A 71510-nucleotide genomic window follows, 5' to 3' on the forward strand; every position below is an offset into this window, starting at 1 on the left:
AAAACGGGCGAATAATCCATACAGAAGAGGCAGGGAGATGGTAGGAGGGAGGGAGAGAGAGAGGAAAGGAGAGAGAGAGCAGCTAGGGAGAGGAGAGGAGAAAGAAGAGGGGCAAGGGAGAGAAAATATCCTCAAAGGTTAGTGCCAGTTAAACAGACAAGTTAAGGCGTGCAGTTCTAGGGGAAGACGGGCTAGAACTGTGTGTGTTGGTTGTCACTGTCCCTGAAAGGCTCTAGAATTATCTGGGCCTTTGGGCATGAGTGAGGGATGATTGAAATTATCTTGATTTTTGTTACCTCACGGAGAAGGACTAGCCCACTGTTGGTGGCACCATTCCCTGACAAGGACTGTAGACTGCAGAGATGAAGAAAGGGAATGGAGTGGCAGCGTGTAGTCACTGCTGCTTCCGGACATGGCTGTAATATAGTCAGCTGTTTCAGGTTCCTGTTGCCTTAGCTCCCCTACTGTAATGTAACACACCGTACTCGTGACCTGGGACCCAAAATAAACCCGTTCTCTCAAACAAACCAAAAGTTGTTGGGGTTTTTTTTTTTTGTTTTTTTTTTGGTCATGATATTTTTATCACACATCTCAGGAAAGAAACCAAGACAACGACAGAGTAAAACTTGCTCCCATGTGAATACTTCTAACTGGGGTAGAAGTACTGGTTTCCACTTTATGAGCAGTGGGTACTTAAAAAACAGGATGGCTTGGCTCCCTTGTGGATACTGTAGAGCTCATTAAGGGAGAGTTTATAACACATTTTTCTTCTTTCCTGAAACAGTTTCACTACGTAGCCCAGGCTGGTCTTGAACTCCTAATCTTCCTGTCTGCACCTCTGGAGTACTGGGATTATAAACTATGGCCACTAAGCCCAGTTCAACACACAGTTTTCATTAAGGGACTGCAGAATCTATGATATTTGGTGATCGAGATTCCTTCCGTTTAATGTCTTTCTGATGGACTTGAAGCTTCTGGGGAGAAACCTGTCTCTTCTACTGTCTTTCTGGCCATTCCTTCTCCTTCTGCTGCCTTCTTTTGTTCCTTTGGTTCCTTTAATTTTTGTTTCCTCCCAGATCCCATCATTTGGCTCTCCTCATTCTTTATATTTGATGAAAATCAGAAAACAAATAATGCATTAATAGATAAGGCCAGGCATGCTGTACGAACTTCCAGCATTCCCATGGCTGAGACAGGAAGGTCGCACTTCTAGGTCAATCTTGGGACACATAACAAGACAAAGTTTTAAAAATCCTTGGGCTGGAGGGATGGCTGAGTGGTTAAGAGTGTGCACTGCTCTTACCGATGACATGAGCTCGGTCTCAGCATTGAGTATCTTGTAACCGCCTATAACCCCACCTCCAGGGAATCCTTGTGAACCTACACTCAGATGAACATGTCATACACATAATTTTTTAAATCTTACCCCAGGCTAGCCAGATGTTTTGTCCCTTAGAATCAGGGTCAGGTATTCGGGACACAGAGCTAAACAATCAATAACTTCCCAATCACTCTAAGCTCTGATCTTTACAGAAACCTATTGTCCAAGGAAATTACAAAATTAGATGTTGGCCTTCTTTAAAGTTTTGGCTCAGTCCTTAGTGGTCCTGAACCTTCCCCAAGTTCTCTTTGTTGGTGGGTATTAATAAGATCCTCTCTTCCTCTGTCTCCTACCTACCACTATGCCTCCAGGAACTAGGAGCCCTCCTGTGGCTGAGGTTAGTCTTTCCTTTCTTTTTCTCATGAGTCCTATTCTCTCCACTCCATGTGATTTAATGAGGACTGGCACCATCAGACACCAACCTTCCCACCCTAACAGTAGGCACAAGACTAAAACTTGACGGTCAGCTCTTCCCATTCCTCCGTCTCAGTGACCAGGTGATTGTTCCAGGATAAGTGTATGCAGCGAACAAGACTAGTCGGATATGTATTACTTTGAGGGGGAAGAGAGAGAGAGAAAGAGAGAGAAGCCTGAGTAGAAGTATAGACAAATTTTGGTCTTAGTATACTTGGACTATCTTTCCTATAATTTTAAAGAGAACCTGGAAGAAAAATGAAGTCAACAAAAAGAAAAGTCAATAGATGAAGAGACCAAATCACTGGCAACACCATTTTAGTGTCTAGGGAGAAGCATCCCTGAAGCAGCAATCCTGAGCTTCTCATTTACATAAACCAGTAAATCTCTTTTGCCTGGACCATTTCAAATTAGGTAGCAGTCTCTTGTCGTAAAGAATCCTAACCAATCTACCTCTGCTCCCACACATTGAGTCTTCAAACACTTTAAGAGAAGGGACATTTCCTCCCTCTCTCCTCCCCTCCCTCCTCTCTTCCCTCCTCTTCTCCCTCCTTCCTTTCCTCTCACCTTCCCCCCCCCTCTCCCTCCCTTCCTACTTTCCTGTAACTGAATAGCTTTAACAGGATTCTCAATTATTAAAAATTTGGTGGCTTTTTACATAGATGTTTTAATTTCAGGCTTGGGGGTTGAACCTAGACTCTTGGCACGGGCCAAGCAAGCACTAAGTGAGCTGCATACAGTAGGGACTGGGCTGTAAAGAAAATGGAAGGCCAGTGTAGGAAACATAACAAGGCTCTGCCTCAAAATAAAAAGTTTAAGAAATAGGGGTGGTGGATGTGATTCAACAGCAGAATGCTTACCTAGTACAATCGAGGCTCTAGATGGGCCCAGTTCCCAGCAGCACCATGTTTAACTTTGGAGGTGGGGGATAGCTCTCTGTCTTCTAGTAATTGGAGAGGTTTGACCATGCAGTGTGAAAACCCTGGTTCCAGTAGAGAGTCAAGGCCACCTTGCATCTTTGTGCACCCTTCTTCAGTCTGCTTGGTTTTTGCCTGTTGGCTTGTTTACTTGAAAGAAGGTATTTATTGCAAGGGCTGGCCTTGAATGACTAGGTGACTAAGAATGACTAAGACTAACTCCTGACCCTCCTCAGCGTTGACTGCCCATGTCCTGGGGTTACACCAGCATCATTCTTCTTGGTCTTTCACGACACTATATTTTAGTCAATGGCCTGGAACTCAAAGGATGGCGACACATCACCAATCTCAACCTATAATTTATCCCATCTGGGTTTGGCCATTTCCAGTGAGGCTGGTCTTTGTCCTTTGCCAGGTGGGCTTGTCATGTGACTTGTTACTTCTTTGCTGCCCGTCTTGGGTCTGTTCGGAGTCACACTGCGTTTCCAGCTGCTCTTGACTGTGTGTTTGCTCACAATATGCTAAGATGTGCCTGGCTCCACTGTCCTCCATGCTCTACCTAGGACCTTCTACTTGCTCACTTCATCCTATCATCTGAATGTTGGTGTCCCCCGTGCTAGCTCCCAATTAGCACCGGTAAGAAGCAAGACTTAGCTGTTATGGTAGTGCCTTTCCCGTAATCCAAGCTCTCAGGAGGATCTGGAGTTCCAGGCAGGACAGCTTGGCTGACGTAGTGAGACCATGTCTCAAAAATAAATGAATTAAAGAAAGAAATCATATCGTTATAGTGTAATTCCTGTGAGAGATTTTTTTTTGATAAAGGAAAACAGAAAGTTATGCGGCTTGACATTTTTCATAAAAATGCTTTCTAGGATTCATTGTTCCAACATATTAGTTAAATAGCACACTTAAATGCTCCCATCTGACGGTGACTTCATTTCTGTGAACCAATGAAGTGACTCAAACCCGTGCCAGGAGAGATTAGCCAGCTAAATCTCTGACTGTTGGATAGAAGAGTAAGTGTCGGCAGGGAGAGCAGAAGCCCCCAGCGGAAAGGTCAGAGAGGACGCAGTGAATTCCAAGATTCTCTTTAGACCCTTTAGCAGCAGTAAGTGATGAGGTGACCAACTGAAAGATTCACTCTACAATTGCAAGCTTTACATCCTTCAAGCTCACTGAATCGGGGATGTATGTTGGACAGGGATGAGCAAAAAACATTTTCCAGATTTTTGTGCAAAATATCCCTAAAAATATGCATTCTACTATATTTGATTCAGCCACATGCTTGGATTCAGCCTTCTTGGGACAATTGTATCAACATTGTATTGTATTGTGTCAAGCATCTCTCTGTGAAAACTAACTCAACTATGGGGAAGGTTAAATTATGATGGCAATTTATAAGTCGTCACTAACCATTTAGTTATTCTTGTCTTTATATAGTTATGTAATAATAGCAGAAAATGTTAACCCTGCTAACTAAGTAGTGAATCAAAAATTACTTGAGGGGCAGACATGGTGGTGAGTGCCTTTTAACCCCAGCACTTTGGGAGCAAAGACAGGCAGAGTTCTCTGAGGTTGAGGCCAATCTGCCCTACATAGTGAGTTCTAGGCTAGGCAGGGCTACTCCGGGAGACCCAGTCTGTGTGGTCCCAGAACTCAGAACTCTAGACAAAGGATACTTCTTGTGTCTGAGTTTCAGAGGTCTCTAAAACAGGCAGAGAAGGAAGGACAGGCTTGGGCTCTATTTTAGATAGTTACCAAGTAGCTGAGCAGGCATGGAGCAGCACGCTTTCAAAATATACCAAAAACTCGGTAAATAAACGTACAAGAAAGAGTGTCCATCAAACCTTTAATCTACTTGGGTACTGTGTGAAGGAAAGGAAAGATTTTTGGACCTGCAACCATGCATGAAGTTATACAGAGAACAGCAGAGTGACTTCCAATCTAAGAGCACTGTATGGCCACAACACAGGGGAAGGCACATGGCATTTCCTAGATGTAGGGACAGTTTCACTAGAACTGAAGAGCCATGGGGTTGATTTGATCCTAATTATCTACTTTTTGAGGCTATCTTAAACAGGCCCGTGTTACAAGCTTCAAAGTTTACGAGAGCCTTTTGATAGCCAATTTTTTGTATTCAACATAAACCTCATAAAGTTCCTTTTTCTTACTTCTGAGACATCTCCCCATAGCATATTTTGTAACTTTTAGTCATTTTTCCATGTTCATATTAATTATTTTTGTGTGTGGGGGAATTTAAATAGGAAATATGCATTGTTTAAATCCCAACAGTTGTTTAATCTGAACTGCTGACACCAAACACATGTGACTCAGCCTCAATTGTTGGCAGTCCATCTTTGTTTGGCTTCCTGGGGTAGCTATGCTAGTATGGAGAACATTACTGCTTTGGGAAAAGGGATTAGCTGAAGTCCAGGTGCTTAAAATACTCCCCAGCCCGAATACAAACATGCCCAAGTGTTTATCCATCAATCACTCCGAGTGCTCCTGATGGGCTGTTCTGCTCCCCACTGTAGTTTACTCGTAGCAGGCATCCTCTAATGCCCTAGTAAACTAGAGCAAAGATCTCCTTCTGGATGTTCTCTCACCATTAGCAAAATATAAACACATTCAAAAAGCTTTCTTTCTTTTTAATTTTTATTTTTGTTTTGAGACAGGGCCTTACCATGTAGACCTGATTGGTCTGGAACTCACTATGCAGGCAGAACTGTCCTCAGACTCAGAGACCTGCCTCCCTCTGACCCCTGAGTACTGCAGCCCAGCTTTCGTCCTCTTCTCTGCAGTCTGACTTCTAGTGCTATAGGAATGGTTACCAAATAAATTATAGAAACAAATGAATGGATCCCTGTTGGATTGCTTAACACTATGTGAGCACCTCGTGTAGTGCTGTGTTGAGACTGAGTCTGAGACCATCCTCTACTACATAGTAAGACTGTCTCAAAAAGCAAAACAGACAAATCCCTAATGTTCTGTGAATTTCATATTTCTATATAACACCTAATTCTAGAACTATGAGCTTTTTCTAAAAGGTGACCAAAAGAGAAAACATTAAATTTCATTTTGGAAGATAAGAGAATCTAACAAAAGAGGGAGGAAATATGTGATAACTCACTAACTATAGTGGGTAGCTATTTTATGTTTAGACAAAATGATTTACTTAATAAATTGTGATGCTGGGTCATTTGTCAGTCATCAGATACGCCAAGGGAGGTAGATGAGTGGTGTGCACATCTAACTCTAGAACTCAGGAGGCTGGAGCTGCAGCCTCATGAAGTCTGAGCTAGCCTGACTACAGAGAGTCTGCAACAAAAATTAACTACTTAAAAAATACTATAGCTGGAGATATGGCTCAGAGGTTAAGAGCATTGCCCGCTCTTCCAAAGGTCCTGAGTTCAATTCCCAGCAGCCACATGGTGGCTCTCAACCATCTGTAATGAGGTCTGGTGCCCTCTTCTGGCCTGCAGGCATACACACAGACAGAATATTGTATACATAATAAATAAATAAAATATTTTGGCCGGGCGGTGGTGGCACACACCTTTAATCCCAGCACTCGGGAGGCAGAGGCAGGCGGATCTCTGGGAGTTCGAGGCCAGCCTGGTCTACAAGAGCTAGTTCTGGGATTGGCACCAAAGCTACAGAGAAACCCTGTCTTGAAAAACCAAAAAAAAATATATATATATATATATATATATATATATATATATATATATATATATATATAGCTATAGCTCAGTGGTAGATCCGCTTACATGTAGTAGGACCTAGGTTCAATCTCCAGTACTCAAAAAAAAGATGTCATATAAGGGTTTTTTTGTTTTGTTTGGTTTTTTGTTGTTGTTGTTGTTGTTGGGCAGGGTCTCCCGGCTTTGCAGGCTAGCCTGGAACTTTCTGTATAGCCAAGACCCCCTTGAACTCCTGATCCTCCAATCCCCAATTCCTAAGTGCTTGGATTACAAGTGTGTGCTATGATGCCCTGGTCAAAAGCCATGAAATATAAAAGTGTCCCTGGGGGCCAGAAAATGTGGCACACACATTGGCAGCCCCAAATATTATGGAGGTTGAGGAAGGATGGACAGAAGTTCAAGCCTGCAGTCCCAGTTCCTGGGAGACTAAAGTAGGAGGAGCAAACCTTGAGGGCCTGCCCACATTACAGGGTAAGTTCACAGTCAGTTTGCATAACTGGACAAGACCCCACCTCAAAACAATCTAAACAGGGCTGGGTATATAGGGTCTGGGTAAGGCACTGGGTGTGATCCTCAGAATGTGATAGCTGTTCTTGTCAACTTGACTACAATCCTGTAGATTTTTTTTTAACTCTTTGGGGGTCCATCCCGTAGCTCCCAAATAAATACATGGAAACTTATTTTTACTTATGAATGCTCAGTCTTAGCTTGGTTTATTTCTTGCCAGCTTTTCTAACTTTAATTAGCCTATCTCTTTAACTACAATTTTCCTCTGGGCTTTGTACCTTTCTTTATTCTGTATCTTTTTTTCTTATTACTCCGTGGCTGGCTGTGTGGCTAGGTGGCTGGCCCCTAGCATCCTCCTCTCCTCCTTTTATCACTCCTCCCCCTTCCCTAGATTTCTCCTCCTATTTATTTTCTCTGCTTGCCAATCCTGCCTATTTCTCTCTCCTGCGTAGCTACTGGACGTTCAGCCCTTTATTAGATCAATCAGGAGTTTTAGACAAGCACAGTAACAGTTTTATAGAGTTAAACATGTGTAACTTAAAAGAATGCAATACATCTTTGCATCATTAAACAAATATTCCACAGCATAAATGAATGTAACACATCTTAAACTAATATTCCATGACAACATCCGGAATAAACTAAAACCCCAACATAGAGGAGACAATTGTGAATGATTTTGTTGTTGTTGTTGTTGTTTGAGACAGGGTTTCTCAGTAGCTATGGAGCCAGTCCTAGAACTCGCTCTGTAGACCAGGTTGGCTGCAAACTCACAGAGATCCACCTGCCTCTGCCTCCTGAGTGTTGGGATCAAAGGCGTGCACCATTTAGGTTAATCTGTAATAGGAAGTTCCACTTCTAATCTGGATCTTTAAGATATCAGACATGCCTTCACTCCAGATCTGTGAGCTGGGAAAACCCACCTCTAATCTGGGCCACACCTTCTGCTGGAAGCCTATATAAGGATGTGGAAGAAAGAAGCTTTTGCTTTGCCTGCTTACTCTTTTCTTGCTAGCAAGTCCACCCCTTCACTAACATTAGAGCCTTCTTCAGGATTCCAGCATCTACTGGAGACCTGCTGGGACACCCAGCCTTCTGGATTCTTAGAACTTCCATTCAGAGACAGCCATTGTTGAACTAGCGGGACTACAGCTTGTAAGCTGTTCTAATAAATCCCCTTTCTATAGATAGAGAGAATCATTCATTAAGTTCTGTTACTCCAAAGAACCCTGACAAACAGATGGAACTGTCAAAGAACCGATTTTTGTGCCAACCCTTCATAAGCAAAAAGTTGAAACTGTTATGAAAACCGGTGCAGTACTTATTTTAAAGTGAAGTTCTGACCTCTAGTGGCTAAACAGAATTAATAACTAAATCTATTAAATAACTTAATGTCACTATCTTAGTTATGGTTTCTAGTGCTGTGAAGAGGCACCCTGACTATGGCAACTCCTATAAAAGGAAATATTTAATTCAGTTGGCTTATAGTTTCTGAGGTTTAGTCCATTATTTTCATGACGAGAAGCATGACAGGCATGCAGGCAGACATGGTACTGGAGAAGGAGTGGAGAGTTCTTGGCCCATTGGTGACAGGAAGTGAACTACTTTGCATAGCTTGAGCAAAGGAGACCTCAAAGCCCACACCACACAGTGGCACATTTCCTCTAACAAGGCCACACCTACTCCAACAAAGTCATACCTCCTAAGAGTGCCACTTCCTTTGGTGGACTTTTCTCTCAAACTATCACAGTCACATAGGGAAAATGACACTGTAACTTTCCTAATGCGAAGCCACCAGTAAAATTCAGTTCCACCTGAAATACCCTTGAAACCAATCAAACTTGTTGATTTAAAAAAAAATCAACTTTGAGGCCAGGTGAGATGGCAAATCTCTAAAGTGACAGCAATTTGAGAGTTGGAGGCAGGAGGATCAGGTTCAAGGGCATCTTCAGCTACTCGGAGTTGGAGGACACCCTGGGAGATCCCGCCTAAAAGGAAAGAAAAAGCAGGTTTGTAACAAGGTGCTAATATAACAAAAGGCCAGTGTATAAAAGGAGCGACTGTGGAAGACTCAGCAGGAATCACAGGGGACCAGAGTATACAGGGCCTTAATGTCCTATTGTAACAGGGCCCAGACCTTAGCAGGCAACACCGACACAATAATGGAAGCACCTACCATTCAGGCCATAAAGCCAGGATGGAGACAGTGCGGCCTACCAAAAACAAAAACAAAGACCTGATCATCCAAATCCATAGTTCTGGCAAAGTCTCTGAATGTACTAGCCTTGCTTTTGGCTTCTGTGGTTTCATTTCTGGCTAACTGTTCTTGTTAACTGAAGTATGTCAGTCCAGGACATGGATTTTGTGCTTAAAACCAAGCCTGATAAAAGGTGGAGCTACACTGGGATCCTGAACACTGAGTGTAGTCCCTGGCTGGTTAATAAAGACTTTCTATTGGCTTAACCCTGTGTCTGAGTTTTCTCTGGTGGATAATCCGCAACAATAACAAAGATGAAGAGTTTATTTTGTGCACACCAGGGGCTCAGCAAAAGTATTTAAGAGAGAGAATACAAGATGATCTGGGCACAGGAAGTGTGGAGGGCATCTTGCAAGGTGGAAACAGGCGGGAAGCAAGGTCTCTATGCATCTACCCTTACTGTTACAACCTGGCATCTACAAAGGAGCTGAACCAGCTTCATTAGGGCTCCAGACAAGGTGCCAAGAAAAAGACCAGGTATGAAAGAGAAAGGAAGAGCTCACAAATGGAAAGAACCAGAAAGCTGGGGTCAGGAGGGCTGCAAGGGATGACGACCCAGGGCAACAAGTTCATTAGCTGCAGAGCTCTTTTTACATCCTCTAACGGGGAAGCAGAAAACACACTAGTAAGGAGCATCAGACAGCAGAACTGCAGAGTGCTCAGAATGTCTCGTTTGCCCGTAGCAAGGTACTTTCTGGGACAACAAATCAAGCACTTTACATCTCAGTGTCTGGAACATTTGACCACATGCATATGGTGGATGCTAAGTGCCAGTTTCTGGACTACAGCCCCTCAAGCCCTGGTCCCAGTCCATGGGCCTTTCCTGGCATGACCCTGGATAGGTAAAGGGCAAAATGTCCACATCCCATTAAGGCCCCCAGCCAATCTTCAATTCAGTCTGGGCCTCAACACACGAAGGTTATACTCTGCCTCTCCCAGTCTTCATTTCCCACCTGTAGTGAGAGAGGCTGGAGCTCAGTAACAAGGAGGGAAACAGGGAGGAAGGACTTAGGGAACAGGGAGAAAATGAAACTTAAGAAAATATCATTTTCCCAGGTTAGAGCAGGGAAGCCACACCTTCGACTCCACAACTAAGCACCCACTAATGTGTGGGCACTCAGGACAGCGTCACAGGCACACTCAGGGCCAGAGTGGGTGGATCTCTGTTAGAACTGCTTTCTGTCTGTTACTGTTAGATGCTGCTCTTTAAAAGCTTCAATCCAGCACCCAGGAGGCAGAGGGAGGTGGACTTCTGTGAGTTCGAGGCCAGTCTGGTCTGTACATTAAGTTTCAGGTCAGCCAGGGCCACATGTATAATACTAACTATATATAACACTGTCGAGGGCTTATGCTGGAACTTTGGTCTCTCTTTATTGCAACACCAGCTCAATGCAGGCGGAACACAGGCACACTGTGAAACAGGAGCAAAGAGGTACAAGAATGCTAATGGTCCCCTCGCTTTCCAGAAAAAGCATGACTATAAAATCCTCACTCACAGAATAAAATGTGCATGTATTCTACCAGGGCAATAACAGTCTGCCAGCGTCTCCCTTTCCAACTACCCTGTCTGTGATGTAGTCTTTTGTGCTGTTTTGCTTCAGCTTCAGAATCAGGCTGTTTGATTTCTGACACAAGACCAATGCTCACCTAGGGACAGGGACAAAATCCCCTAATGACAAATATCTGTCTTTGGGTGTGGCTTTTTGTTGTTTGTTTGTTTGAAGCAGTTCTGTAATACAACCCAGTCTGCAAGTCACTACACAACACACAGGCCTTAGATTTGTGGCTGTCCTGACACAGTCTCCAGAGTGCTGGGATTATAGCCATGAACCACCATACCAGTCAAGGGCTGGCTTTGAATAAAACTCGTCTACCAATTCTGTCTCCTGAGTTCTAGCTGAGCCAGACGTTTGAGTCCAATAGTGCAGAGACCCAAATACTTGTACTTAAATGTTTTCAGCAGCTTCAACACAGCAGCACGAAGGTAGAAAACAACCCAAATGCCCACCAATAGAGGGGTGGATAAAACTATGTTATCTGTTTAAACAATGAACTCTTTGCTACAAAACTGAATTAAGTGTGCGCACATGGTAGTCGAGTCCTAGGGCAGAGGCCCAATTCTGGGGGTCCCCATAAACAACTGTAACGGCGAAAAGGGAGGAGACTGCGGCCGGTGAAGGCAGATGCCAATCTTTACCACGACTCACTTTAACATTTGCAGGCAAAAGCAACTGTGGTTGCTTTTAGTAAACACTGCTTCTACTCTTTTGACATTGCATTTATTTGTGTGTGTGTGTGTGTGTAGGTCAGAGGACAACTCTGGTGTGGTTAAGATAAAGTTGGTATCGGGAGATGGAGTACTGATAAAGGCACCGCAAGCGTGCACACACGTACACAGACGTAAAAACGTTCGGTGACCTCCACAAGCTCTGCATGCGCACGCACGCACACACACACACACACACACACACACACACACCAAATAGGTGTTAAAAAAGCTAAGGAAAACGGTGTAAAAAGGACTAAGGAATTTCCTGAGCTCCACAGGCACCGCGTGCATACACAAACCAAAAATGTGTAAAAACACTAAGGAATTCGCTGGCACCCCCAAACTCACACCCACGCGCTCCCGCGCCACCCAAACATGCCTGAGAACTTGCTCCAACATGCCTGAGAACTTGCTCCAGGCTTCCGCCCACTCCTGAGGCTCCGCTAAAGCCATTGAAAAACCGCGGCTCTCCCCAGCGCTCCCAGCCCATTCCAAAACTTCCGGCCACCGCCCCGCCTCCAACCCCACCCGCCCCGCTCAGCCCGCCAATCAGAAGAACGGCCGCCGGAACCCGCTGGTGGAGGTTTGCATGAGAGTCTCGTCGGGCCTCGCACAGCCTCAAGCCCCGCCCCTTCCACGCTCAACTCGCCAATCGGAAGCGCTGCCGCCGGAAGTGGCGGTTGGAGGTTCGGGGAGGCGTTACGGCAGGCCTGAGGCCAGGTCTGAGGCCGGAGGCCGCGGCTGGCGGTGGAGGTGGGCGGGTCGGCCGGGCTCGGGGTGTGGGTCAGGTGTCCCGGAGCTGCCGGGGTCGGAGGTGACGGGGCGGAGGTCGATCCGGGTCTAGGAGAGTCTTGGCTCTGGCGGGCCCGGCGGCGGCCGCCCTGCGTGAACGCCCCTCGGCTGCTCTCGGCCCGGTCGGCCTGCACTGCAGCTGCTGCTGCTCCTTCGGGCTCCGCCACAGGTATTCCCGAAAACTCTCGGCGGGCTTGGCCGAGCGCTTCTTCGGGGGCGGGGTCCCTGGGGAGGATTGAAGAAAAGCCGGCTGCTTCTCTGTGGAGTTGGCGTTCTGAGGGTAAAGCCTGGGTTAGAAACAAAAACCAAAAAAAAAAGCAAGAAACAGGCAGTTGAGACCCAAGTTCACCGGAGAAATCAGTGTAGCTGATGGACGGCTACCCTGGAAGCCATCTTTTATCGCCATCAGAGTCCCTAGTGAGGACGCCAAGTGCAAAAGCGTAGAGGAGCGCAGACTTAAGCTACATCGAGTACGGGGACAGTGATTGGCGTAAGCTTAACATCAACATTAAGGGGGAAGTACGTGAGTGTTGTCATCAAGTCAATTCGTAACGCTTTGCTTAAGAAACCATGGGTGCGGGAGTGAGTGGGGTGGAGGGTGGAATAGTAAGTACAACCTAAGGTGACACATTGAAATGGACAGGGTGTCTGCGGAGGTCTGTGGTACTTGGGAGAGTCGCCTGCATCGAGTTCTCTGTAAAATAGAGCTGTCGATAATGTTGATAATAGTTTTCATACGGGGTCTCCTAGAGTATATTTACAAGCAGAATGTAAGAGATAACACGAAGTGTATGCTCGTTCTTCTGTGCAATAAAATAGTTTAAAAATACCCCTCCCTTCTAATTTAGTAAGGAAAAAGAAACTAATTTGAGCTACCGAATTGCACTTGTAAGTCCATAGTATAGCTTCATGGTCAGAAGGATTTCATATAAGTTCAACTTATGCTTCCTCTAGCAATGCAAAGATAGGATTAATGTCCTTCTTAAAAAGATTATTTCTGGAATCCACATTTAGGCTTTTAAAAATTAATACTGCCGGATAATATTCCTTTAGCCTGTACTGACTTAAGCTTTGGGGTCCTTCCCTCCGAAAAAGAGTTTGGCACATGAAATCTTGGTTTTTTCATTGCTGGAATTTATCAGAGTCGCATAGATAGGTGGCAGGAAGTACAAATGGTGGGGGAAGAATAGTAGTGGTCTCCTTTTCTTAAGGAAAAGGCTCAAAGCCTTCTGGGAAATGTAGCCTGGAGCATTGCGGGGGGGGGGGGGGGGGGGAATGACACGGTAGGACTGAGGGTTTTTTTGTTTCTGTTTTGCTTTGCTTTTGGATTTGCTTCAGGTTTGGTTAAAAACTGATTTGTAAAGTGACCTACATAGCTGTCAAAGCCAGAGGGCAGGCTGTAGAATGTGTAGGGAAAAGGGACCTGTAGTGATGCTTGAAACCCCATTTTAGAAGACAGTGTTTTCTCAGTGTACTACATTTGGTGGTGGGGTTAGTGATTTGAACTTTGAGACCGGTTAGCCCTTCTTAGCCCTTCTTAGTGAGAGCTGCTTTTCTCAGTGTGTGTGTGTGGGGGGGTGTAGAATGTTTTCTTGTGGTTTGTTTTTAAAATGTGTTAGAAATATATGTGCCTTGAGGAATTTTCCTGATAATGACAGTCTTTCTTTTTGTGGTCTTAGGCTAAGAGTCTTACATTTTTGTTTTTTGCAGTATATGAGAAAGACATGATTTCCACTCCACTTCCACAACACGTCTAAGTTTTATCTTCTTTTTGGATCTGTATCTTACGCTGCAATGGTAAGCTGTGACACAGCATACTAAAATTTGTATTTTACAGGTATTTTCTTCCTTTAGCTCCATAAAGATAATAGTATACAGAAACACTTAAATAACTTAGCAGTCATGTCAAAATATTGTCTATAAAATAAATGGCTGGTGTCCTATCAATCAGTGGTAGGATTATCACATCTGAATCACACTGATTAAAAGTTGATTTTGAGCCGGGCCGGTGGTGGCGCACGCCTTTCATCCCAGCACCCGGGAGGCAGAGGCAAGCGGATCTCTGTGAGTTCTAGGCCAGCCTGGTCTACAAGAGCTAGTTCCGGGACCGGCACCAAAGCTACAGAGAAACCCTGTCTCAAAAAACAAACAAACAAACAAAAAAACAAAAAAAAAATAAAAGTTGATTTTGCCTTTCCATTTTTCTAAATCTTTGGCAAGGAGGTTGATATAAATGCAAATTATTTGGGAGGAGGGTTGGGTTTCTTGTGTTTTAAGTTTCCTCTTGCATCGTTTTTGTACATATTCTGCACAGGTGAGTATATATGTATGTAAAGAAAATGAGAATAACTTTAATATTCCTCCTCCAGCTCTGTCCACCTTTTATTTTCAGATAGTCTCTTAGGTCTAGAACTGGCTGAGTAGGTCAGGTTGGTCCCTGAGGTCTACTTCCCATCGCTGGGATCCCATCTGTGTGCCAGCCAGTCTAGCTTGCTTCTGTGGATTCTGGAGATTGAACTAGATTAAACTCTGGTCTTCATGATTGTGTGGCTGGCACTCGGAACTATTTCCCCAAACTCCTTTACTTGTATGCTTTAAAATTAATAAATGTAGACAGGTTTAGTTTGTCACACCTGTAATCTCAGTACTTGGGATACTCAGGTCTTAGGGTCCCTGTGAGTCAAAGGCCAGGCTGGGCTACAAAGTGAACTAAGGATGTGGCCCCATCTCTAACCTCCGTAGTGAATAGAGTTGTGATGTGCATCATCTTCCTGCTCTGAAGGTCTTGCCTGTTTATATCTCTACTGTTAGAGAAAAGTGGGAATTTTCACTGTGGGACTCTTAACCTTTTATGTGTGTGTATTAATGATACACGTAAGTATTTGAGGGGAATATGAATATGTGATACAGGCATGTCAGGCTGCCAGATACTGACTGTAGATGCCATTTTAGCATTTTTTAAAATTTGTTTAATGATCAAATACCCAAAACAGTCATAAAGAGCAAAACAAAACAAAATCCCAGTAATGCATTGGAGGATAGAGGAGAGAAATAAAGCATTGTCCTTGTTTCAGGGAGGGAAACAAACACTGAAAAGTGTCAAGTACGTATTCATTTTTTCTGAAAATAATATTGCCAAATATGCTATTTGTTTTTTATAGCAGCAAGCTCTGGAGCAAGCTTTGGATCGTGCGGAGGTGAGACATGACTGATTGTAACTGACAGAAATTTCATGAGAAAGAAATTTTTGTAATCTTCAAGAGAATATAGTATTTTAGGCTAAGTGTGCTAAAAATTTTACTGTGCATATGTGAAGCTGGATGATGTCTGGATTATCAGTCGTGTGAAATTCTTGTTAAGCTATAAAGTAAAGTTATTTAAACAAGACCATAGAATTTCTAAAGTTGTTTTTCTATCCTGATGAGTTTCTCTAAAATATCTTAAAATATGGGCCTTTGCAGTCTGATGTGCAATTTAAAAATAAATGTAGCTATAAGACATTTAGAATATATTTTTCCTGTGAAATTGCAATTTACTGTACTGAAATGTTAGGTGAGTCATAGTGGAATTTAAATTTTGATTATGACGACCTGTGTACAAGGTGTAAGTTTACACATGACAGAGCCTAGGAGACTTAAGTGGGCTTTTCAGCCTGACCTGTTGTAGATGTAAGCACACCTATAGTTGTTCATGTAAAAGCTGAATACAAAGTGTTTGACCAGCTCCTCTCTTTCAGTATATTGTTGAAAGTGCTCGGCAGAGACCTCCTAGAAGGAAATACCTATCTAGTGGAAGGTATGACTATTTAATTGATAACATCTTTGCATCCGTGAAATGAGATAACTACCACTTACTATTTTCTTTTCAGGCATTTCACATACTGTCAGTTCTTCAGACAGGTTGGGCATCCTTGACCTGGAAATGTGAGATATTCCAAAATTTGGAACGTAGGACTCATGATGGAATATCACAAATGGACCTTTTCATATCTAGTTTATGTGACAGATTATAATTAAAATGCTGTCACAGTAAAAAGTAGTATATAAAATTGTCTTTTGTCTTTCTGTAAATGTATATGAGCCTTCCCTATAACCTCTATTTCAAAAGCCAAAGAAATCCAAAACAGTGCAGATCTCAAGCATTTTTGATAGTCCTGAGATGATCAGACTGTATTATGAATTCTTAGATTGAGCCCTACAATGTAACACTCATGCCTTTACCATGTTGAATTGGCATTATATAGGAATTAACAGCCATATTGATGTAGAAACATTGAAATTAATATTTTGTCATATATACAGGGGTAATGTACTATATTAATTTAAGTCTTATCTGTGGGGTTTCATTACAGAACTGAAATATTTAAATTAATGAAAATCAAGCAAAATCATTTCATGATGATTTTTACCTTGTATATTTATTACTTTTTTCCCTAGAAAATCTATATTCCAAAAACTGTATGACTTGTATGTTGAAGAATGTGAAAAAGAACCTGAGGTTAAGGTAAATAAATATAAATTCTCTTTATTACTGGGCTTTGGAGTTGTAGTAGAAGGGGGAAGTGTAGACCATTATGTTTGAAGCAGCTAGTGATTTATATCTTCATAGTTGAATATCTTTTTCAGTCAGACTCCACTCAGTTTTTTTGACTGACCCAATTCCATTCCCTGGCTAATCTGTCTGAGTTAGTGATGGTCTGGGTAATGGGACATCATAAACAAAGCCACAATGTGTCTTCCGTTATTTTCCTCTGAGGTTTGTTTTTGCAGACTTGAGCTAGTATTTCAGTAACCCACTTTTTTAGATTTTGATTGCACCATACAGGAAGGATTCAAGTGTATTAGTAAAAAATGAATTTGGTCAAAGACTAAACTCATAACTGGTTTAATTCAGCATAAAAGTATCTATAATTATAATAAATAGAAATTAACATTTTTAAGCAAAGTTGGAATTTATTAAGGAAAAGCTTTATTGTATGTAGTTTGAGATGCAAGTTTTATTATGCTGGCATGGAACTCACTGAGATGCCCCTGCCTCTAGAGTGATGGGATTAATGTGTGTCCCACCACACCCAGCTTTAAGAAAACATTTTAGTATGGATTTAGAAATAGGCATTTAAAAAAACAATTCAGGTGGTTCTTTAGTACTGTTGCATTGAACTTACAGAAAACTGTCTAAATGACTTCCTTTTACCAATTAGCTCTTTATAGGCTCAATATTTCAGCTAATTAGACTTGCTGAACTTCTTTACGTCTAAGTAGATTATAAGTTGTTAAACAATTTTGGCCTTATCGCTGTGCAGTTTAAGAGGTTCCCAACTCTTCATATCTGTATTAAGTGTTTTGGTTATAGAGGTTTCATTTTTTTTTCCCTCCTTATTTTTTCTTTCTTTTGTTTGTTTCTGCCTTTGACATGGACCCTCACTGTGTAGCTCTGACTAGCCTTCAAGTGTGGTGATAATTCTTTTGCCTTAGCCTGCCACGTGCTGGGCCTAGAGACATTAGCTGCCATGCATCTTTTTGTTGTTTGTTTAGAATAGTTCTCAGCCTTCCTGATGGCTGATATTCCCTCATGTTGTGGTGATCCCTAACTTTAAATTTTTTTCTTTTTTTTAAATTTTTTTTAACTTTATTTATATTTATTTAGTATACAGTGTTCTGTCTACATGTGTGCCTACAGGCCAGAATCTCGCTGTGGATGGTTGTGAGCCATCATGTGGTTTCTGGAAATTAACTCACGACCTCTGGAAGAGCAGTCAGTGCTCTTAACTGCTGACCCATCTCACCAGCCCCTAAAATTTTTTTCATTGCTACTTCATACTGTAATTTTGCTACTCTTAGGAAACGTAGTGTAAATATCTGTGTTTTCCAATGGTCTTAGGTGATAACTCCCCCAAAAAGGGTCAGTCTCTCTATCCTCCCCCCTCAAGAAGTTGTGACTCACAGGTTGAGAATCACTAGTTTAAAAGGTGGTATTGCAATGTAACATGGTCCAGGCTGTCCTGGAACTCATGTCTTTTGCCTTGACCTCTTCTAAATGTTGGTACTACAGGTACACATCCATGAGTAGCCAGTTTATGCTGTGAGTTAATTTGCATAAAGCCTGCTAGTGGATAAATACTTAGTTGACATTACTGTCCTGTGAATTGTAACAGTTCTCAAGTGTTTGGGATTGTAGTAAGGAAGGAAAAAGGATAGGAAGTGAATTGTTTTTCAAGGTTATACTGTTTAATGAACTTTGTTTCTTTTTAAAGCAGAAATTAAGACGAAATGTGAACTTGTTAGAGAAGCTTGTTATGCAAGAAACTTTGTCATGTTTAGTGGTCAATCTGTATCCAGGAAATGAAGGGTATTCTTTGATGCTCAGGGGGAAAAATGGATCAGGTAAGGCCTTCCAAAGTATACTTCACATAAAATATCTCTGCTTTTAAGGGTAGTTCTTTAACCCTTAATCAGAGATTGTCCTGACTAAAAGACAAATTCTTATCCTCTGCTTTTTTCTCCTCTTAACTTTTGCTAGAATGCGTAACATTGTAATGTGTAGATTATCCTTCCTGAACTCACATTTGAAAAGTATTATAGTTTATAGTATATCTTAAAATTTTTTAGATTAATTTATTTTTGTTTTAAGTGTATGGATGTTTTGCCCTGTATGCATTGCATGCCTGGTACCTTCAGAGGCAGAAGAGGTTGGATTCCATGAATAAGTTAAAAATGGTTTTTAGTCACCATGTGGGTGCTGGGAATTGAAACAAGTCCTGTAGAAAATAAGTCTGAGATCTTCACTGCTGAGCCATCTCTCCAGGCCCTGTCTCCTATATTTTATTTTATATTATTTAGTGGGGAGGGGATCGTGGCACCCTTATAGTCCCAGGATGACCTATAATAAATATAATAAATAAATATAAATAAATAAAGTTAAAAAGAAGAAAAGTCAGTTCTCTTCTTCTAGCGTACGAGTCCCAGGGATAGAATTCAGGTTTTCAGTCTTGACTCCAAGTGCTTTTATCCACTGAGCTATTTTGCCAGCCTGATTATTTCTTTATAGTTAATTGAACAGGTGATTTTTAACAATGGCATTTTTTTATTGCTATTTATATTTTAAGGTAACATAAGGTACTTTGACTGCACTTTATAGTGAGTATAAAAGCTGGAAAGTTAAGCATTTATTGCCTGTTGAATAATTTTATTGAGATGTCAAAAATAGTAAACATTAAAAATAATTTTAACAAGATTTCTCATACTATGGATGTGAAGAGCATTACAACAAATATACTTAGATCTCATTTAAAGAGATATCTCTGAATTTAACAATATGATCACTACAAGGAACTTAGCTAGTGAAGCATTTTATTTGTGGGGATAAGAATATAGTTTAACTGGTGGAATACTTGCTCAGTGTGCACAGAGCTTGGAGTTTAGTTCATAGCATCACATAGACGTGATGTCAAAGTCCTGTAATCCTAGCACTCAGTGTGTAGAGGCAGGAGGATCAGAAGTGCTTATTTTCCTGTTCTTGTTTAAAATCTTTTGTAGTAAACAAGTTTTCCAGCAATGTGGTATAATTGACTAATAAGACTTAGCCTCTAAGCTGTATTTTAAGATTTTATCAATTTTAATTATGTGTATATGTATGTAGTTGGTGTGGGGGGGAGGTATGTACATATGCCAGTGCCCACAGAGCTGACAGTTCCAGTCAGCTATAAGCTGCCATGTGGGATCTAGGTACAGAACCCAAGTCCTCTGCAAGAATGGCAAGTGCTCTTAAAGCACTGAGCCATCTCTCACGCTCTTTGTATTTTATTTTTAAAAGTCATTTAAATCACAATTCTTACTTTTGTGAGCCTGTTTTCATAACTTTTGTTTTAAAATTAAGATTCTGAGACCATCCGATTGCCTTATGAAGAAGGAGAATTGCTTGAATACTTAGATGCAGAAGAATTACCTCCTATTTTGGTTGATCTCCTTGAAAAATCACAGGTAAAAAAGAAAAAGCAAAATATCTGTTTGAATAAAATAGCATGTATATAGTAACAAGTGATATACCAGTTGCTTAGAAGGCTGAAACAGGTACATCTTAAGGAAGTCTGAGGCAGGCCTGGGCAACACAGTAAAACTCCATTTTTAAAACATATATGTGTGTGTGCGTGTGTGTGTGTGTGTGTGTGTATTTCATATGCACCCACACACACCCACACAAATTAAATATCTTTTTCCCCCTTCTTTTTGGCACTGGGTAGTGAACTCAAGGCCATATATGTTAGGCTACCAGTCTACAGCTAAACTACACTCAGCCCCCAGAAAAATGTTTTGTATTGTCTGTGTGTGTGTGTGTTACATTTTAGTATGTACATATCCTTTGTGTTGTGATTTTGTTTTGTTTTTTTAAGATAAGAGCTCATTTGTATCCTGTCTGGCTAGTTTGTGAACTGGTGATGTTCTTGTCTCAGCCCTTGAGTGTTAGTTGTAACATGAGCTGCTGTACACACAAGTATTATCAGTAGTGTTGAGAGCATAAAAGGAGACATTGCACAGTGCTCGTTAAAAATGGTTTATCTTGGCGTACTTGATTGCTGCACTGCCATGTGCTGATTGATTGCTTCTAAAATTGCTGTAATTATCCTGGAAATTTCCCAAGGTTAAAATTAAGAAATTAATAAAAGAATAATTTCCACTGTTTATGAAGCTTACTTACAAACAGTGACCTGTAAATGACTCGCTTACTCTTCTTGCTGCCTTGACCTGACTCCCATTCCTTCTTGTGTTAGTGGAACCAGTTGGCCAGCATTCCTGTGTCTTTCTCCACACTTTTTCTTTTCTTAGGAATAAATCCTATTCCTAAGGCCTGATTCTCATTTCCCTTTTAGATCTTTCCCTTTTCGGTGGCTTACAACCGTATGCCTCCACTAAATGCACAATATAAACATGCTGTATTCACAACTTGAAAACCTTCTGATCTCACTTGTTTTTTCAGCTGTCAAATAGGAGTTTTCCTTATCGCTACAAAAGCACTGGAAAACTTGTCTGCAATCCCTTTATCACACTTTGTCCACTCACATATCTAGCATTGTAACAAGCATTTCTTAGATGATTTTGTAAAGTCACTGATCTCATGGCATGGCATTGTTAGTCACTTTGCTGTTTGAATCGGAATTGTCCTATGAAAATGTCAGTATAGCCAGGCATAATGGCACATGCCTTTCATCCCAGCATTGGTCAGAGTCAGAAGTTCAAGGCTATCTTCAGCTTCATGTTGATTTGATAGTTAAGTAAATCGGAAAATGATTACGGAGAGAGCAGTTACATAGGTATTGTTGTTGGGTAATATTTATTGGATAGATGAAGATACTGCCAGTAGCCAGGTGTTTAACTGAATTGGTTAAAAGAGGGTTGCTTTATTTAATCCTAACTAGAGATACAGCTAGTTGTTGTCCTTTGGTAGCAAATCGCATGCTGTAAGGATGTAAGCTGTAAGGATGGTAGTGATTAGTTAGGAAGGTATTGCTATACTAAGCTTCTCGTTGTTAATAACAAAGTGATAAAAAATACAGCTTTGACCAAATGTAATATTTTAAATATTTATTGTTAAAACCGTGATTAATAGATAAGAATTAATATATATTGCTTTGAAGAAAGCATGCACATAAGTAAGGAAGCTAAGTCTGGTTCATAATTCCTAGTCCAGGTATTAGTATTAGCCTGGTTGACCTAAGATAAAGACTATTAGGGTTTTGTTTATAGATATATCAGTTATATTTATCAATTTGTATTTGAGCACAGATAACTGTAATGGTATAAAGTGCCTGGACATACGATGAGGGAGTAGGCAAATCATAGTGAACTGAGCACTTAGGTTTCTTGAACTTGCAATACAACATAGATGTGAGTTGAATTCATGGTTATTTCCTTCTTATTAATACAGCCTAAAAAGTCTAGAAAATTTAGGAAAGGAAATATGGAAGTTATATTCAGAAGCTGAAATTCTGGCACAGTTGATTGACAGTGTATTGCAGTGACAAACTATATAACCATTACAGTGAAATAATGAGCCAACAAGAATAACCTCATTCTTTTTTTTAATTGATATTTATTGAGCTCTACATTTTTCTCTGCTCCCTCCTATTTCTCCCCTCCCACCTTCAATCCCGCCCCCCAAGGTCCCCATGCTCCCAATTTACTCAGGAGATCTTGTCTTTTTCTACTTTTCTGCTTTCCCATGTAGATTAGATCTATGTAAGTGTCTCTTAGTGTCTGCATTGTTGTCTAAGTTCTCTGGGATTGTGGTTTGTAGGCTGTCTTTCTTTGCTTTATAAGTGAGTACATGTGATAATTGTCTTTCTGTGTTACCTCACTCAAAATTATGTTTTCTAACTCCATCCATTTTCCTGCAAAATTCAAGATGTTGTTATTTTTTTCTGCTGTATTGTACTCCATTCTGAAAGTGAACCACATTTTTCTTATCCATTCTTCAGTCGAGGGGCATTGAGGTTATTTCCAGGTTCTGGCTATGACAAACAAAGCTGCTATGAACATAGATGAGCACATGTCCTTGTGGCACGATTGAGCATCCTTTGGATATATACACAAAGGTGGTATTATTGGGTCTTGAGGAAGGTTGTTTCCTAATTTTCTGAGAAATCGCCACACTGACATCCAAAGGGGCTGTACCAGCTTGCACTCCCACCAGCAATACAGAAGTGTTCCCTTTTCCCCACAACCTCTCCAGCATAAGTTGTCATCAGTATTTTGATCTTGGCCATTCTTTCAGGTGTAAAAAGGAATCTCAGAGTTGTTTTGATTTGCATTTCTCTGATGACTAAGGATGTTGAACATTTCCTTAAGTGTCATTCAGCCATTTAGATTCCTCTGTTGAGAGTTCTCTGTTCATGTCTGTACTCCATTTTTTTTATTGGATTATGTGTTCTTTTGGTGTCCAATTTCTTGGGTTCTTTTTATATTTTGGAGATCAGACCTCTGTCTGATGTGAGGTTGGTGAAGATCTTCTTTTCCCATTCTGTAGGTTGTCATTTTGTCATGTTGACTGTGTCCTTTGCTTTACAGAAGCTTTTCAGTTTCAGGAGGTCCCATTTATTAAGTGTTTCTCTCAGTGCCTGTGCTGGTAGGGTTATATTTAGGAAGTGGATCCCTGTGTCAGTGCATTCAAGTGTACTTCCCACTTTCTTTTCTATAAGTTTCAGTGTGGCTGGCTTTATGTTGAGGTCTTTGATCCATTTGGACTTGAGTTTTGTACATGGTGATAGATATGGGTCTATTTTCATTCTTCTACATGTTGATATTCAGTTATGCCAGCACCACTTGTTAAATATGCTTTCTTTCTTCCATTAGATATTTTTTGTTTACTTCTCAAAAATCAGGTGTTTGAAGATGTGTGAATTGATATCTGGTTCTTCTATTCGATTCCATTGGTCCTCCTGTCTGTTCTTATGCCAGTACCAGGCTGTTTTCAGTACTGTAGCTCTGTAGTAGAATTTGAAGTAAGGGACTGTGATGCCTCCAGAAGTTCTCTTATTGTACAGGATTGTTTTGGCTATCCTGGGTCTTTTGCTTTTCCATATGAAGTTGAGTATCATTTTTTCAAGGTCTTTGAAGAATTTTGCTGGGCATCACATTGAACCTGTAGATTGCTTTTGGTAACATTGCCATTTTTACTATGCTAATTCTTCCTACCCAAGAGCATGGGAGATCTTTCCACTTTCTGGTGTCTTCTTCAATTTTTTTCTTCAAAGATTTAAAGTTCTTGTCATACAAGTCTTCCACTTGTTTGGAAGACCCTCCTTCTTAAAAGAACTGCAGTAATGTCTGTCACAGGTGAATGCAAAAGCCATCCTGGATGTCAGTAGATGAAGTCAATCTACTATTAACAGTTTTAAATTGCTTTCTATAATGATGCACATAAAAATAAATGATCCTGTTTAGTAGTTTATATAGTGGTATATCCACTAAGATATCTATTGAAGGTATAGAATTTTAAGATTGAAACATTCAGTATAATTTTGCTTATTTTGACTTTTGGAAAATGACATTTACTGAATTTTTTTACTTAAAACAGGTTAATATTTTTCATTGTGGATGTGTGATAGCAGAAATACGTGACTATAGGCAGTCCAGTAATATGAAGTCTCCTGGTTACCAAAGCAGGCACATTCTCTTACGTCCAACAATGCAGGTATGGAATATTTACTTAGGAAGTACTGGGTGTTGTTTTAGTTGGATTTTTGTTTAATGTCCATATATTTGTATGAACGTACATGTTTTAAAATGTTTTGTTTCTTCCAGACTTTAGTTTGTGATGTTCATTCTATAACAAGTGACAACCATAAATGGACCCAGGTTAGTTCTCTCTCTAATCCCAGGTAGGCCCCCACCAGTGTGAAGCATTAGTGAGAGGCTTCCTTTTACTCACATTTGATTGGTTTGTTGGGTTGGACATTTGGACAAAACCAAGATTCCCTTAGGAGCTTTAGGATTTTAAAGTCTCTGTACATTTGGAAATCTCTCAAGGAACTTTATAATGCAGTCCCAAATTGCTTCCATCCTTGCTGATAAACTACGCTTAAGTTAATTTATGAAGCCTAATGTGAAATTTGTTTTGTTTTGATTTTGTTTGTGTTGTTTTTGTTTTAATATAACAATCTTGGCTGTCCTGGAACTCCCTCTATAGGCCAGGCTTGAGCTCAGACTCACAGAGATCCCCCTGCCTCTGTCTCCTAAGTGCTGGGTTTAAAGGTTTGTGCCACCATCGTCCGGCTATTCCTGTCAAACAAAAGCTTTATTCTTACCATTGAATACAGATGGATTGTGATTTTTCTTTCATTCAGGATTCTAAAATTCTACAAGAAGCCTATCTTTTCTCCCTCCCTACCTTCTTTCCTTTCTCCCTTTCTTCCTTTTTCTTTTTGAGGTAAGATATCTAGCTCAGGCTGGCTTGGAACTTGAGATTTTGCTGCCTCAGCTTCCTGAATTCTGAGAGTAAAGATCTATATCACCATACCTGGAAACAGGATTTCTTAGCAATGACAACAGCTAATTGATCCTCCAGTTCTGTCTCTTGTTTATCTATTACTGTGAAGAGAAAATGTCAGCAATGAAATAGCCCTCTATGAAATGTGCTTAAGAACTATGATGAGCTTTAGTCTGGGCTGTGATTTTTCCCATCTATAAGAAGGTGGAAAGTTCTTCAAATCAAAGAAAGACTTGCAGTCAGTGGTGGGGAACAGTAAAGCATCAGTTTCTTAAGCTGAGGACTGGTAAACAAAGGGAGAATATAATTCTACTGTGTCCCCAACAAACTGTATTTTAGGCAGCCAAATAAATATTCAACTCTTTGAATTTGACTATTTTATACAGTATACAAATAACTGAATTTTCATTAGAAGTTTGTTTATCTTGGCAGGTTTACACATTAATGTGCAAATGAGTTACTACAGTTACTTTAATCTTTAGCAAACATCCAAGGAATATTTCTGGATTAAATGATGTATATTTGTAAACATTATCAAAAATGTATTTGAAGCTGACATATATTCCTGTGTATTTCAGGAAGACAAACTTTTGCTTGAGAGCCAACTGATTCTAGCTACAGCAGAACCACTGTGTCTTGACCCGTCTGTGGCAGTAGCTTGTACTGCAAATAGGCTGCTCTATAACCGGCAAAAAATGAACACTCGCCCAATGAAACGGTAATTGCCTGCACTATGTGACACAGGCTCTTAAATGTTGCTAGCCACCGTGCCCCTTCCGTCAGCATGGCATTGCTGCACTTTTAAATTTGAAAATGGGATTTTTAATGGCCTTGTATTATGATTTTGTGTGGTAGAATTTTTAAAAAATATTCCCTGAATTATTGTAAAGTAGTATTGTCTGCAGTCTTAACGAAGGAACTTCTGTTAATTATAGTCTGTTCACAAAGCTTGTGAAGCTAAGAAAAGATGAGATAGGAGCAGAAAGACAGTGGCTTCATTCTTTCACAACACTAATTGGAAACTGCAAGGAAACAGAATGTAACTTTCAAGTTTCAAGAAAATACAATCGCAGTTTTAGAGAGGTTTTTTTTTTTTTTTTTTGTTGTTGTTGTTTTGTTTTGTTTTTCCGAGACAGGGTTTCTCTGTGGTTTTGGAGCCTGTCCTGGAACTAGCTCTTGTAGACCAGGCTGGTCTCGAACTCACATAGGTCCACCTCCCTCTGCCTCCCGAGTGCTGGGATTAAAGGCGTGCGCCACCACTACTACTGCCTGTCTTAGAGATTAATTTATAATGATGGCCTCTCCATTTTGGGATTTAATCAGCTTGGCTACATGGTCAGGAGAATTTTTTTTGTCTTGTTCTTTTTGTTTCTCCTGTGCCTAAAGCTTGCTGGTGTGAGAGTGTTATACAGGTGTTTGTGATTTAATCTATAATTAATTCATGCTGCTGCTTTCCCACATAGATTATGAGTTGTTGTTTTGTGTGTTCTAATTTGTGTAGGTGTTTGAAGAGGTATTCCAGGTCTTCCCTGAACCGGCAGCAGGACCTGTCTCATTGTCCTCCTCCTCCTCAGCTGAGATTACTTGATTTCTTACAAAAACGGAAGGAAAGGAAAGCAGGTCAGCATTATGACCTCAAGATCTCTAAAGCAGGAAATGTAAGTAGTTCTTCAGGAGCTCGCTGTTGTGACAGGCTAGCTTTGTTTTATGTTTTTTGGTGTAATTATACTGCTTTAAACTTTCAGTGTGTGGACATGTGGAAACGGAGCCCCTGTAACCTGGCTGTGCCTTCTGAAGTAGACGTGAGTGCTGCCCTCTAGCACAGGGCCAAAGTTCATTAGGTAGCTAATGCTGTGAGAAAATAAACCAGAAAACTTGCTTTTGAAAGTCTCGTTTTAAGAAGCTGTGTGTTTACATCAGTCATGTAAGTTTGTTGTGTTTTTGAACTTGGGTCTTGCTGTTTAGCCCAGGCTGTCCTCAAATGTGGGATGATCCTGCTCTTAGTCAGTTTCACAGCTCAAGACATTCTGAGAGGGGCCACCAATACAGCCTCATTTTCATAAGGACATTTAGAGTTCTGTTTTAGGAGCAGGAATAATGATAAAGTTTCAAAAGAGTGTGGCATATTTTATATAATGTAATGCTCAGGAAATGGTCTAGTGTCCTTCTGTAGTATTTCTTCATAATTAACTCATAATGCTTATGTATTTAAACTGGTAACGTTTAAAGATTAGTAATATTAGAGCCCTGGCTGAAATTAGGAACTCCCAGCGCTATTCTTTACTGATAATCTTGAAGACACACAAATTCTAAGTGGCTAGGGGTGTTAATGAAGAACAGCATTTTATTTCATTTCCTGTGTCTTTTAGAGTTTATTTTTATTATTTACTCAGTTATCTTTTATATACGTACTTTGTGTATGTGTGTGTGCATGTGCATACCATAACGTGTGTGGAAGATCATAGTTTATTCTTTGCTTCTACCACATTGCTCCTAGGCATCAAATTCAGAATTTCAGTCTTCAATTTCAGTAGCAAGCACCTTTATCTGCTAAGCCATCTCACCAGCCCTTACTCAATTTAGTATGATACATATTTCAAAGTTATTTCAATAATGCTTTTTGTATTATTATTATTATAACAATTGAAACACAAGGCCAAAGGCATTAATAGACTATGTCTACAAACCAACAAAGAAGCCATACTGTCTTCTTGTGTCACGTGTGGCCCTCAGGCAGGTAGTGCTCTTAACTGCTTAATCATCTGTAGCTCCACATACTAGACCTTTAATTAAACACATCATTAAATATTCGGTGATACTGGTAGTTTAAACCCTTATGCTCACTCTGTTCTTATTGAATTTTGCAGGTTCTTCTCTTGGTTCAGATACTGATTCCATTTTATTTCATGTCTTTATCATTTAGGTGGAGAAATATGCTAAAGTGGAAAAATCCATCAAATCTGATGACTCTCAACCAACAGTCTGGCCGGCCCATGTAAGTAATTAGGCTAGTTTTTTTTCATTAATAATGCAGTTTTCTTGTTTATTTTCGCTTTTGTTTTGTTTTGAAACAGTGTCTCTTGTAGCACAGATTAGCCCCTAATTTGCAGTGTAGCCACGACTGACCTCGAACATACTGATCTTCTTGCCTTTATTGCCCAAGTGTCAGGAGTGTCCCCACCATATTTCGCTAACAATATTGTTTATAAACTGGTTTCTGAATTTATTAAACAGAAAATTACTTGTAATGTATAACTTTTTAAAACTACATTTAGAGCTCTTGTGGGCTTCAAGAAAAATATTTTTTTAAGTGTGTTTTTCATTTTACAGAGCAATTTTAATGTAACAATAAATTTTTATGAATGGGGTATGATAGCCCATGCCTATAGTTGCAGCTCTTGGAGGCAGAGGCAGGAAACATAATTACAAGTTCGAAGTCAGCCTGGAGTACATAGGGAGCTACTCAAAAACCAAAATAAGTGTCAAGCCTAGTACATAACTAGGGACGCTCCTGTTGGAAAAGGATGCATTTGAGATTATCCTGGGATACATAGTGAGACTGTCTTACAGAAAACAAAATTGCATTTTTGTTTTTGATGCATGTTGGTGGTTTTCATTTTTTTTTTTTGTTTCAAACTAGTGTGTTCTGTTAAAGATGTCTTTGTTTGAGACATGGTTCTCTGTGTGGCCAGGTTGGCCTGGAAGTTTGCTATATTCATCAGCTGGTCTCACCCTTGTTGCCATTTTGCTGCCTTTGCCTCCTCTCAGTGCTGGGATTAAAGGTGTGCACCACCAGTGCCAGGCTTCGTTGTAGTTATTTCTTAAAGGGAGAAATTGGAATAATGGGGGCAAAGTAATAAGGTTTTATGGACACAGGATGTTTTATATGAATGGCCAATGACAAAAACATTGCCACCTTCAGACTTTATTTTCACATTGTTAAAATTACAGCTGTATGTGCAGTGTGTGAAGCTCTGTGCATGTCTGTCAGGCTTGATGAGATGCAGCATTGGACACTTAGCATAAAGACCTGTGTGAAGAAAGGGTCCTGTGCAGTAGTTCTCTATTTCACAGCTTGGGCTGTGAAATTCCTTTTCATTCATCCATTTGTTTGTTTGTTGATTATTTATGAGATAGGGTCTTACTTTATAGTCCTTGGTGGCCTGAGCTCACTGGGTAGTCCAGGCTGATTTTTGAACTCAAAGACATCCATGTGCCTCTGTTTCCCAAGTGCTGGAGTTAAAGACATTTGCCACTATACCTGACCAATTCTTTTACCCATGATGTGGAAATGGCCATGCCAGCCATGAGTTGGTGGTGTTTGACAGTCGGGTGGGATATCACTTGTTAAGTGCTGTGGCAATATTCAGTTAATGTTTGCTATGATTTTCATTATGCTTGTAGAAATGTTTAGCAATTTCCTAGTGAATGACTCAGTAGCATGTGTAATCATCATGAACTTGATGTTTTTATACTGCCTTAAATATTTCTTTAGTGCCATGTATATACCAGACATAAGTCAGTTTTATTTATTTATTTTATTTCTTTTCTTGCCACTTGAGAAGATGCTATTTGGGTTTCTCTGTCCTTTTCAGGATGTAAAAGACGATTATGTATTTGAATGTGAAGGTGGTACTCAGTATCAGAAAACAAAACTGACCATTTTGCAGTCTCTTGGTGATCCACTCTACTATGGTAAAATACAGCCATGGAAAGCAGATGAAGAAAATGACAGTCAGATGTCTCCATCCCAGTGAGTCCTGTTGAGTATATGTAACACACAGAGGCATCCAGAACTTACTTAGAACTACCAGGGAACTGCCAACTAGTAAATACCGTTTTCCTTTAGGGGTTTGATATTTATTCTATATAACAGTATATTTTGACAGTGGATGTGAATAAAGTTAAAATGCAGTTGTTATGTTCTCTAAGTTATTCATAGTCTTTTTTTTTAAGTGTAGCTAGTTGTTTTTGTGGTAGCTCTGAAGGACAGTCTTAGGATTTTGTTGTTGGCAGTTTATGTAGTTGATTTTCTTAATGGTACACCTTAAGTACAGGATACTAATACTTAGTTTTGATTCTGTGGTTGGGAGTGTGAGCAGGGCCTGTGTATCCCTGGCTGGATTGGAACATGCTATGGAGACTAGGCTGGCCTTAAACTCACAGAGATTGGCTTGCCTCTACATCTGTTTCTTGAGGGCTGGGGTAATTTGGATTGTATGGTTACTTTTATTATTAGTTCGTTTTTTTAAATCACAATCATACTGTTTTAAAAAATGGAAAAGAGTTCAGGAAAATGAAAAATTGTCAAGGTCAGTTGTATGTCAAATTATTGTTTAAACTTTTACTAAAATTGATTTGAAATTTTGAAGAATGATGGGTTTTAGCGTTATTTCACCCATACCTAGGTAAAAGTCTGCAAGAAGAAAAGCAACAATTCCTCAGTTAACAGCTAGTAGCTGTTTTGATTATGCATATTTCTGAGATTCTACCACTAAAGACACATCCACCATTGTAAATGTGCCAGCATGTCAATTCAGTTTCCATCTCTGGGAACTGCTTCCAGGAGACAACTGCTGTCTCTGCCGTTATTCTGGAGGCTCTGTGCTCATCCATGTCCTTCCGTGTTGAGAACCTGAGAGCTGGGAAACTTAAGTTTGGCTTGTCCTGACTGAGTGCTTTTCTTTATGTTTTATATTACAGCTCCTCTGCAGATGATCATTCAAATTGGTAATTAAAAAATAAGACTCACTTGTTTTTGTATGTTGTTATAGTGTCAAAATTTAAAAAAAAGGCTTAGACAAGATTTTTGTTTGAGTAGGGAATAAGCTTTCATCCTTGTCTAAAATAATTGTAAGAGTGACTTCTAGAGTCAAATTAAATGAATGGAAAGCCACAGGCCTTTCTGTAGTAGTACAGTGTTTGTAAATGTGTATAGTGGTACTTGGTAATTTTATTCCAGATTGTATAATAATAAATAAACATTAAGTTTCTCCTAAGGCAAATCAGCCAAAATGATTATTTTAGGATGAATGTAAAACTTGAGCATTATTTCTCAAGTTTAATTAATTTTTTAATGAAATGATACATTGCTATGTATTAAAGACTTTATAAAGATTAACCTAAGATGTTTTAAGACATTCTTACTAATACTTCTTTTTCTTGGTGACCTTTTAGGTTCATCATTGGGTCCAAGACTGACGCGGAGAGGTAAAGTGCATTTGCCTCTTTAGTTGTCAGACTGGATGTGACTGCATCTTTGTGGGTCGAGTGTTCTGTGTCTGAGTCACAGATGTCGATTCTGTTACACCTGTCACTGAACATCACCTCATGTACTCTTAGGTCGTGGGTTAAATCACTTAATATTAAAATCTCATAGGCCATTTTCATGGTATTTTAATACCCTGGATGTTTTTTCATCGAATTAAGAAAATAAAGACCATGTTTAAAGTACAGTTTGTTTTAGGTAAGAAAATTTAGACATCTGAGAAAGACGATTTTAAGGGGGAACTTTATAATCCAAGTCTAAGGGAAGGGAATGAAAATTTTATTTTCTGTTTTTTGGTTTATTTATATTGTAATCAAGGATGATATTAAATTTATAGTTACCTTTATAATTTCTATATTTGAAGTAAGATCTTAAAAGTTGCCTTTATATGCCTTTATCTTGATTAGCAGAAAAGATTTAAACATTACTTTGTCATTTGAAAGATTAGAATACGCTTCTCTTCATTCCATTTATTTAGTGTGTGAACTTGTGTTGTCATTGTGCAGTCGGCTAGTGTGCAGGAGTTGATTCTCCTTCCACCGTGTAGGTTCAGGGGAGTAAACACAGGTTTTTGTCAGGCTTGGTGGCAAGCACCTTTATCCGGCTCCATAGCCCAAAATACACTTTTTAAAACAGGATTTCCTCATGTAGCTCAGTCTGGCCTTGAACTCTTGACCAGACTAATTGCCTTTCTCCTATGGAACAGTAGATCTGTGGTACATAACTGATGAGAATTCATTTTTAGGCCCCCGTTTTTTCTCTGCACTTGTGGTTGGACAATTAGGGAACGCTTGTAACTCAGTGGTGGAGTGCCTCGTTTTGATTTTTCTATTAAGTCTGGTGGGACTTATTTTCCAGTAATAACATTACTTATTTTCTGTATGATTTGTCTTTAAGACAAATTTGGGTAATCCTTACCTATTTTTTCCTAATATTTCAGGGTAGTCAATCAGTACCAGGAGTTGGTCCAGAACGAAGCCAAATGCCCAGTGAAGATGTCACATAGCTCTAGTGGTTCAGCCAGTCTCAATCCAGGAGAGGAAACAGAGGTACGTTCACACCAGTGGTGCCTTGTGCCTTGTTTCTCAAGGAGCCTGAGAAATGTGAAGGGCAAAGGAGTTGCTTTTACTTTTAACTTTTTAATAATTCAGCTTTATGGTTGAAAGCTTCAAAAGTACTCAGCGATAGGTACAAGCTGTTATTCCTGTTAAAGGAAGGTAGACAGGGGTGACAGGTTTTCTTTCATTTTCTGTTTTTTCCTGGGTCTCATATCATATCATCACGTATGTTACAGTCTGTGGATGTCATGGGAAACTGAGGCAGTTCTCATACTGAGTACTTTGCTGTTGTAACTTGTTTTCATGTGGAAATTATAATGATACTAGCTTTAATATTAACAGTTGTGTTTAATGTCACTCCTCAGCAGCCTGAGACGGTGTCTGTTCAGTCTTCAGTTTTGGGGAAGGGAGTAAAACATCGACCCCCACCCATCAAACTTCCCTCAAGCTCAGGAAATAGTTCCTCAGGTATTATCCTCGACTATATTACCTAATAGTCACCTCTTTCCTTTACTCTGGTAATTCACAGAATTTTTGAATTATGAATATAGGAAAAGACTTAATTTTATTTGTGTGTGTGTTCATGTATATATATACCTTTGCTTCTGTAGGTAGCTGGCTTGGGTGTGTGGCGGGGTCTGAACTTTGGTCTTTAAGATTGCTTAGCAAGTGCTCTGAGCCATCTTTCCAGCCCTAGGAAATAACTTGTGTTCTTCCAGGTAACTATTTTACAGCACAACAGGCCAGCAGCTTCCTTAAGTCTCCAACTCCTCCTCCGTCATCTAAGCCAAGTCTCTCTCGAAAATCATCTGTGGAGCTCAGTCAAGTCAGCATGCTTTCTCCTGCCGCCCTGTCACCTGCCAGCTCTTCACAGAGTGAGTCATGATTTAAACTCTTGCAAAAATTTTCATAAAGCTTTGCAGTAGTGTTTCTTGAAGGCAGCTTTTATTCAATCTGTGAATGGTGAAGTCAGAATGCACTGTGTACCCGAAATGTATAAGTTGCATGAAACTCCAGGTAGAATTCTTGTTAGCTGTGTATATTACATGTTTAATGTAATTATATTTGCTTTTCTGTATCTATGTATGCACTCAGTGTATACCTTTCTTTCAGGCTTGTTGCCTATAAGCTTGTTGTCTTCTTTAAAAATTACTTGGCAATAAGGTTGCAGAGTATTTTCAGTGCCCCCTAGTATCTTTTTCTTACTATATAAACTGTGGCTGGTACCAAAAAGAAAATGTGAGAGTGAATTATTGGAGGTACTACCTTTGAATGTGTAAGACACCAGCAGGTTCCAAGATTATATGCAATAAACTGAAGAGTAGTATTTGAGAGCATGCACTTCCACACTTTTGCAAGCTGTCACTAAAATGTGATCATCTGAACATAGGAAAGTAGAATTCTCACTTTTGGATACCCTTTTTAACAACAAGTAGAGGCAATATAGGAGTGCTAGGTTTAATGTGGGAGAATTTCTTCAAATGACTATCTGAATATATTAGGTACTAATTTGGGGGGGATTCCAGTTTTTTAGCTTTTTGTTTTTGGTTTTTTCTTTTTTTTTTTTTTGCTTGGTTGCTAATGTGTGCTGTCAGTGTACTGCACAGTGCTAGGATGGTCCTAGTTTTAACATCTGCATCCTGATAGCTCAAAAGGTGTAATTTTTCTGCCTTCTTGTTTTGCACAAAGAAAAATAAATACATCTTCTGAAAGTCTTATTCATACTTCTCATGTTGTGGGTGTGGATTGTGGTGATCTGCTGCACACAGTTGTGTTAAGTCAGGGTGGGGTGACAGCTTCTGGACATTCACATCTCTCTCCTTTCTTTCTGCAGGACATGAAAGCTAAAAAGGAAACACCTCAAGAGCTTTTGCTTTACTTTTTTGGTTTCATTTTTTGTTTTTATTTTTTTGAAGTTGATAAACTGTGCATACTTCATTCACAACAGATTTTTCTATACATTCTACATTTAAACAGAAGTACACAGTTACTGTTAAAGATGCAGTATTATCTACACAGTACTTGCTTTACTCTTTGTAAATTTGTCAGGGTAAACTTGGTATGTTGGGATTTAAAATGTATATCTTGGTGCCAAATATAACTGATAACCTTGTGTAGCTTACTAAAAATGTTCAGTTTATCTCAGTTAAACTAAGTAAGCAGTATTAAGGAAGTCTTGAACTATTGAAATCATAAATAACAAAAATTAACTTTTCAACCTTGTAGACAAAAGACAGCATGTAGGAGACTAACTTTTCAGTGGGTGTTGTGGTAGAGTGTAAGTGTCCTTCCACTGTTTCTGTGATAGCATCTGGAGTGGGGTTTTAGGTGATATACTGCATCCTTAATTGTAATTGAGTGTAGCAACACTCATGGATCTTGTAGAGAGTTAACACTTGCAGTTCACTGCTTTAAAAAAAAAAATTGGAACAAATTTATCAGTGCTAAGTAAAATTCCATTAACCTTATTTTAAAAAGGACCGGCCATTTATAACAAACTAGCAATTTTTATTTTTCTCAATGAGCAGGATCTGGAACTCCTAAGCCATCTACTCCTACACCAACCCCTTCATCGGCCCCACACCCTCCTGATGCTCAGAACTCAACTCCTAGTACCCCTTCAGCCACCCCATCTCCCCAAGATTCAGGCTTCACCCCTCAGCCCACTTTGTTCACTCAGTTTGCTCAGCAGCAAAGGGCTCTGAGCCAGGCAATGCCTGTGACAACCATTCCTCTTTCTACCATGGTAACATCTATAACAACAGGAAGCACGGTCTCCCCGGTCATGGCTGACTCTGCTGGGCTTAATTCCGTCAGTGTAGTGAGCTCTGCTGGGTAAGTTGACAATGTTAAAGACTGTTTTATTTGTGAGATTAAGAACAAATTTTTACATCATTACACTGAAAGATGGTATTTTGATATAGTTAGGAGCTGCTTCATGTGAATGGTACAATTTAGTAACAAACTATTACCTACACACAGGTGTATTTCACAGTTGCCCAGGTTTTGACATTTGTCTGTTGTTATTGTCTTTGAATCACTAGGGCAGGGCTTTACTTCTCCTCACTCTGAAATGTCTAAGGATGTGCTCATTATGTAAGCCAGGCTTGTCACACTTTAGCACTAAAATGAAACTTAGCCTAGAAATTGGAATTTTTTGAAAAAGTTTTTATTATATTTCTTGGGGGTGTATATTCCACAGTGCACATGGAGAGGTCAGAGGATGACTTGCAGGTTTTGGTTGGTTTTCCCCCCACCATCTTCACCTTCAGGCTCGGTGGCAGGTGCCTGCTGAGCCACGTCACCTGCCCTAGGAATTAATTTTTTTTATTGTTTTGGTTTTTTGAGACAGGGTTTTTTTGTGTAATAGTCTTTGGTGTCCTGGTAGTAGCTCTGTAGAACTCACAGAGATCCACCTGCCTCTCGAGTGCTGGGATTAAAGGCGAGTGCCACCAGTGCCTGGTGAAGTTAATTTTTAAGACAGAATTTGTTTTATAGTTTTTTAATCTGAAGAACTGCGAGACTGTATTTGCGTTCCTAGTGTGTAATGCTCTGCTCCTTACCCTGCAGTGGAGCCCAGGCTCTGAAGAGTGCCTCAAACTCCATGCTGGGCTGTGACACTGGCACCATGACTCCTGCAGGAAAAAACCTGGGCAGCGGCCTTCTTCCCTCAGGATGTCTCCTAACAAATGCACTGCCCAGTGCATTGCCCGCAACTTCTCAGACAGGTTAGAATAAGTACATGTGAAAGTCTCTCGTTTATCTTTTGTGTGTGTGTGTGTGTGTGTGTGTGTGTGTGTGTTTATTTGTATGTAGTGATTCTTTTTTTAAAGATACAGTGTTCTTGGTGTTTTTACTCTTTGGTCTTTAGGAGGCCCGCCACTTAGCTCCCAAATAAATACACAACAGAGTCTTATTCTTACTTACAAATGCTCAGCTTTAGCTTGGCTTATTTCTAGTCATCCTTTATTAAATTATCCTATCTATCTCGTTTCTAGGCTTTTAGCTTTCTCTATTTCTGTATACCTTCCTTTACTTTTTACTCCATGGCTTGCTGTGTAGCTGATGTCCTCCTCCTTTGCCTCTCTGCCCTCTCCTCCTAGATTTTCTCCTCCTATTTATTCTTTCTGTCTGCCAGCCCTGCCTATCCTTTTTCCTGCCTTACTATTGGCCATTCAACTCTATTGAATCAGGTGTTGTAGACAGGCAAGGTAACACAGCTTCAGGGAGTTAAACAAATGTAACATGAAAGAATGCAAAATATATTTGCATCATTAAACAAATATTCCACAGCATGAACAAATGCAACACGTTTTAAAATAATATTTCACAACAACAGGGTCTCAAAAACTGACTTCCTGCTTGGTATGTGCTGATCTTCCTGTTTCCACCTCCCGGAGCTGGGATGACTGGTTTGTGTCTCCATACCCAGACTTAAAAGCTGTTATTTTAAGGACATACATTACTAAAAACACTAAATGTTATTCATAGTTTTATTTCTTAGATACTTAAAAGGCCTTTTTTAGTTCTGATACACCTAGCAAACAGCTTCTGGGAAGAAACCTGCTAAATCTATAACCTGTTAAATCTATAAGTTTGTACATCATGTCTTCTGCTTTGTGTAAATAATAATAAATAAATAAGTAACCTTATTCTTGTCAATAGTAATGACAATAAAAATATATGTTCTATCGCTTTTGGCATGGTAGCTAAGAACCTAAATTCTTACTTGTCTAATTTTGGGAAGTTGCTTTTTTATATTATTTTCCCCAGAAATAAAATGGTGATAGTAATAATAATTTTTCTCATAGGAGAATAAATACATGTCAAACAGTATTTACACTGTACCTGTGTCATTAGGAACATTCTCATTGTCATCCTTTATAGTAGTAGTAGTTATTACCTTGTGGTCCAAAGCAGTGGGCACAAGTGTGCTGGTTATGATGTCCTTTAATGAATGGGTAGGCAGCTCAGAAATAAACCGACCAAAAGCTTTCTCGGTTATGGAAAAAACCTAGAAAGTATAACGTAAATATGTTGTTACTTTCTAATTCTAGTTGTGCTTATTTTGATGAGAAGGAGCCATGGATATTAAAGTCACATCCAGAATTTTAGATATTTAGATTTATGTGTAAGGAGCTTCTAGGGTACTAGGTTTACATTGCTCCAGTGCTGTCCTTAGAGAAGCCATTTAATTCTTTCCCCAGACTCAGTGTTATTTGCATTCTAACTTTACTTGGTCCTTAGGAGAAAGAGGAAGTCTACCAGTGCCTTTGATAAGCTGGGAAGCTGCATGCAGGAGTCATGTTCCTTTGTATGCTGTGCCACAGTGAGACACTAAGTGGATGCCAGGCACTGATAGATGTTTGCACAGCAGTGATAGCACAAGCCATTTCTCCTCAGGGACTGTTTCCTGAATGGCACACATCTGAGACTTCTTCAGGTTCTTGTACAAGGTGTTGATGACATCACATACCAATTTTCTATACCTCTTTCTATAAATAACATCTGATAGAGGACTACATAGAGGACTACATATATTTTTGTTAATTTTTTAAGAACTTCCCATGTCTTCCTCCCTACTCTGTATCTAGAGTAGATAATTTTTCATCTGTATTTAGATTGATGTGAACAAAATTTGCACATATTTTTATGTTTTGTGGGGCTCACCATTTGAGACAGAGTCTCACTATGTACCTGTGGCTGTTTTGGAACTTACTAGGTAGATCAGACTGGCCTTGAACTCAGAGAGATTCTCCACCTCTTCCTCCTGAGCGTTGGGTTAAAATGTATGCACTAATTTGCACATACTTAGAGACCAGGGTCAGCTATACAGTCTGCCAAGAATGTTGTTTTATATCTGTATGTGTGAGCATCCCGTGGCTGAAGTTGAGAATCAGGACAGCCTGCAGTCATCTGTTCTGTCCTTCACCATGTGAGTCCTGGGGTTGAACTCAGGTCACCAGGGCTTGGTGGCAAGTACCACTACCCATGAGTCATCTTGCTAGTACTTTGTTTTGCCTTTCCTTAAATTTGGAATTAATAAGCCATTATATCATAACTTTGGTTTTTGTCTTTACAAAAGTTAGTGTTCTTTTAACATTTTGATGATTGGTATTTGTTTTTTTGGTTTTGGTTTTTGTTTTGAGACAGGGTTTCGCTGTAGTTTTAGAGCCTGTCCTGGAACTAGCTCTTGTAGACCAGACTGGCCTCAGACTCACAGAGATCCGCCTGCCTCTGCCTCCCGAGTGCTGGGATTAAAGGTGTGCGCCACCACCTCCCAGCGATGATTGCTATTTGGAATGCAGAATTTAGTATTTATTGTATATCACTGAGGAATGTAAACAAGTGGCAGATAAAAATGTGCTTGCACAGTGGCAGTAGTTTTGTTCCTTTCACGATGTGTAGGTAATTATAGATGACTTTCTTCAACAGTATGAGAAGTAAAGAAGTCTGAAATGTAGAATATAGTTGATATCTAGTACCCCGCAACTTTGAATAAAGTGTCAATAGTGATAAATAATAAAACAGTTCTTTTGTTGTTGAAGGGTTTTTAAATTATGTGTAAATTAATCATTTGGAGAAAGGACAGTAATGTATTTTCATATGTTGAAGTCTAAATTTTCATTTGTACTGCTTTCAGTTCTATTATAACCATTACTTTTATTTAACAGGTATCCCGTTTGGTTTAAAGAATACTTCAAGTCTCAGGCCTTTAAATCTACTCCAGGTAAACATTAAACAGTGCTTTTGACTTAAATTTTTATATTTTGTTTTTTTTTAAAAAAACAACTATTTATACATGTTAGCATATGAAAATTTGAAGTCTATCTGGAATCTTCTAGGGGGTATGTGTATTGCTACCTTTATGTAGTTAAGTGCAAATAAAAATAATAGGTGTTCTATAGATGCAACGTTCATTGGCTTTAGTCCCTGTCTGATCAAGAGCTTGTTACCCCAATGAGGTGGTCCTGGAAAAGCCCCAGCCTACAGTAGTGGCAGTACGAACACTTGCAGACATGTGTGTGCTGTTAGCTCACCTTGAGTTTTTGTGCTTAGAGGTTTCAAAACTTTGGTATGCATTATTTCCCCCAAGGAAGATTATACTTTCTTAATACAGTGGTAGATAGATAACTACTAGTCATTCTATAAATGTTCGTTGGGTCTAATATATACCGAATCATGGGGCTGCCTTACCTTTTTTCCATTACAATATCAATGTGCTCTAAAGAGATAGAAAATGGAGCCTAAGTGCTCAGACCACCTGCTTCACATGGGCAAGGCCTCAGATTGAAGACCTAGCAATACATGAGAGAGGAGATGAGGACTAAAGACTAGAACACTCAGCAGTCGGGAGGCAGAGCCAGGCAGATCTCTGTGAGTTCGAGACCAGCCTGGTCTACAGAGGTAGTTCCAGGACAGGAACCAAAAGCTACGGAGAAATCCTGTCTCGAAAAACCAAAAATAAATAAATAAAAGCTGGCCCAGCAGTTGCTGAGCTCCATCTCCAGTCCTTCTCTTGCTGTCTTCTGTTTCCTCAGAGCCTAGGAGAGTGCTTGGCCCCTAGCTAATTATCTATGGATATTTGTAAGGGAATTTAAATATTTTACATGGGAACAATGGAAGTAGCTAATTCTTGTTTAAATTCTGAATAGCTTCCTGGTGGTTCACCCATTTTTAACACTCAGCAGCAGCAACAGCTTCCTCAGTTTGTACAACAGCCTCAGCAGCAGCAGCAACAGCTTCCTCAGTTTGTACAACAGCCTCAACAACAGCAGCAACAGCTCCCTCAGTTTGTACAACATCCTCAACAGCAGCAGCTACAGCTCCCTCAGTTTGTACAACAGCCTTCAGCTTCAAGTCCCCAGCAGCCAGAGGAGCAGGTATGGGATTTTTAGCATCTTTCTGTATTTGCATTTTCACTGTGAAACTAATTTAGGACAAGTTTTTCATACATTTCCACTGTTTTAGTTTGTTGGAAGAAATAGTTCCTGTGTTGTTTCTCTTTATTAATACCAGTAGCTGCAAGTTTTTCTAATGATATCTGCTCTAAATGGAGGTCTCCATCTTGACAAGTAGTGTCACACAGCCAAACAGTTAATGGTAGTGACAGGTGACCCCACTGACTAACCCATCATCTTCTGTTTGTATAATTGTTGTTAAGATTTATTTATTTATTATGTGTACAGTATTCTGTCTGCATGTTTGCCTGTAGGCCAGAAGAGGGCGCCAGATCTCATTACAGATGGTTGTGAGCCACCATGTAGTTGTTGGGAATTGAACTCAGGTCCTCTGGAAGAGCAGCCAGTACTCAACTGCTGAGCCATCTCTCCAGTTCCTTTGTAGAAATTTATTACCGTTGCAGTGGATCTGTCTGTGTTGGCCAGAAGTACTGGGCAGTGGGAACAAAATCAAAAGCAGACACTGCCAGTCAGAATGTAATTAAATAAATTGAAGTCTGAAGAGAAGGGACAATTGTTCATGGACTTTGGCTGTTCTGTAGAATCATTTAGGAACCTAAATATACTTATTCCTGGGTCCCACCTTAAGGGTCTCAGCTGATCTGAAAACTATTCTATCAGCCCTCTTGAACTTCATTTCTTCAGGTCTTCAGTGGATGAAACTCATCCTCTGGCAGGCTTATCAGAGAGGACAAACTGATAACTTTCTATATTATTAGTACATTAAAGGTTCTGCTTCACCAATAAGATGTCTAGCTTTCCTTCCTTCCTTCCTTCCTTTCACTTTTACAAAACAAATTTTATTTTCTTTATGTCCGTGTATGGGTAGTGGTGCACATGAGTCCAAAGGACTGGTAGGTTCTGTCCTCCCACTGTTAGGCTCTGTGATCATCCTTGGGAAAAAGTGCCTTTGCTGAAATATAGTGTTGGAGCTTTTGTTGTTGCTGTTTTTGAGGCAGGCTTTTACTCCATCCTGGCTGGTAACTCAGCATTCATTCTGCCCCAGCACCAAGGGCTGGGAGAACAGGCATGAACAGAGCAGCTGTTTGCTATTTACATTTAAGTAGTATTGAGTACATTCACACTGTTGCACAAAGTATCTTTAATCTTGCAGAATTGAAACTCTATAAGCAACTGATAACGTCCTCAGTCCAAACACCACCATGGTGCTGTGTTTTTGATCTTAACCATCCTGAGTGTCTCATGTAGGGAGATGGAATCATGGTCCATGTGTCCTTGCTGTCCCCACAGACAGATCATCATCTGGATATGTGTCAAGAACTTGTGGGGTCTTACAGAGCTTCTCTTACTTCCGAGACACTGGTGTTCACTGTCCTGCACTCCCACCAGCACTCTTCTCACATCGTCACAGATGGCGCCTGACTTCTGCTCTTGGGGGTTTTTACTTTCTTGTGCTATACTTTTGCATTCATATTGAAGAGATATGATTGACAAATTCAACTGATGAAACTTTTCTTTTTTATTTTCCTCTTAAGAGTTCAGCAGTTTTACTTGCCTTTCTTACAATTTATCAGAAACTTTCTCTGACTTTATATGATCTTGAGAGGGATGAAAAGACAAAGATGACAATCTTGTTAAAATTTTATTATTTTTATATGTATGGGTGTTTTGCTTGCATGTCTATGCACCATGGGCACTGTGTCCCATTGCTATGCATGGTACCTGGGGAGGCCAGAAGAGGTTATCCTTTCCCTTGGAACTGGAGTTACAAATGATTGTGAGTCACTGGGTGACTGGGTGCTGAAAATCAAACCTTGATTCTCCAGAAGATCACCTAGTGCTCTTAATCACTGAACCATCTCTGTAGCCCAAATTATTTTAACTCTTATAATCTTAATTTATTTATTTCACCTAAGATCCCGAATAGTGGCCTTTATCCTTTATTGTGATAAAACCTATTATATTTAGCGTATGTGAATATTGTTTGTTTTGCAACAGGCCCTTACTCTGTAGCGCAGGGTAGCACCAAACTCTTGCATTAGTTCCAAGCACTGGGATTACAGCAGGAGCCTGACAGGCACACTGCTTTCTCAATTATTGAGTTGAGTAATTGTATCCATTTCCTCCTCAGCTCTGCTTAGGCTGCTTTCCACAAGTTTTGATACATTATATTTCTATTTTAATTCTACAAAATACTCTCATTTGATTTTAACAGTAATTTTCCTCTGTCCTCCTTCTTTCTAAGTACTGGATTACAAGTTTGAAACACCAACAGCTGGTTTTGAAGCTTTATCTTTAGGTGTAGACATTTAGAATCAGTATGGCCTAATTGATCTCTCTAATTAGTAAGTGACCCTCTATATCTCAATTTTTTGCTTTCTTTTGTTAATACTGATTGTATATCTTTTCTACTCTCTGTTTTTTTGCTGAATGCTTTAGTAGTTGATAGTTAATTTTTTTAAATGTTTTTTTAAAGATTTGTTTACTTTTATTATGTATATAACATTCTGCCTCCATGTATTCCTGCCCCCGTGCCAGAAGAGGGTGCCAGATCTCATTACAAATGGTTGTGAGCCACCATGTGGTTGCTGGGAATTGAACTCAGGACCTCTGGAAGAGCAGCCTGTGCTCTTAACCACTGAGCTATCTCTCCAGCCTGATAGTTAATTTTTATTCATGGTTTTTAGTTATTATTCTAGCTTGCTGGTAAATATCTCTATTTGTGATATATACATACATATATATAGTCTTTGTGGTCATTTTAGGAAAGAAATTGTATCCAATGCAATGCTTTTGTGCATTTTTTCGATTTTTCTTTTGTCTTATAATAGCACTGTTCTGGAAGTGATGTGAAGTTTTAATTTAGCATTTGTTTTTGTTCATTCCAAGCTTGCTACTTCTACATGTGTTCATAATTTATACGAAACCTAAGCTGTTTATTCTTCCTCATACATCAAAGAGATGCTGTTTTTTCACTGGCTCAATTTGTTTTGCCATTTTTGCACAAGTAACATACTTTTTTTTCTTTTAAATTCAGGGATCTGAACAAGTTTTAACTGCTCAAGAACAGTCCTTAACTGCTCAGCAAGCTGCTATTATTAATCTTACTGGAGTAGGAGGTTTTCCACAGTCACAGGCAGCTGGTGGGTATCATCCTGACTTCCTTCTGATCTCACTGTGTAAATTATTTCCCTTTTCTTCCTTGCAAGCAGTAATCAGAAAAAGGCTGAAGTATTTAATCTGTAACTACAAGGTTAACAAACAACTGACCAAGAATTTTCCCTTAAAAATTACTTTTACAGCTGATTATGAAAGCTTTGACTCACATACTTATATGTTCTCTTTACAGTGGTTAGCTGGCAAACTCTTTTTAAAAAATATTTATTTATTTATTGTACAATATTCTGTCTGCTTGTATGCCTGCAGGCCAGAAGAGGGCACCAGACCTCATTACAGATGGTTGTGGTTGCTGGGAATTGAACTCAGGACCTTTGGAAGAGCAGGCAATGCTCTTAACCACTGAGCCATCTCTCCAACCCCAACTAGCAAACTTACATGTCCATCTGAGTTCATAGAAAGCCGTCAAAGCAGTTTTCAGTGGTTAATTCTGTTTTCTTAATTACCCGGGACCACATTGTCCTACATTGCATAATTTTTTCTCAGTTTGTATTGTATGAGTTAAATCTTTATAATTAGCAAAACTTATGTAAGCTACTTGTTTATAAATATGAAACTAACTTGAATGCTCCCACTTGAAAGTAGGGAATGAATGAAAGTAGGAAATGGTAAACAAAAGGTAATACTGTATTGAATTCTGACTTCACATTTGAATAAGCCAAGAGATAGAATTTTAATAAAAATGATTAGCAAAGCTATAATGGAATTTGAGGATTCAGTAAATTGTCCCTGTGTGCTTGCTATTGATTTTTGTAACTTCCAGTTTTCAAGTTTAGATGTACCTTAGTAGGAGTAATTCACACTTGTGTTTTGAAACTATTTCTTACAAAGAGCTGTAATTTAGAATTTGTGAATTTCCAAATGCAGATTTGTAACTAATGTACCTTTACCACACAAGTTATTTTTCTAAAATAGCCATAGTAAATTTGTGATAAGAATTGTAGACAAACTGTACTCACTTAAGCCTGGTCAGCCTTTTCACCTCTCTTTGAGAATGTGGAATGATAGGGACGGCCCAATCAGCTGTCAGTCATCTCTGCAAGCTCACTGGATGTTGTATTTTAAAAGAACATACATCATATAAGGGTGGCTTTCGGACATAGGTCCAGCCAGTATCACGTTCCATTGGGATGCAACGAGGATGCTATGGAGACAGAATGTAGTTGAGGTGCTAGAGTGTTTCAGCTTCAGAACACTGGGTACGATGCATAAACCTATAACCAAAGCGTTCTTCAGGTGGAGAAAAGAGAATCAGGAATTCAGGGTTAGCTGTTTCTACATAGTGAGTTCTGAGGCCAGCCTGGGATGAGACTTAAAAGAGGGGGGAGGGAATGCAGTACTTTTGTCTGTGTACTTCCTTCCCTCTGTATAGCCAGAATGTTCTGGAATCAGTGATACCCTTAATTAGCAGGAGACAAAATTTATTCTGAAATAGGTATGATTTGTTACTTAAGGTAATTTCTATTTTTTCTCATTTTCTATACTGTGTTTTCTAACCCTGATTGCCTTCAAACTTTTTAACGGGCCTGCTTTCCCCTTCTCCTGTAGTGTTGTCTCAGCTTGGCTCTGCCGAGAACAGACCTGAGCAAAGCCTTCCTCAGCAGAGACTCCAGCTCTCCTCTGCCTTGCAGCAACAGCAGCAGCAGCAGCAGCAGCTTCAAGTAATCTAGCAGCTTCATTTGATTAATTAAAACCCTTAAGTTCCAAAATACTGCTTTGCAGTGGGGCTTTCCTGCTAAAGCAATTGGTCAGTAAGTTAGTTTTATTTTTAGAAATCTGACATGCCAGTCAGCTTATAGCACTAGTGTAAACTATAACAATGCATACTTTAATCCTTTTTAAGGTCTTGGTGGCACATTTCACACACCCCTTTAATGTGCATCGTATTTTGAAATAGTTTTAAGTGCCAATTATTAACTTTTATGATTCTATGCTGTGGGAGTGTTCCCATTGCTTTAGAAAAGTTGCAAATTATTTTAGGAAAGGGTGTCAGCACACTATGATCAACTACTATGAATTATCATTATACAACAGAATGGTAACTGCAGTTGCTACATTACTGCAGTATGGACTGCCAGGGCTAAGTAACAGATAATTGTATCATTTTTAAGAATCATATTTAAAGCCCTCAGCAGGTTCTTGCATTGTCCTAGTTTGGAGGAGTACCCTTTGTTCCCCCATGCTTCCACTCTGAGGCTTGTTTTCATCACTCCTGGGAAGCGACTGGCCACACCTGTGCATTTAGCATAATGTGATCTCTTTTCTCCCCCTCCGTTTTGCAGCAGTTGCGATTCTTGCAACAGCAGATGGCTATGGCCGCAGCAGCCGCACAGACAGCCCAGCTCCATCGTCACCGGCACGCAGGTGGCCAGTCCAAGAGTAAAGTGAAGCGAGGCATGCCAACCACTCCAAAATTCTGAGCAATTTTTTTTCCTTTTGTTTTTTCTTTGTATTTTACAAACACAAGACCATTGAATGAATTGTATTTTTGCTTCATTTTCCTCCTAAGATGTCAGTATTTTACATTAATAGATGGTGCATAGTTTATACAAAAGCACAACTCTGTGGTTCTTACATGGTTAAATGTTTTCTTGTATATACCATCTACAGAAATAATCTAAGAACTACTAGAAATATCTTCCAAAAGAATGTAGTTCGGTATTTATTTAGTATAAAAAGCCTGTGCACAGTGTAATAAATAAAATTTTTACATCTGTTTTGCAATTGTGGTGGCTTCATTTGTGTTTCATACTCTGAATGACTTCATCTAGTAGCTTGTTCACTTCTTTGTGTCTCGTAACTGCTCGACTCATGCAGTCCTGAAGTTTAGCTCCAGTAAGTCCACTCCCACCTGAAAAATTAGGCCAGTTTTCAGTGTTTCCATTATTTTGTGAAAGTTGAAGATCATGTCAAGTGTTTGTTTTGAAATCAAACAACATCTAAATCAAGTGGTATGGTCTCAAGACCTGCAGGTTAGTTTTAGAAAGGCTCTAGAAGACAGATATGTCCTAAGTTTAGGATGACACACAACACTGAAACAGCAAAGACCATCATAAACTTCCATCAGCTAAGCAGCCAAACATCCCATACTCCACTTGACACCCCAGCTATTCCCCACTGCAGTAGAAAGGACATACCTGGCTTGTGAAGACAACACAGTTTGCCTTCCTCATCCATTACTATTGTTAAGGTTCCTGTTGACAGGTGTTCTTCCTCTCCAGTAGGATCAACTATCAGCAAAGTGCTACATTAACAACAACAAAAAGGTATTAAAACAATGTGCATGGAGGGGGTAGGGTATCATTTCTAGGAAGAGACTAATTTCAAACAGCATTAAAAGACCTGCTTTGATTTTAGCCTATGGAAGAGCTAATCCAGGACTGAAGGAAGCCAGAGTGGCAGCACCCTGCAGCCCAGTACGTAGGAACTCCTTGCTCTTCAGCTTTGGGAATTTCTTAAGATTCTGCAGCAAATACTGGAGACAGTTTCAGAAGTTTATAGAGTAGGAGCTTGGAGCATAGCTCAGCAATGGAGCACTTGCCTGGTATGAACCAGCCCTATACAATACCTGTCACCATAAAGGAAAAAGGGCATAAAAAAACACAGGGGCAATTGGTGACCATAGAATTATCCTGTACATCAGGATGCCAAGCAGATGGAAGCTCTGACTAAAGGAACTGCAGGGCAGGGCTCAGATATCCACAGCAAATTAGGGTTGGTGATCAACTGGAGGACATTTCTTGTAAAGACAGCTAAATAACAAGATAACAGGCTATTAGCTTAGAACCCAGAATGGTACATTTGGTTAACTTACTCATCAAACACAGCAAAGGAAGTTGCAACTGGGGTTGTTCTAACATTCAAATAACTTTTCTTCTTTAAATTAACTTCTGCTAAAGCAGTTTCTTCATTTATAGTTACTTCAGGCAACTGTACTAGAAAAAGGCAAGTAAACATAAAATGAATGTGGTACATAGCTTCATTTCAATCCTTTCTTAACTCTTCCCCCATTTAGCTTATCCAGAACAACTACTGATTTGGGATCTCACTATGTAGTGCAGCCCATTTAGCTTGGAATTCACTCGAATTAAGAGTTATGTGCTACTCACCTGTTACCAGGATAATTTTATTTTAAGTCTCATAACAATTGAGGTAACTATGGTGGATGAAAACTTTTCAGAACACCTTATGTTCCAGCCAAGCCTTTTTTTGTTTTTATTTCCCCCCCAAAAAGGTTTCTCTATGTAGTCCTATCTTTCCTAGAACTCGCTCTGTGGCCCAGGCTGGCTCAGATCCCCCTGCCAAATGCTAAGATTAAAGGAATGCACCGCTGCCCAGCTCAAAGTATCTATAATACTCATTTAGTCATCTACCCTCCTAAAGTAGTAAGTGCTGCTCTTCGGTATCGTTTTATTACAAAGGAAGCAAGCAGGCTGGACTGATGTTTAACTAGGACTATACTAGTACTATTAACTGTATCTTCCACTCTAAGTTGGATGTTTTAGATAGAGGATCGTTCCGCAGTCTGAACTGGCTTCAAATTGCCGTCTTCCTCACCTGTGTGCTGAGGTTACAGACACAGACAACTATGCCTGGCTTTTATTGTCGATTGCTGGTCATGTAGAATGACCTGGAATATGCACAAGTGATATTCTAAGACATTACCAAACTACCCAGACCCTTACTAGGAAACATCACTATCGGGTGATATTTATGTCTGCCTGTATGAGCTACCTGGATTACAGGGAGAATCCCTTATCCAAGTCAGCAGATTCTAGGAAGGACGGCTGCCCTAATGACTACAGGTGGAAACAGTCAAAGCAGTTCTAAAACACTACAGAATATAAAACTAGGATGTTCACTTTCAGAAGACCCTGTAAATTTATCTAACTTAGGAGCACAAACTGCTGAGATAGAAGGATAAGTTCAAGGCCAGCCTGGGTTATGGGATACTGTCTCACAGCACAAACATGTGAATGACGATTACATCTCAAGAAAACCTTGCCAAAGGTTTTGACCAGCTGGATTCTGACCGGATTAGCAGGAAAATGTTTCATTTAGGCTGCTTACCATTCTTTAGAGCTGCTAACAAAGCAAAGGTGCAGGCATCCAAAATATTTCCATCGTAGTCTAGGCAAATAAGGTCACAGTATAGGACCCAAGCAAGCTAAAACAGTTCACACAAAGTATATTAGACCTGATAATTGAATAGTGCTGTTGCCTTAGGCTTAAGAATTACAGAACCGTTGATTAGATAAGCAAGTAAGATTTGAAAGCCTAAATTTTTTTCCCTATCATTTATAAAGTAGGAAGTCAAAGTGGTCAGGATGGGTAAGCTAGGCTTTTTGACAAGCAAACCAACAAGTGATAAACTTGTCCTTTCCCTAAGTAGAGCTATAGGTGCAAAGAGGAAGGTTTATTCTTGCTGCTACTTAGTAAGTGAAAGGCCCAGCTGTAATCTGTGCTCTCGATGTACAATGTAGGTTTTACGTGCTAGTTAGCACTATAAATTAGTAAAGGAAGGCACTATAGGAAGATTCCACATGGGTTCACTATAAATATCAAGCAAAACCTGATCTAAGGGATAATAAAAGCCTTTTTTTTAAAAAAAAAAAGAGGAAAAGTGTGTGTGAGTTAACCTTAGCTTGAAAGTTAGCTCCCAGACAGGTTATTTATTACTTGTTACTTGGACACGATGGCAGAAACCTGTGATCCCAGCATTAGGGAGATTAGGGAAAAGGACCAGGAGGTGAAAATCAGCCAAGGTACACAGTGTGACCCTAGCTCATCAAACTTAATACCCAGTTGGAAAGGATTTATGTTTATTTAGACAATTATGGAATAATGATCTTTTACAAAATCCCTTCTAAACTCTAGAATCTCAGGATTTAAAGTTGTTGATTCATCCCCACTACCATATTAAAGCACATGCACACAGTCACTTCAGAGTTCATAAGAGTCTGTTCTTACCTTGCCTGGAGAGATGCATAAGTCCTCTTTCTTAATTATCTGTGAGCTTGATTTAATGATAAAGAACACAATAAATATGAAGGCAAAACATTTAATAATGCACGGTGGTAAGCCGGGCGATGGTGGTGCAGGCCTTTAATCCCAGCACTCGGAAGGCAGAGGCAGGCGGATCTTTGTGAGTTCGAGACCAGCCTGGTCTACAAGAGCTAGTTCCAGGACAGGCTCCAAAACCACAGAGAAACCCTGTCTCGAAAAACCAAAAATAATAATAATAATAATAATAATGCACGGTGGTAAAAATTCCTCATAAAAGTCTTACTTTTCAATGACATCCGCAATGAACTGGCTGGCTACTTGGGCCTCTTCTCCAGGAGGTCCAGTCCGAAACCTCGACGAACACAGTGGTGGTAGGTCCACATTAGGAACTGAAAGAAACACTGCAGCTAGGAACTAAACTTCCCCGACAGCTGAGGTTCTGCTGTGGTCCATAGGAATCATGCAGTGAGATTTCAGCTGATAGGGCAGAAGGCTGACCCACCAGAACGAGTGCAATGAAGATCAACTCAGTTGGCAAGGCGCTGGGCATGCAGCCAGGAAAGGAGTCTTTCATATAGATCACAGTGGGACTTTCAGAGAGAAAGGGAGGTCCAAGCTCAGAGATTTGCCTTTGCTTTGCCTGGGTATATAAACTGGGAACTTTCCAGAATAGAGAGCAGGAGAAGAGTAATGAAACTGGTACAGACAAGTACGGAGTAGAGTTCATTTCCCCCTCAGACCTAAGTCCTGCGCTTGCTGTAAACCTGAGTTCTGAAGGGACACTGAGGCTGGCACTCAGAGGTCCCCGATAAGGTTCCTCGTACAGGGACTGCCCATAGCACAGGCAATGGGTACTAGACTCTGTGGGTGGAAAGCACAGCAGTGTTAAAATGACTTTTTCTCAGATTGCCAAGCTCCGAGAAAAGGAAATTTATACTTGTGTAAAGTTTTCCCACACTGCTTTAAAAGCTTATTATGCTTCAATCATAATTCTTTACAATTTTTTTGTTTTCTTCCCCCAAATACCTGTGTGTAGCAAAACCGTTCTCTGCTTACAACTAACTATTAAAGTTTTGAATGTTGGTTCCTACCTTAAAGAAAAGATAATCCAAGACAAAAATATTGCTGAGTCTAAGCTGAGTGCAGACAGATTTCAGTCCGCACTGATGGCCTTCACCGACAACTCATCCTTGGATAAGGAATGTATACAACTCAGTGTAAACTGAGACAACCCACATGAGTTGGTGAAGTTCTGAGGTGTACCTTACCTCTATTATCGAACAAGCAGAAAGCTTTGGGATGAGGGGACATTATTTCTGACCACTACCTCAATTATCAGAACTCCACTACAAGAGTTCACGTTAAGCTTACACGTGTGTTTGTTAAAATTACAAGCGCATTTAACTCACCAACATATCCTCTATCAGGAGCATCTAGTGGTGGTGCTGCAAACTCCTACAAAAGCAAAGAAATGTATTCTAATGAAAGGAGCCATTCAAAACCATGAAGAGAGTCTAGGAGTTAGTTACAGACACTGTACTGAAGACCTCCCAGGCCAATACCCCACGATCAGTATCTAGAGTGCTTGGGGGATCAAGGACACTGGCACTGCCCTTCCCAATGGCTCACAGGAAGTCAAAGAAGGGCAGCGTGAACAGACTGCTGCTCATCCTCATGATGAGGATCCATGGGCTCTACCCCATCTGTGCACTTGTTCAGGAGCCGAGAATCTGAATTTAATCCCAAATGATACAACATGGCTAGACTTAGTAACTAGCTGGAGTCACAAGTATGACAACTAATAGTAAGTAGCCCAGCTCAGCTGTAGACACATACTTCCTAGGCTCAGAGGCTTGGGGCAAGTTATTTGACCTTAGACGTTTCTCTGCTTTTATGAGGACAGGTGAACAGTACCTGCCTACTCACAGGGGCTATTTCCAAGGCCCAAATGAGACAGCACCATTAAGTTCCAAGTAGAAAGCTGGCAAGGAGTACATGTTCTGATAGCTATCGCTTCAGCGTGACCACAGACCTCTAAAAGAGGAAAGTCGCTGAGTGTGATGTCAGAAAGGACAGGCTTTGTCATCAGACTCTGTTATGAGCCTGACAAACCAGGGGGCTACTGAACTTCATGGGCTGAGCAGGAGGTGGAGACCAGTAAACCAGCAAAGCTCCTAAGAAGGTGCTCCCAAGAGCAGGCGGCCAGCAGACAGCTACTGCTCCTTGAAGACTAACAAAGACTACGGACAGCTAAAAGCTAACACAGTAACAAGCTAATTTCAAAACAATCTTACCAAAATTTTAAAGTACGAGGTGCTGAGATTCAGTTATTTGCCTTGGAAAGGGGTACACCCAGGTCGGGGTAGATCTACATTCCGAGCCCTAATTAACTACGACCTTGTGAGTCTGAAGCTAATTTGGAATTGGGCCGTCACCAGACACCAGCGAACCTACTGCTTTCACTCCGCAGACGACTGTGGTGTTCCCCAGCTTCACGAGGGCAGAGCCGTCGGCAGTGCTGATGGAGCCTGCAAAGGGAAACACGGCACGTATAAACAACCTTCTAAAAAAGCAAAGGAGAATGAATAAATGCATTTTATTTGACTACAAAGTCATTCAGATGCTTTAGTCTGTATGGTTATCTGGCTCGACCTCTGCAGTTGCCTCTGGAACTTTTGACAGGTTCAGATCAGTGATTTGAAAATGGTATCACTACTTAATCTCTTTTCCTCTGTCCCCCAATTTGAGCTAATCAGGCTTAGATCAACGACAAAGCTGATATAATAATAAGCTTTTAACATCACCAAATACCTCACGCATAGATAGTATAATTGGCTGGGGGGGGAAGTGGCACACAGCGTAAGAGGGCCGGGTGTCATAGCAACTGAAATGAAGTATATCTTCACCTATGTTGACAGTTGTGGTTCTGAATTCCCCAAGTTCTCTTCCATCAGGACGGCAGTTTTCTTTCTAAATGTGTATAAGAAAATAGATTACATATTTTTCCACTTATGCAGAGGAGAACACATTAAGCCCCAATAATTTAAAGGAACTGAAAAACTATGCCTTGAAGTATACTTATCAAAGGGTCTGACATACGAAATCGCCTCTACTCACCAGAAATCTCCTGTAATACTCCAGGGGTTCCACAGTTCTGAAATATGGTAAAAATGTGTTAAAGTCCGTCAGTATGCATCCCAGAGTCTAAAGCCAGCACTTAAGGGTGTGACGCTGGGGCATCAATCTCCACAGGCTCAGGTGTTAACCATAGTAATAAAAAGGCCTAACAGTAGCAACCCGTCTTCATCGGTCCCCTTTACTGTGCCCCGGTCAAGGGGACTGGAGTCCAAGGCCCTGGACACACTTTGAAGAGGATTCACTTGGGTGTCGGCAACGCAACTCTAGTTCTGAAGCTGGGGACTCGGCATCTGATGCCGTGCGGTAATCTGCATTAGCGACCACCAAGGACTGTGTTTTTGCAGTTACGGGAGGTTCCTGTGGCCTCGTCAACTACTCGCAGACAGAAGTCACAGCAGCTGTGAGTGCACGCCCTCGCAGACACACGAGCTAGAGGTTTACACGCGTGGGCAGCCTGGGGCTCCATATCAGAGCCCCAAAGGTGTCAGGTCCCTCCAAAGGCGGCACTCCGGTTTTCCCGTGGAGAGCGGCCTGGCGCTCGGATAAGAGGTCGGGGCATACTGGCTGCGCTGTTGCTCAGCGCCTCCCGTGGGCAGAGCCCTCCCGCAGCCCCAAGAGCACTCGGGTCCCCACCACGCGCCACACCCGCGCCTCCTGTGCGCACCGCCACTCACTTGAACCCGGCCGCCATCTTCCCGCCCGCACCACGCCTGCGCAGCCCGCCGCGCCTGCGCCCTTCCTTCTGCAGGCGTCTCCGGCGCAGGAGACTGGGAGGAGTCCTGGTGGAGAAGCTGCTCCTTCCGTGGAGGCTGCTGTGCTACCTGGCACGGGGCATGAACTGCACCTCCGGGGAGCCCGGGCGTCCCACGAGCGCCTGCTTAGGACCAGGCCTGATGGGGAGGCCCGGTCGGTACGGTCACACCCGCCGTACACAGACACACACACGCGCGCCCGGAATTAACAGGGGAGACTCTTAAACAGTCCGGAGCGGTACGGTCACACAGACACACACACGCGCGGAATTAACAGGGGAGACTCTTAAACAGTCCGGAGCGGTACGTCACACAGACACACAGACACACACACACACACACACACACACACACACACACACACGCGGAATTAACAGGGGAGACTCTTAAACAGTCCGGAGCGTTAGGCACCCTTAGATGACTGCACTGCAGGGCACGGGTGTGAGGCTGGCTGCGCTGTCAGTTCGCACAAGACCAGTGCGTTGCACTCCGGGACCAGCCTGTAATCCGCGAAGGCGCTGTGGGTGTCGTCGGGTGCGGCCCCCTAGGGTGGCCCTTCCGGTAAAGGCCTTGGGCCACCAAGGTCTCTCTCAGAAGAGGCTTGGCTGTTGGGCAAGTGACCTGCAGGATAGCTTAGCTGTTGCTGCAGCTCACAGGGGCCAGCTAAATGCTGGCTATCACGGTGCAAAAGATAATGCTTTTTGCAGAGCAAATATAAAAAGAGATCAATGTAACCCGGTTTCCACGACTGCCTGTAGGTTCCTTTCACTGCATTTATAACTCCTACAGAAATGCCAACATGTCACCAACATGAAGAAGAGAAATTCTTCCCCAATGCCAGAGGCCAGAAGGGAAGTTTACCCAGCACCTGGGACTCACCTACCAAACAGCTGTCTGTTCTCATGCCTTCCTACAAGGAAGAGAAATTGTGATATGCAAGATATTCATCAGTATGGCTATAGGATCGGGTCATTTCAGGTTCCCTATCCTAAGCTGCCCCAGGAACTAACTGGGGACATCGCCTTGGGCACCTGGGAGCCCCTCTAGGTCCAAGTCTCTTGCCAACCCTAAGATGGCTCCCTTAATTAAGATATGTGCTTCCCTGCTCCCCTATCCAACCTTCCTTTATCCCAATCATCCCGTTTCCCCAAGTTCCCCCCATCCTCCCCTTCTCACTTTCTCTCCCCATCTCCCCTTACCCCCCTCCCACTCCACCCCCAAGATCCCGATTTTTTGCCCGGCAATCTTGTCTACTTCCCATAACCAGGAGGATAGCTATATATTTTTCTTTGGGTTCACCTTCTTATTCAGCCTCTTTAGGATATCATATTATAGACTCACTGACCTTTATTTGTGGCTAGAACCCAATTATGAGTGAGTACATCCCCATAGAACCTTCATCTGGCGATGGATGGAGATAGAGACAGAGACCCACACTGGAGCACCGGACTGAGGTCCCAAGGTCCCAATGAGGAGCAGAAGGAGGAAGAACATGAGCAAAGAAGTCAGGACCACAAGGGGTGCACCCACCCACGGAGACAGTGGGGCTGATCTATTGGGAGCTCACCAAGGCCAGCTGGACTGTGACTGAAAAAGCATGGGATAAAACCGGACTCTCTGAATATGGCGGACAATGAGGGCTGCTGAGAAGCCAAGGACCATGGCACTGGGTCTTGATCCTACTTCATGTTCTGGCTTTGTGGGAGCCTAGCCAGTTTGGATGTTCACCTTCCTAGACCAGGATGGAAGGGGGAGGACTTTGGACTTTCCACAGGGCAGGGAACCCTGACTGCTCTTCAGACTGGAGAGGGAGGGGGAGAGGAGTGGGGGTAGGGGGAGAGGAGTAGGAGGAGGGGAGGGAAATGGGAGGCTGGGAGGAGGCTGAAATTTTTTTTCTTCAATAAAAAAAATAATAATAATAATAAAAGAGAAATTGTAATTCCTACTTGACTTCTTTCCCTGATGGGTCCTTTGGGGAGAAAAGAAATCCTGCAGTGTTTGCCCTCAGAGAGGAGGGCACGGTTGGCAGCTGTGACTGCGAAGAGGGGAAGAGAGGTGGCAGGACTGAAGCCCTCTAGAGAAGTCCTACCGAGTCAATGCTTGCATTTTAACAGATGCCCAGACGATGAATGATGCAAATTAAGTTTGGAAAGCAATGGTTTCCAGATTCACCAGCACAGAAAATCTCCCCTTTATTACCTTAGCCAGCCTGGAGTCCAGCGACGGAACTGCCAGGAATGTGAAAGAAGCTATGGAGTCCTCTGACCAGGACTTAATTCTGCCCCACAATGGTGGTGGGTTGCATTGGCCAGCTGGGAGGCCAGGGCCACTCCTCCTTGAATGACTTGGGTAGAATAGATTCGCTCAGGAAATTTGGCATCAGCATCACGTGGTACTCTGGTAGTCTTGCATGACATAAGGGTGGGACTGTGTCACCCACAGCTTTCAGAAATGGGGCCTGGGGGCTCTGTGACTGTCCTTCCTCTGATTGGTTTGGCCAGATGTCAGCATTGAATTGCTTTTTGTTCTCCTGCAGCCGTCAGATTTACCCGTCCTTATCGATAGCTTCTCCATTTCACCTTTTTCTTTCTCCTCTTTTTAACTTTTCATGATGTCTGGAAGACTTTTCTGAACTCCCAGCCTGATCTGTTTCTAGCTCATTCCACACAACTGTTTTTCGTGGACCAGCAGTTGAGATCAATGTTCTCTTCGCCAGTCTCTCTGTGGTCCTTCATGTTCCTTTCCACCTCCTCTGCCCTTCAGCCGTTTTCAACTCCCTCTTGTTGTGATCCAGCTGCCCTTACTCCCCCTGACTGACAGCAGAACTTCCTTGTGGTCTGTAATTGACCACAAGGATGTTTGTGTTCTTTCTGGCCGGTGTTTTTCCACAGAAGCTGTAGAGGTAGAAAAGGTTTTAGCTGAGGCAAAATAAAGGTTGCTGTTCTTCCACCTGAAAAGAAGCCTCCATGTCTCAATGTTGGCATCCCCTGCCAGTCTCGGCATCCAGGCTGAGCTGGCTGCAGCAAGTGGAGGTCCCACCCAGATCTGGAAAGGGGGGGGGTTCGTGAATGGCAGGGCTCCATTGGCCGGCTAAATCGAGGAGCATATTGGGGATGGTAATATGTCCTCATCTGCTGCACCAATAGTACTGCTACCCAGCTGCAGGAGCCTGCACCTAAAACAGAAAGCACATGGAAGGACAACTGGTCAGCCTGAGCTCTAAGCACATGACCCTGGTCTTTTGTTCCCCAGCACACAGCAGCTAGACACAATGTCTAGCACCTCTCTCAGGCATTCACCTGGTCCCTGTCAAAGCAGTGGCTTTTGCCTCCCTTTCTCCAGGATGGTCTGCCTCCATGGAGCCTCTCCCAGAACTAGTGTGACGTGTTTGGGGATCCTGCTAGGCCATATATAGGCATGCTGAGTGAACACTATAACCGGAATTTACGCAATGAAGAACAATTTGTTAAAAGCAATATTTAACACAACACTGAAAACAGCCCGAAGAATAAAAAGGCTGTTACTCAGGGGAGAAGAAGCTGGCTGTGGGTCTGGGAATGCTGCTGGGTAGAAAAAGGGTGGAAATTCAGTGGGGAACAATAGAACTGGTGCTGTCTGCAGAGCAGATAGATGAGGGATGCTTAGAGAAGCAAGTGGGCCAGGACAATCCCTGGATCTCCCGGATGAAGTTGCACTGTGCCTGCTGACAAAGAGGTCGAGCATCTGGAGCATCCACGACCGCTGACAGGAATAGAGCCCCGGCTGCTACTCCAGCTGTACACGGGACACAGGACCTTATGTTGGATTATCTGATTTTCGGCTGCTCTAGTTCTTGCTGGTTCTGGATTGAGGGTTGCTGTCTTCATTGCTGGTTGACAGACGTGGAACTCTAAATTTGGATGTGCCGTTTTACCTGCAGCTCTCCGGATCTAAGGATGGAGACAGATGTGCTAAAATGGATGCCATGCAGTAAATGTAAACATATATTTTCAATGGTAATGGAGAGCTATATATAGAAACCCACAGCAAACTCACCAGTATTGGGGCAGGCAGATTTCCATCCTCACAAACTCTCAGGAGAGATGTTCCGAGGAGCTGTCTCTTGATGAGTGGTCACTGAATGTTAGAATTTGCAGTGAGGTGTTCCTCGTTTGGTGCAATTCGGGGTGGTAGAGTTTCCTTTCAGGTGTATACTGTGCAGCAATCCTTTCCTACACTATGAACATGTATTACTCTCTCTGGTGAATTAAACTGCCAGGCCGGTAGCTGGGCAAACAGTTAGGTGGAAAACCAAACTGAGAATGTTGGGAAGAAGGAGGACAGAGAGAGAAGAGGGAGCACGGCAGGATAGAGGATATGTAAAGCCACCAGCCACTTGGCAATACGTAGATTAATAGAAACGAGATAATTTAGGTTTTAAGAATTTGATAGTAACAAGCCTGAGCCACCAGACAGCATTTATAATTAATATAAGCCTCTGTGTGTTAATTTGAGAAGCAGTTGCTGGGTGTTTGGGAACAGGCAGTAGGGACAGGAAACAACCAGATACATTTGGCGTTCCAACACGTACTCTGTATTTCCACATAAAACCTGATAAAGTTTAAAAAGTGATTCTACACACACAAGAATGGAGTCAAGCGTGTGCTCTCGGTAGCTGCCTTTTCTCCAGTGGGCGCTGTTTGTTGGCAGTGAGGAGAGGCACGGCTCCTTTAAAATGCAGCCTCAGGCTCCATGCTAGCGGCAAAACCAGGCAGCTCTTTTAAGAGGTCCTGCCACCAAATACTTTTATGGTGTTTCTGAGCAGCATTCTTCTTGCTGTGGGCATGAAACTAGAAACTTTCCAGAGTTGGGGCGGTAAACATGGCTCTCAGAGCTGGGGATAAAAGTAAGCCTCTGCCATGAGACTAGACTCTCAGGGAATAAACATGGTATAAATTACATAGTACGTTTGTTTTGTTCTGTTTTGTTTTTTGCTCATGCAGATAGAAAAGGTTACAGATGAGCTAGCTGTAAGGACACATTCAGGCAAAAGAAAAACCCTCTACACACAGATTACAGTCTGTTTAAAAATTTATGTTGGCCTGGGAGGGAAAAGAAAATGGGTAAAGAAAGTCCTTAAAATGGAATAGAGTAATAAAATATATAATAACACACATGAAGATGGAAAATGCACAGATACATAATCTGGATTTTGCAAATTATTCTGCTGTCTTTAAGTTTTTTGGCTGGCTTCTAAGAGACCTTGAATTATGAAAACAGCTATATTAAACCAACATATATATTTTAAAATTATCTTGACTTAAAAATTTAAGTCAAAAGATATGTTACTTTGGGGGAGAGGTTATGTGTTTGCTTCCACAGGAAATGACAGGATGTGGATTCACTCTGGGTAAGAAAAATCAGGTTTAATTGCCGTATCCCCTGAAATACCTCTTGAAGCAAAATTAAAAGAAACTCATAGAGAGAAATTTGGGTTCAACCTGAAGGTCAGAAAAGTAAAACCCGTAGCCACTGGCTCTTACCTTGGCATCATTCTTAAATGGCGATCCTGCTTCCGAGAATCTCAGAATGAGATAAAACATGAGAGCTGTCTCCCCCAATTTTATAATCGTCTCTCAGACTGGGTCAAAATCATTCATCAATGAGATTAAAGGCATGCACCACTGGGATTAAAGGCATATACCACCCTGTTCTTATGGTAAACTAGTGTAGCTACTGGCACTAATGGTGTGTGTTACCACTTCCTGGTCTGTAAGGCTGATCAGTGGGATTGTTTTACTCTCTGAACTTCAGGCAAGCTTTCTTTATTAAAATACAAATGAAATGCTACTACATTACCTCTTTTTGTCTAAAATTAAAAAGGCAATAACTAATATAAGAAAAACTATATATGATAAGTATAATATCTATATACAATACATACAGGCAATAAATATATCAACAATAGCTAGTACACATGCATTTGACAAATTTAGAGAAATTACTCCATATCTATTCTATTTTGGTGAGTCCAAAAATCGTATACCCGATTTACCTTCTATCATAACTTGAGTTCTGCATCAGGTAAAAAGGAAAACTGTAACTATCAAGTCTTCAATGCCCTCAGAGACCCAAGAATATTGACTGAGTAAGCAGGGAGTGTAAGCAAACAACTTTCAAAAACTGTGAGTAATGACAGAAACAGCTAGCTGCCTGGACGGTCACCCAAACTTCCTCTGCAACACTGGGCCATCTCTCTCCATGGCCTACAGGCCTAGCATATCTAACAGATCTTTCTGTGAAGCAGGACATTTTGAAGGACTGTCCCTCCTTGACTTGGCAATATTTGGCAGTCACTTTCTTCAGTGTTCTACTTGTCTGATTTGACAGCATAATGTGCATAATATCAGCCGTCAAGACAAAGCCATTTTCTTGCCCACAAAGAATGTAAATTCCATGTGTAATTTCTTTGATGCCCATTAACTTCCCTGAAGTAGATTGGTGCTGCCAGGAGCAGACATGTCTCATTGTCATAAAAAGAAGCTCATAGATTATTAAATCATCCTTAAATGCCATATTCTCTAGAATTATATAAATGAGCTATATAAAATCAATCTTTTTTGACCTTGAAAACATACTTAATATGACTACAAGTTTGATTATTACGTGATTAACTACTGACCAGTATTTCCTTCTTATCCTAAACAGTTAGTAATAACAATTTTCAAGGACTAGAAATTTGCATCACATTGTCAAATGAAATGAATAGCTACAATGCGTTGAGAACAAGATTACAAATGTATTTGCAGTATGTTTTAACAAAATTAATCTCAAATTTGTATTAATATACAAAATTTGTGTACAATATACAAAAGTCCAAACCAATGTAAAACATCTAAAAGTAATAGTTGTTTTTTTAAGTAAATTCAATAATCTACCTTTTTATCTTATCATATCTTCTTCTTTTAGAGTAGATTCAATAATCCACTTATTCTTATCATACCTAGATCCTCCCTTTTATCTTTTCAAGATAAGATTCATATCTATATCACCCTTTTTTCATTTCAAAACAAGAACCTTGAATCTAATATCCTTTTTTTAGGTTTGACAATAATACTAAGATTTCTATGGATCCCCCAGAATTTCAGCACCCCAACTAGCAAAAAGTATTCTAGAGACATACTCCCACATTCCCAAAAATAAATTATGAATGTTTGTTATCATTTAAAGGGGTTCGATACAACTTGTTATGGAGAATTGTCAGGAATAAAGTTAAACAAAGGAGATTAGATTGAGGAATCTTTTTCTCAAAATAAAAAAAGGGAAAAGAGAAATGATAGGATGAAAGGTAGATTATAGAATCTCCTTTAATCCAAAATACTACTATCAATCTCACATATTTTACATTAGTATGGACTTTGGTTTATTGATACAAATTTTGTTATACTGTATGTATATTTATAATCTGGTTTATGGTATTATGTTTATGAATTTCAATTAAAAACTAATATATAACTAAGAAATGTGGATTAATAATCATCTATAATAGAAAATTTATAGTCATGCCAGGCAGGTTTTCAAGGACATAGATATATTTCAGATAGATAGTCAGTCTTCAAACATATCAAAGACATACAGAATATGACATATGACATTTAACAAGTTTTCAAAACTTTTCTCAATAGTAAGAAATAGTCTTCTTCTGGCACCAATTTGATGTGGGAGTGTCATATATCAATCTGTTGATTTCATTGGTTAAGCAATAAAGAAACTGCTTGGCCCTCATAGGTTAAAACATAGGTGGGTGGAGTAAACAGAACAGAAGGCTGGGAGAAAGATGCTGAGTCAGGGAGTCGCCATGATTCTCCCACTCCAGGCAGATGCAGGTTAAGATCATTCCTGGTAAGCCAGCTCGTGGGCTACATACATTATAAGAAATGGGCTAGTCCAGGTGCGAGAGTTAGCCGAGAAAAGGCTAGATATAATGGGCCAAGCGGCGTTTAAAAGAATATAGTTTCCGTGTAATTATTTTGGGTAAAGCTATCTGTGCGGGTGGCCGGGTGCCTGGGACGCAGCCCCGCCGCTCCTATTACAACAGAGTGGCGCCCAGACGTGATGGGCTAAATCCACTTAAAAACCTGAGAGAGCTTAATTTTAATCAGAGAAAAAAACAGAGTTTAACACAGCTTTTGGCTGTTAGTTGGTGGCATGCTGTAGAGAGATTTCCTGATTCGGCATCAGCAGCAGAAAAAAACGCTGCGTCACTTTAAAGCGCGGCTTCCTGGGGCTGTACTGCCAGCGTGAACTCTGGCTTTAAAGCATTTCAATGGATTTTATGGGACTGGATGTTTGTGTTCCCGCTTGGGATTGGAAGGAGAGTGCTCTGAGACCGTGCTAATGGCTCAGCGCTCCCCGCCTGCACCTGGGCAGAATCAGGCTTAGGCAGGCGGAAGAGCATGGCAGAAGAGGCGTGTTTTCACACTGCGCAGTGCTCTGCATGTCAGATTTGGTTGTAACTTGGATAAAAAGAGTTTCTGTGCTGCACGCTCAGTCTCAGAATTAAACGGCTGAGTGCAGCTCCAATGTGGACTTGCTGTGTGCCTGGAACTGTGCTCAGCTCAGGGGCACCAAATGGATCTGAGGCAGGAGTGGCTGCTCCATGCTGAACTGTGCTGACCTCAGGCAGGAACTGCCGTAATTACCATAATAACAGCCGCAGTTAAGGTTGCGATTGGGCAAAAAACAGGCCGTACTGTATTACCCCTATGTGGTGCAACTTAAGTTTTTAAGAACTGCTTAACATTTTAAGAAATGCTCCTGGATAGTAAAAAAATGTTACAGATTCACAATAAAACAGATTCAGACATAAAAGACCACACTGTTTGTTGGATGAATGTACGTAGGCTTGAGAGAGAGAAGAAAAAGAATATAGAGAATAAAGTTGATGGTTTAAAAAAAAAGGTAAAGTCTTTAAAGAGACAGAGTACAGATAGTTAAGAGATTAAAAGAAATAAAGAAAAATAAGCGACATAAAAATGGAAAATTCACAGAGAGTCTGGATTATGTACATTGTGTTTTCTTTAAAATTTTTGACTGTGAAGTGGCTAAGTACAGAGACACATTTCATTACATGGGCTGCCAAGCTAAACCAGAATGGATATAAGGGTATTATGATTTCAAAATTTGGGTCTAAGGATATGATGCTTTGGAGCAGGTCTTCTTTTGTTTTCACAGAGGACCAGACCCTGTGGATTTCTTCTATTCCAATGTGGTATGATAGACCTCGCCCTCCTGAAGGGTTGCTGTGAACATCTTCAGAAAATTGCTTTGCTCAACTGCCAACTGAGATGAAACTAGCACACAGGTTATACCATGAAAGACCTAATTCAGCAGGAAGCAGTTTGGAGAGAAAAAACTGCGCCCATGTTCCCAAAATATTGTTTATAAATGTTCTTTTACATATAAAGGGGGAAATGATATAGGTATGAATAATTTGCATTGGTATGGATTTTAAGGTCAATTTTGTTATGTATTATGTATTTCTGATATTAAGGTATTGTGATTGTGTAGTTCATTTAAAATGTAATGTATAATTAGAAAATATTGGTTGTTAATGGATAATCATCAATAATAGTAAAGCTTTTAGTCGTGTTAGTTAGATTTTCTAGATATATAGAGATACATTTCAGTTAGATAGACATTCTTCATATCTTTCAAAGACCGTAGAATATGGCTTTTTTTTTTTTTGGTTTTTCGAGACAGGGTTTCTCTGTAGCTTTGGAGCCTGTCCTGGAACTCACAGAGATCCGCCTGCCTCTGCCTCCCGAGTGCTGGGATTAAAGGCATGCGCCACCACCGCCCGGCTTAGAATATGGCATTTTAAATGTTTTAATAACTTAGGGTTTTTTATGACAATGAGACATGTCTGCTCCTGGCGGCACCAATCTACTTCGAGAGGAAGATGGGCATCGAAGAGGATCCTTATGGAGTTGGATAGCCATTTGGGCAAGAAACTGCTCTTACCTGGACTGTTGCATAAAATGGACACAGAGAACCTGCAGAGAGAGGACTGCTGAACTTGCCTAAAGGTGAGATGGTCTTTTGGGGTTCCTGACTCATGAAAGAGTCTGTGAGACATTCTGCAGGACACAGCAGAAAGTGACTGAACTGTCTTTGGAATTTCCTACTTGATGAAAATGTCTGCTGGATACTATGGGCCTGAAGGCTGAAGATGGATGCCCCAAAGGTATAAAAGAACTTTGGGTGACTGTCCAGGCGACGAGATGTCTTTGTCATTTATAGAGTTTGAAGTTTCTTAGTTCTTGTTTACTTAGGTAATATTATATCCTTCTGGAGTCTTTGATGGAGTTGAAGAATGGATAGGTAGTTATAGTTTTCCATTGTTCTGATAAAAGATAAAATAGATACAAATATTGTAACTGTGATTCTTGCTTAATAACTGTTTTGCTATATGTAATTTTACTATGTTAAAGTTAAAAGCCTTTCTTTTTGTTTAAACAGAAAAAGGGGAAGTGATGTGGGAGTGTCATATATCAATCTGTTGATTTCATTGGTTAAGCAATAAAGAAACTGCTTGGCCCTCATAGGTTAAAACATAGGTGGGTGGAGTAAACAGAACAGAAGGCTGGGAGAAAGATGCTGAGTCAGGGAGTCGCCATGATTCTCCCACTCCAGGCAGATGCAGGTTAAGATCATTCCTGGTAAGCCAGCTCGTGGGCTACATACATTATAAGAAATGGGCTAGTCCAGGTGCGAGAGTTAGCCGAGAAAAGGCTAGATATAATGGGCCAAGCGGTGTTTAAAAGAATACAGTTTCCGTGTAATTATTTTGGGTAAAGCTAGCTGTGCGGGCGGCCGGGTGCCTGGGACGCAGCCCCGCTGCTCCTATTACAGAACCAATTAATATAGCGAAAATGATGGGCACTGAAGAAATTCCATACAGAGTTTGTTTCTTATGGCAAAAGCTAACCATGTGAAAAAGAAACTACCCTTGCCTCAATTGCTGATGGTTACTTTCCAAACTGAACTAGCAGGATACAAGAAAGGCGACTGATGAACTTTGACAAGATTAGGTTGCACTGTCCTTCAAAATTTCCTGCTTCACAGGAACGTCTGTCAGATATGCTAGGCTTTTAGGGCAGATTTGGATGCCCCAGCGTTACAGTGGAAATTTGGGTGACTGTCCAGGCAGTCTGATGTCCCTCTCATTGGGTAACATTATACCCTCTGGGTTCTTTGATGGAGTTGAGGACTAAATAGTTTTAATTGGACATTTCCAATTAAATAGAAAGTAAATTAGATACAAAACTTTAGACTTACCAAGATAGATAATTAAATATTTTCTCTAATTTTGTCAGATGCCAGTGGAATGGATATTGTTACGATAATTTTTACTTATTAACTGTTTTGTGGTATATAGTATTATATTAAGGTTAAAATCTTCATTTTTAATTAAACAAACAAGGGGAATGCTGTGGAACAATTCTTTCCTAAAGTATGAATATGTATTACTTTCATTGGTTAATAAAAAGCTAAAAGGCCAGTAGCTGGGAAGAAATTTAGGTGAGAAAGCCAGACTGAGAGAGATGCTTGTTGTAAATGGTGTTTTCAGGTATAAATGTGTCTAACTTTTAAGTTGTGATAATAGAACATCTATACTTACCTCTAATTCCTCATTGTGACGAGGAGCAGCCGGACTTCTGGGCTGTACATCATTGCCTGTGGGGGCACGTGCTGCCACTGGGGCAGGGGTCTTCTTCACGCTCACTTTCTTCCATCACAATTTTGTCAGTTTGAGTGTTAAGGGCATTGTAAGTGTTCTCCCCATCAGAGCAAACCGATGGACTCTCATGATGAACTGGAATGCCTTCTCCAAATATTTTTGGATAATTCTCAGTTAGGAAACTGACCAGAGAAATCTGTGACAAAACGAGGCAAACACAGAGATCTCTGACCTTTTGCATGGTTGTAAATCTCATTTTAACCTTGAGGCTAAAAGTTGGTACCTCAAAATTCTGAGAAAAAGCCACCTTCTATAAAATAGAGGGGAGTTTTCTGTTAGAAAAATGAAAATATTTTATGACCAGATGTTAAAATGTGACCATCATAGTGCAATACCATATGGGGATGATTTCCCGTGTTCCCACTGTGATGAGTAGTATACATTGTTAACTTGTCTAAAATCCTTCCACTTGTGACAGACATGGCTGAGCATGTTTGTAAGGATGCTTCCAGAAAGGCACAGTTAAGGAGGAAGACTACCCTTGAATGAGGGCATCATGTGTTGAACGTTCGATTGGGTGTCTAAAAATGAAGGGCAGATTTCATGGGTCTCTTGTTTGTTCAGTGCAGATGCAATACTAACAGCTTGACATGCAGGTTTACTAAATTGGGAGGTATTTGGAGGAAGGCCTATTTGGCTGATATTGAATAATTGTGGAACTGCAATGACAAGCTGTTTGGATCCTAACTTTCTTTTCCATTCATTGATGCTATACAATATGAGGAAAAGATGTTCTGAGTCAGATGTTGTAGATTAATATTTTATGATGAGTTACATTTGTTTAGATTATGGAATATTTGTTTAGTAATGTAAAGATGTGTTACATTCCTTTATATTGCATTTTTAAACTGTGAGGCTGTGCTACTTCCCCTGTTTAAAACACGTGATTGATCTACTAAAGAACTGAACATCCAACAGTGAGGAAGAAGGGTTGGGAGAATGGCAGTCAAGGAAAATAAATAGAAGGAGAAATACGAGAGGAGCAATATCTAGGAACAAGTAAGGGAAGAGAACTCTAAGTACCAGCTACCCAGCAAGCCAGGGAGTAAGAAGCAAAAAAAGGTATATATGACAAAGTTTAAAGCCCAGAGGCTAAAGGAGAAATGGATAATTTAAGTTAAGGAAAGTTAACCAGAAACAAGCATGGCACTCACAAGAAAGAATAGGACTTCATGTGGAATTATTTGGAAGCCGGGTGGCAAGTCCCTCAAAGCTCAAAGAACAAAAAGCAAAAGAGCGAAGAGTAAAAGTAACCAACATCAATGAGGCCTTTCTTTAATGTATTTATTCAGGCCAAAGAGCAATCAATAGTGAATCAGAAACTCAAATACCAAGAGTCAAAATAACCATTTGATCTTTATATTGAATAAATCCTGCTATTTTATTATAGTATTTGAAAGATGCCTACAATAGAAAAGTGTACTCAAGAATTTCTCTAAGCCAACCAAAATTAGCAACAAAAGGCTGAGGATATATTTAATCACACTAACCAGATATTAGAACAACTGTATCTGAGAAAAGCAATCCACATTACCTTTGTTTACTTGGGAAACCACCTTGAAAACAAAGAAAAGCCGGGCGATGGTGGCGCATGCCTTTAATCCCAGCACTTGGGAGGCGGAGGCAGGCAGATCTCTGTGAGTTCAAGACCAGCCTGGTCTACAGAGCTAGTTCCAGGACAGGCTCCAAAGCCACAGAGAAACCCTGTCTCGAAAAACCAAAAAAAAAAAAAAAAAGAAAACAAAGAAATATTCCCACACCCCTCAGTGATGGCATCAAGGATTTAGCCTTGATTTCTGAACTCAGCACCATATTTTTTTTTATCATTTCAGAACACTAGCACTTAGTGGATTAGTCTAACAATATTCTAAATCACAATTGACAAAGGACTGAGATATTCATACCCATTTAAATTCTCCTGACTCAAGATACACAAATGATTCTTCCCACAGAAGAATGAAAATCAAGGGTGCATTTGTTTAAAAAACAAAACAACATCAAAACAAAAATGAACAAATGAACAAAACCCAGACTCCCAGGATATTCCTGTATTCTTGCCTCATTGTGAAGACTTGTTTTCCATAGGCAAAAAATGTTTGTCTTGTTACCTTTCTGGAGACATCTAGCAGTTCCGAGTTGCTGGAACCAGGCAGGCATAGAATACTCAGAGCGATGCAAACAGCTAAATTTGATGATGTCATATGGTTGAGTTCAGAGTTTTGCTCAATTTTGTACAATATCCCAAAAAGTGTTTTCAAAAGAAAGACATTCGGTTGGGGTATTTGCTCTAAAAGACTGAACACGGAGATAAGTTATTTTAAAACAATAAATTGTACTCATAAAATTATAAATATGAAGAAAGGGAACAGAGTAATAATCTGTATCTTATTCATGATTTTCTGAGAATCAAATGAAAAGCGGAATGTGTCCTATAAATATTGCTTGGAATATCTCCCCAAAGTCAGAAATAAATAGAGAAATTTAATTAATAAATATACAATACATATACACATAATGATGAGTTTTTTTAAATACGGGCCACTGTGACTCCCCAAATCATACTTCTCTTTTCAAAATCTCTTCTGTGATTGTGAACAATTGAAACCATTTGTTCTCAGTCAATATATTTAGTAAATGATTCTGTGCTGTAAAATCTAATGTGTCTGAGCAAACATGACTTCTACTGTGTTAGTGTTGTTCCAGCCATCAGTGAACCATTACCTCTGTGCTGCAGCTACTTTCTTCTCTTCACACTCTTGGTCAGGGACACCGAGCCATTCATCATAAAGTCCAGACGTCAGCACACTGCCTGGTATATTTTGAAGAAATTCCTTACAGACAAAGAGGAAATATGTGGAAAATAAAAAAATCACAGAAATTACTCAAAATACTTTCAACTGTAAAAGTCCATTTAGTTTCAACTTTGTTCATAGTTCCCAGCCTGCCCTAGTTAGAGACTTGTCTGACGTGAAGACCCTCTGAGTTTTGAGCAGATTTTGAGTAGAGAAAACTAGCACACATTAAAGAAATCAGTATCTCATCTCAAATCCCATTTTTAAATGACAAAATACACATTATGTTCATTTCTTCACAATCAAGGGCTTTATGCTTCTAATCCTAATGGCTCTGAAAACGTGATCTAATTGCAGGGACCCATGTGCTCATGAGGAAGGACTGAGTGAGCATAGACTTCCTTTCATGTGCTGTGTGTCCTGAGAGAAAATGCTTCTAGTACCATCCTGTAAGTGGTGGTGGAAATGGAATGTGTGTCTTTGTATAGTGACTGTCAAGAGAATGTCACAAACTGGGCATGTGACCGTGAGAATACATGGGAAGCACAGTGCCATGCTCCTGCAATCTCTGCACTCAGGAGAGGAAAACGGAAACCTCAGGTTAGACGGCAATGCAACAATTATAATTCCTTGTTAGCTAAAACTGAATGGTGCCTTGATGTTAGTCATTGAAAAATTAAGATTTTAAACCACCTTGACAGTTTCCGGTCACTGCTGTTTGTACTGGTCATATGGATTTAACTTTCAAGAAATGTACCAAGCTACTTTTATTATTACACATTAGGAATTATTCCGTTATCAGTTATCTAAAACTATCAAGTATTTTTAGAGCTGTCCCATGTACCACGTGGGGACTGAAGTAATTGAGATAGGCTAGTGAGGAAACTGTACCAGTTACCCTCTCTTTTATCATTAGTACATAACAGATACACAAAGTCCCCCATGACAGTTTGCATTGTTCACCGTGCTCTTACAAGCGGGTCTCCGTGCTTAGAAACAGAAAATGCCGTGGCTGGTGCAGACAGTCTGGGAGGAGACAGCATCATCTCTGCCTGATGTCACTGAACATGCACCCTTTTCAGAGCATGCTTATTCTCTGAGGATTCCTGAGCCGAAGTGCACGAAGGGAAATTGCTGTTGAGCTACTGCGCATACATGACTCATTGTCAATTCCTACGTGGTGCTGACAGCATATTTAGTAGCAGGGTGGGCTAATTATTTAGGACGTGAAATGGTAGTATAAAGGAAAATTTAGAGTTTTAATATATGTGTTCCTGTATCATCAAATCTATTTCAGTTGTGTACCTCACAGAGGCAATACCTGACTACTTCATATCCCTAAACTGTGTTATTTTGCCTGCTTTAAGCCATTTCTGAACTGTTGATATTCACTGTGTGGCCAGACCATAATGAGGGTCATAGAAATACTATAGAACGGGGATGATTAATGTTTTATATATATACATAATGTATATATATATACATATGTGTATATATATAATATACATATAATATTTTGGATCTGTTAATAAGCATGCGTATGAATTGTTTTGCTATTGTAATGTTTCTCTTTCAAAAAATTACATAATTTTGTTTTTATCTTGTTCATTCTATCATTCATTTTTGCATGCATCAATGCAAGTTTCAGAAATCAAACATACCTGACTAGGCCTGCAACAAGGTGACTCTCATGGGCTTCTATAAAATGACACTAAATACACTATTATTATTTTGAAACAAGTGTCCCATGAGGAAGACGGAGGCATCAAATTAAAGATGTTTAGCTACATTACTGTCCACTGTAACTGGTTTATGCTGGATCCTGAGGTTGTGACCATCAGAGCGACCTTTTGCCCACCAGATTTCTATCATTTGTGTCTACCGTCCTTCAAGACTAAACACAATGAAGGCAACTACTCACACAGATTCAGAGGATTCTTGAGTGCAGCAGACGCAAGGACTCTCCCTACCTTTAAGATAGATGCCACCACAGGGACACTTTCGTTGTTCAAGTTCACTTCTGTCCCAGAATCCAGTCTTTCTTTTAGAGCTCGGAATGCCCTTATATCACCTGATGTTCTGAAGATGCCTTCAGTGATTGGCCCTTTTTCACTAATAAAGGATAGGATGTCCTGAGAGGAAGAAAGGGAAGCACCTGTCACTCTATCCGCAGCACAGAGCATGAATTCCTTCTTCTTGAGAACCAGGCCAATGGTGTGCACAGGTGCAGTGCACGACCTGGCATGAGTGGAGAGGACTTGAACTGGATTTGGTGCTTCTATCACCTGTGGTACCCAACCCACCTTAATGTTAAGGCATTATTTATTTACTTATATCAGATTTTCCACAACGGAAAAGTGATTTCTGCAACTTATCCAATACACAGTTCCTGGTGAATAGCACCCTCTTACCTTCCTAATCTTAAGCCAATGATTTGATGCGCACTTGTTTCTCCACTTGAGGAAAGACTCGAAGTATTTTGGAGAAGTATTTGGTATTTTGGAGAAGCAGGATTTTGTCCTTAGGACAGCCAGAGAAGGACCATGTGAGACCTACCAGAATTGCTGTGGGCAGATTGCCATCCTCACAAATGGCAGACAGATCATTTCCAAAGAGTTTTCCTGTCTTAGCAACGGGCAGGGCTGTGCACAATTGGTCCTGGTGAATCACAGAGCCCCTGTGGAACCACCGAGATATGAAAGGCCGTCTTTTCGTAGCTCTTGGCTCCTCTGTATCTAAAGAGGAGATGATATCATTATATGGGTTACTTTAATTTATGCAGCCTTTGTTACTGATTTCCAAATGCATAATGGTCCTGTGTAATGCATACAATCAAAGTAATAATCATTTGTAATATAGAATGCCCCACATTCTAAAATTGGCTACCCATTCTGTCATTGTGTATGTTCTTCTTCCCTATAGTCTACGCTGTTGTTAATCTTAGAGACTTGATCTGGGTGTCCTCTAGTGGGAATCTCACAACTCAACGCTGTCTGACCCCATATTACACCATGAGATTCTTGGTGCCCAGTGGAACAAGCACCTGTGTTCCGTACAGTCAGATGCTTCCGTGGTCACATCCTTATTCATAGCCACACTCCTGGTGTTCAGATCTAACAGTGTCCATTATTCTCAAATGTCAGAGTGTGTCTCTCCCCATTCTTAGCTTTCTTGTTGAACTTTTGGAAGACCCACTGTCAAATTTCTTTTGTCATTAGCATATGCCCTCATAGGAAAGTGTGCATGACTACGTTTGTCAGCCAGACTCTGGGTCCTTGCCCCTATAGTATTAATTCAAAGCTGAAATCAAAGTTCCCTTTTCTCTTCTAAGATTGCTTTTATTATAATATTGGACCACAATGAAATCTTAAATAGGTTAGTTACGACAAATGC

General features: G+C 40.6%; 2 protein-coding genes across 14 annotated transcripts; one reads left to right on the top strand and one right to left on the bottom strand.

The window, feature by feature from the left end:
- Positions 1–12115: 12115 nt before the first annotated feature.
- Supt20h (SPT20 homolog, SAGA complex component) lies at positions 12116–46371 on the top strand. 13 transcript variants are annotated; one of them, XR_012908120.1, is made up of 26 exons: positions 12116–12410; positions 13952–14038; positions 15403–15438; positions 15978–16036; positions 16678–16744; positions 18498–18624; positions 20117–20220; positions 24311–24427; positions 24538–24591; positions 25801–25940; positions 26724–26880; positions 26968–27024; positions 28146–28217; positions 29818–29975; positions 30926–30952; positions 31400–31432; positions 32431–32539; positions 32914–33016; positions 33268–33423; positions 34383–35383; positions 36119–36276; positions 39223–39278; positions 40204–40431; positions 43508–43613; positions 45196–45308; positions 45930–46371. XR_012908120.1 is itself a non-coding variant. In XM_075950930.1 (26 exons), exons 2-26 carry the CDS (start codon positions 14036–14038, stop codon positions 46065–46067), a joined length of 2685 nt encoding a protein of 894 aa, XP_075807045.1. In that variant the 5' UTR covers positions 12116–12410; positions 13952–14035; the 3' UTR covers positions 46068–46371. The 13 variants fall into 13 exon arrangements, 8 of the variants coding, with proteins under 8 accessions (XP_075807045.1, XP_075807051.1, XP_075807048.1 ...); XR_012908122.1 differs by having other exon boundaries at positions 40237–40431; XM_075950930.1 differs by having other exon boundaries at positions 35077–35383.
- Exosc8 (exosome component 8) lies at positions 46286–53553 on the bottom strand. The gene is made up of 11 exons (XM_075950939.1): positions 53466–53553; positions 52771–52807; positions 52560–52623; positions 52108–52181; positions 51063–51108; positions 49937–50042; positions 49618–49663; positions 48718–48814; positions 47462–47582; positions 46785–46891; positions 46286–46498 (listed from the first exon to the last, which is right to left on the bottom strand). The coding sequence occupies exons 1-11, from the start codon at positions 53480–53482 to the stop codon at positions 46383–46385; spliced, it is 831 nt and encodes a 276-aa protein (XP_075807054.1). The 5' UTR covers positions 53483–53553; the 3' UTR covers positions 46286–46382.
- Positions 53554–71510: the final 17957 nt, after the last annotated feature.

Source organism: Microtus pennsylvanicus, chromosome 16 (genome assembly GCF_037038515.1).
Source record: "Microtus pennsylvanicus isolate mMicPen1 chromosome 16, mMicPen1.hap1, whole genome shotgun sequence".
Lineage (NCBI taxonomy): Eukaryota > Metazoa > Chordata > Mammalia > Rodentia > Cricetidae > Microtus > Microtus pennsylvanicus.

Excerpts from the sequence above, each read along its gene's own strand:
- Supt20h (XM_075950929.1), top strand. Across the intron at positions 25,941-26,723 it reads AACACTCGCCCAATGAAACG|GTGTTTGAAGAGGTATTCCA; the intron begins GTAATTGCCTGC and ends TAATTTGTGTAG. Across the intron at positions 31,433-32,430 it reads TCCAAGACTGACGCGGAGAG|GGTAGTCAATCAGTACCAGG; the intron begins GTAAAGTGCATT and ends CTAATATTTCAG.
- Exosc8 (XM_075950939.1), bottom strand. Across the intron at positions 50,043-51,062 it reads TCCTGATAGAGGATATGTTG|TTCCTAATGTGGACCTACCA; the intron begins GTGAGTTAAATG and ends TGTTTCTTTCAG. Across the intron at positions 47,583-48,717 it reads GTTAGCAGCTCTAAAGAATG|TACAGTTGCCTGAAGTAACT; the intron begins GTAAGCAGCCTA and ends GCCTTTTTCTAG.